Source organism: Raphanus sativus, chromosome 4 (genome assembly GCF_000801105.2).
Source record: "Raphanus sativus cultivar WK10039 chromosome 4, ASM80110v3, whole genome shotgun sequence".
Lineage (NCBI taxonomy): Eukaryota > Viridiplantae > Streptophyta > Magnoliopsida > Brassicales > Brassicaceae > Raphanus > Raphanus sativus.
In genome coordinates this window covers 37736723-37808811 of record NC_079514.1, presented here as the reverse complement: position 1 = coordinate 37808811, position 72089 = coordinate 37736723, and the positions used below count along the sequence as shown (strand labels likewise).

Sequence of the window (72089 nt, the reverse complement as noted above, 5' to 3'; positions counted from 1 at the left end):
ACTGGATATCACTACCAAATCTATGTAATACACTATCAAGCCTCACCAAAGGAAGGCAAGAAAAAGAACACAAATCAAAAATCAGGAAAAAAATAAAACAAAATAAGATGAAAAGAGCTGGTTCGTTCACTATAGACAGATATATATATGACTTCTTGACAGCACCTTAAAACTTCAATGAGATGCTTGTAGTTTTTCAATCTCCCTTTCTCCCAACATGAACATACTTATGAAAAAGGAAAAGTTAACTTCTCTTATTCTTTAGCTTCCTTTTGAACCTTAATAGTTGACTTCTCCTTTCTTAGTTTTTAGTTTTTGTTATCCCCTCTCCTTCCTCTCCTTTGCCTCTTTCAATCTTGCTAGCTCCTCCTCCAACTGGTGCTGCTCCTTCAACTTGCATAGTCCTTCATCACTCGGATGTAGGGATGGCAATTTGGACCGCGACCCGCGGGCAGGCTCGTAATAGATCCATGCGGGGCAGGTCTGGGCACATATTTCTGAGCCCGTTTATTTTGCAGGTCTTGCGGGCGTGACCGCGACGGTACTGGGCTTTAGCGGGGCGGGATTATGCGGGCTGCGGGTAAACAATAAAGCCCGCTACACTATACTTATACGAGAACTTGCCGTCTTGAACGAGATTTTTTTTATATATTGAACGAGAACTTGCTGTCTTGTGTTTAAGTGTTCCATGAAATTAAGTGTGGTTGTTTGAAATCATTATTTGTAATAAGATAAACATGGAGGGAGCTTGCAAAAAACATTAGTTTGAAAAGTCAGAAACTTCACACAATATTATTTGTATCTGTACACAAAAGTCCGAGCCCAGAAGTTAATAACAAACAAAATGATGTGACTGTGAGCTCGTACCCATAATGATATTGATACGCCCGTATGATGATGAATAAGGAGGAGGAGCATAGGACAAGCTTGAGGAGCTGCAAAATGTGGAGAAGAATGAAACTGTGGCTTTGAAACTGTGGATGGTACAGGATCAGCTCTCACTGCTTTGTACGATAGTCGGCAATATTGAAAATATGCAGTCAGCAATCTTGAAAATACAAACACGCATATAGACGACTGATACGTTACAAACAAAATCAAACTTTTAAACATTAAGACAAAGATGTACATGTTAAGTGGACCTAGAGAATTGAGAGGACGTTAATAGAAAACAAAATATACAGTTGTTTTAGTGAAAGTTCATACTTAACTATGTTGAACTAATCTTGATTTTCATTTACTATCAGCAGACCGCACTGCCGCAAAGAACCACCGGAGAGAGAGACTTGGACTACTGGTGGGGCGGGCCACGGAGGGACGGGTGGTACCAATTGCCAACCCTTTGACGACCCGCGGGCTGCCCGCAAAGGCCTGCAATATTCGCGGGGCGGGTTTGGGCTTAAGGATTGAGTACCGCGGGTACTGGTGGACCAAACCGCAAAGAACCGCCCGAGAGAAAGACCGCGGCGGGGCGGGCTGTACCAATTGCCATCCCTACTCGGATGAATCTGTGCGGCGGGGCGGGCTAAAGCGGGGCGGGCTGTACCAATTTATAGTTCCTTATATATAGTCTTTCTTGATGTGATCATGTTTCTGAATGTGTTTGGAATATATTGTATAGGCAAAGTTGAATGAGGTGACTTCATTGGAAGGACATGTTATGCTAAAGAAACTTAGGGATGCTTTAGAAGCCATGAGAGGTCGTATGGATGGGCGTAACAAAGACTCAGTAGAAAAAGCTATCTCTATGGTTACTAGCTTCTCTTACTATTATTTACTCAATAGTCTTTTTTGCCGAGTGTAAACAGTTTGTTTTTGTCAATATTCAAAAAATCGTGTACCGATTTTTTTTTAATTCTAGAAAAATTGGTTTTGTATGTCTGATATTTAGAACACTTGTTGTATTGTAGGTTGAGTCTCTAGCCGTTAAGTTAACTCAACATGAAGGTGGGCTAATTCAAGAAAGGTTTGAAGTGAAGAAACTAGCAAGCTTACTCAAGCAGGTACATAGAAAGTTTTGATTTAGACTCAGTTCTCTTCTATAGGTTGGTTATACTTCGTTCAACACTCAAACTAAGGCTGATTCATTGTGTTTCTCAGGCTTCAGAAGATGCTAAGAAGTTAGTAAGCAAGGAAAGGTCATTTGCTTGTGCTGAAATCGAGAGTGCAAGGGCTCTTGTGATGAGACTTGGTGGGGCATTTGAAGAACAGGAGCTTTGTTCTAAGGCTTCTCAAGACCAAGGACCGGTATGTATCAAGTTTAAGACTAATCTTCTTCTAGATATATGTTTTGTTCTAGACTATTAGCTCCAGAAAAAGAATCATGGATCTAATAACTCTTCTGCCTCTCACAGCAACGAAAGTATCACATTTTAAACTTCTCTGTTTTGGATTATCTTAAAGAGTTTATAACAAGAAGAATTTCTGCTTACAGAAGCTTCAAACTAAGACAATAGAAAAAAGAAAAAAGCAACAGACAAAACGAAAACTACACTTGCCTCTCTTAAAATGCTTAAAGAAACTTCACATTCTCAACATAGTTGAGAACGGTGTAAGATCTCTTACCCTGAAACGCTTCCATTCCTCGGACTCCAACTTTTCTGATTGTCTTTCTCTCCACGTTGAAGTAGATGAGATAGAAAGTCACTTGTTGGTAGATCGGGGACAAGACGATTTCATTTGTACCAATCATTCCAGCAATGCGCATTCTCTCCACAACTACATCCTTCCACAGAGGGGGTAATACATATACATGTTTGGACAACACATTTTTCCAGCATCTTGTAGAACCCACAGCTCAAGTCTTTTACTTGATCCATTTATAACATCATTAGAATCTCCCGACATAAGCAAACCTAGTTTCCCATTGTAGTTTATTAGAGTTGTTGAACCAGGCATGTTTCTACTGGTAGTTTCCATAAAATTCACAAAGCTTAACTTCTCAGAACTCAAATCAAAACAAGCTACCATGCAAGGCACAGAAGACCAGTTATCTGGAGCTTCGTAGTAAATAACACCATTGATGCATATCCACTTATGAGAACAATAATGTGGTATGCAACATTCGAGCATCCTCCATGACAATTTATTGGTTCCTAATGTCAGAACTTGGTGCTTCACAGAGATCCACTCACGGCTTTCACACGAGCGTTCCATTGACAATACCTTGAACTCTTTCGCAATGGGTTCATATCCAAGATAGCATGCTACGCTAAACTTATTCCTAGACTTCAATCTTGGTAAGATCAAGGACTGTCCCGTGCTGGGGTTACATATCACATTCTCAAAATCGCAATTCATGATCAGGTTAAATCCGTAACACGAGAAGCCACTGCTGGGAGCAGGGAATCTATATGAACTTGGGAAACGTTCAAGATGATTGGCGGCTACAACATACGAGTTCTCTTCTGGATTCTGAGGATGAGGTGACGAGAAGAAGATAAACTTATCGTCATCTTCGCATGCGAATAGAAGCTGAGGACGAGCAAAAGATCTGATCAAGAACGACTCTGTGAAATCTTGATTGCGAAGGATGGACGCCCAGAGCTTGGATATGCATCGAAATCTCATTATCGCCTTTGATGGCAACCTTGAGAATATCTCGAAAATGAGGTCATCAGGAATCGACAATGAGCTTCGAGTAACACGCGGAGAAATGGTTAGAACAGAGACGTTCATAGCGGAGACAGATTCCGAAGAGTTGGTGTTGTTTTTTCGTGAACCAAAGAGTTGTTTCGTTTTGGAATAAAATCTCTATATTTAAAGGAAAATCAAGAATTACACATTCTGCATGATACAAATGAGGCCATGACCCCTTTATAAATTTATATACATGACATCTTCTCAATAGACGGTGAAGATCGAATTGATCTAATGACTGAAAACTATTCCTTACTCCCAACACTTTTAAAGCTTATCTCTTATTTACTTCCTAAGGTATTATACATTTTTTCAAAACATTAGATTACTATAGATACTTTGCATAAGACTTAATATAAAAAAAATTGACTTCCATGAATAAAATTGGTCTGGAAATTGGCTGTGACAACATGCACCTAAAAACTTTGATATCTATAAAAGCATTTGCATTAGATAGTCTCTCACATAGCATCTTTCAATTAGTATATTAATATTATAATACAATTTTCATAAGTAATTAAATTTTAATTCGAGAAAAATATTAAACCAATTATGATGTGTCAAGTGGCAAATAAAGCTCTCTGATTTGTGCAAATGTTCCTCTCAGATTTGTGCAAATGTTCCCCCCCCACCCCAAATCATTTCTCTATGTTAAATATTATTTTTCTTCGGAGACTCTAATAATTTGGTATTAGTCTCTAATAATTAGTTATTGATGCGGATGCTCTAACAATTTAATGTGTTTAGCTAAAAATGTACTAAGAGTCATGTAGATGATAGATGATCAGAGTCATGTGTATTTACTGAAATTTGGCTTATGATAATGTAAACTCTTTTCCATCTCGTAAGTATGCAATAGAAATTATTAATTACTGAAATGTAGTGGTCTCGTCTATTCATCTTTTTTTTTTTTTTTGCTAAAATCGTCTATTCATCTTACTAAAAGAACATATTAACATAGAGAAATAACATTTAACCAAATATGTAATTGCTAGTGTTAGATTGTAGATATTAACTTATGTTATAATCATATAATCATATAACGCATTAGTTGAATTTTTTGTTAGTTGAAATGTTAGTCTGTATACATTATGCCAAGGTTTCTATATATAACGGTAAAAGAAAGAGAAAAATGTGGAATTGTGAAGTTTAGAATATATTGGTCTCATTTAGTCAAGTTAAGGTGCATGAGTTCGAGATATTGTCAACTTTTAGTTGAAATGTTAGCCTGTATACATTATGCCGAGGTTTCTATATATAACGGTAAAAGAAAGAGAAAAATGTGGAATTGTGAAGTTTAGTATATATTGGCCTCATTTAGTCAAGTTAAGGTGCATGAGTTCGAGATATTGTCAACTTTTAAGATGTGGTGTCTTTATGTTAGATGAACAACAATGATATATTCTTATTGTTTGTTAACTGATATGTTAGATTGTAATAATTATATTATAGTCTGAATTCCTAAAAACATATGTAAAACTTAGAACCTGAGAATGTAGTGGTCTCATCTAACCAACATATATTTTTAATGTTGGATTATAAGTAAAACTAGACATTATATATCGTTGATCCTTTGAAGTGAACAAACCATATTCAACTAACAAAATGCTTGATATAAATGAACATATGTTAACATATAGGAGTAACATCTAAACAACTTACTTTTATACCTTTCGCTATGATATCTTAGAAGTTTTTACTTATGATAAGACACTATGTAACTCAGATTCTACTGGATACAATCCAAAAATGGCACAAAACTAGATCTACAACTTGTGATTTATCAATCATCTACAAAGGGCTTGGACAAACATAATTTTTTGGTGAGGTTAAGTTGTCTTAAGCAATCCATGGATCTAAAATCTATCTTAAATAGTTTGTAACAAGAAGATGTAAAATGTATTCTCCCTCTCACAGCATTTAAAGACCACATTTAAACTCTCTGTTCGGGATTATCTTAATTAAAGAGTTTATAACAAGAAGATTTCTGCTTACAGAAGCTTCAAACTAAGACACTAGAAAGAAAGCAACACACAAAGCCGTCCCGACCATAAGACGGGTGAAGCGGTAGCTTTAGGCCACATTTAAATGTTTTATTTTTTAGGCCACACTATAGTTTTGATATTAGCGTAGCAAAATAATTCAATATAATTGGTAATAGATCAATTCGTATGAGACTTAAATAATTACATTTCTAGGATTTTTTTTGTTTTCCTTTTGGTATTGAATAAATCTGTTTTTATTTTTATTTAAATTTTTTTGGTACTGCTTTTGAGGAAGTTTATTTTTCTTTAAATCTTTTCATGTTTTTGTGTGTGTTAGAACTATATTTAAATATTTTGCTTTATATTAACTATGAAGCATTTTCATCTAACTCAATTGATTAAATATACTTATATTTATCTCATTTTGACACTATACTTTATTTATATGTTAAACATCTATCTAAACTATTAAAACTGAAGTACAAAAGTACTTAGCCCTTAGTTTTGCACAATAATTACAATAGAATGCCATTGGTATTAAACTCTGAGTTTTGATCATTATAACTAACCGAGATTTACGATTTTGTTTCTCTATCTTAACCGAAATTAGATCTATTAATAAGGAAAGATTTAATTAGTCCCTATATTATAGAACCTTCGACCAGTACATCAAAAGATTTTGGTCCCTATATATTGTGCATTTATTAGGATAATAAACTTAGTGATTATTAAAAAGATTTGATTACACCATGAATCTAGGAACTTCCAAAATTATGCAATTATATTGCTAAGGATATATATTTCGGTTACATATTTGATTGACTAAACCACTCCTATTAATATTCATACCTAACGTCTTCATCCATACTTCTACCCATTGGAGGATGAAAAAACATCAAGAATTAATAGTTTTACTCTCAGTCCTGCCAGAAGAATGTATAGATCAACCATCCATTCTTATTAAAATGGGTTTACTCTTATTTCAAATCAAAATAATAATTTAAATTTCACTTATATCAAAAATTGATTTAAAATATATATATATTCAAAAAATATTTTTACTAAAACATTTTTCAATGACCATTATTAAAAAATATGTTCAATATATGTGATTATTGAAAATATAATATATGTGATTATTTATATGATAGTACGTATAAATTACTATTAATCATATGTTTGATGTGTTTTTAAAGGAAAAAAAAATTGTGAATTAGGGGTGGGCGTTCGGATACCCATTCGGGTTCGGTTTAGGTCTGTTTGGGTTTCGGGTTTCCGGGGTCAAAGATTTCAATCATGTTCGGATATTTCTAAATTGTGGTTCGGATTCGATTCGGATCTTTGCGGGTTTGTTCATGTTCGGATAACCCATTTAAATTCATTATATACTTTAAATTTCTCAAAATATATAAACAAAATAATATATTACATATAAATTTGAATAACATATATCAGAATACTTAAACTTAACACTTAAATTGGTTTGATTTAAATATTTGGATAGAGAATCAATAATTATGTTAAATATTTTTGGTAATTTGAGTATACTTTAACTATTTTAGATATTTACATTTGACTATTTATACATATTTTCAATTATTTAAACCAACTTATAAATACCATATATATTCTGAATGTTTTATATACATTAAGTCTAAAAAATAATATATATAAATATATAAATCTATTCCGAATACATTCAGGTATCTGAAATACTTCGGTTCGGATCAGATTCAGTTTCAGTTCTCTAAATACCAAAATTTTGATATTTAATCAATTTTGGTTTGGGTGCTGTAATTTTTTTGGGTCAGGAACAGTTCAATTTTTTAGATTTGGATTTTTGCTCAATTCTAATATTGACATGAAAACACATATATTTTATAAAAATATATACCCGCACGGGCGTGCGGGTCAAAATCTAGTCTAATCTATTAAAAGTGAAGTACAAATAGTATTTAACCTTTAGTTTTTTTAATATTTACAAATGATTGCCACTAGAATAAAACACAATTGTTTTACCTCCTAACTAAACGTACGGTTTAAATTTGAACCGCCTAGCTTTTCTAAACTCGAGACAAAACCGGAGTGAACCTAATCTTATGTGTTTCCATACCAAAAAGATATACATTAACTAACGAAATCTGCATATTAATTTACCGAATTCAAATCTATTCAAAAAGGAATATTCTAATTTAAATGTTCTATAATCTCCTATAAATCTAGCATAATTAAGTAATATATTAAAAATGGAAACCTCTCCAAACGTTATTAATTTAAAAAGTTGTTAATTTTCTAATGGACCTTCGATTTGCTTATAATACATGTTAACCATTTTTCAATCAACACGTCAAGGACCATTTTGTTAATTAATATGTTTTTTATCTATACATAACCATTTTAATATATTCTTTAAATATGTTATATATATTTATATATATATTTATATATATATATATATATATATATATATATATATATATTGAACCACACTGATTTTTTATATTATAATGCTTCAACTATAAACTATTGAATAGTATAAATATATAACACTAGCTTAGTTTTTAAAAATATTAAGGTGAAGTTTTCTCATATACATATAATCTATCCAAGTATGTTTAAACTATAAAATTACGAAAAATTAAGGTTAGTAGCTTCATATTAAAATACTAAACTTATTTTTGGTCAAAAGTTATCAAAATTCAATATATTATTTTTGGTCAAAATAACTATTTATTTTCAAAAATGTAATAGTATCTTTTTCCAAACCAAATATATATATATATATTATTCATGCATACACGATATAGATCGAATAAAAAATAACTTATATAATATATCATCATTTAGATGAATTTATCAGAATGTAATACTTGAAATATAAGGTTATCAAAATTTATGTTTTAAGCGTTGTATGTTCCTCATTTATTTCCAGTATAAATTAAAACTAAGAGACATTTAAATTTGAAAAAGATAAGAAAATATTTGCTATATAAATATTTGTTTTAGAAAAATAAATGTATTAGTATACACAGGCTTATTAAACAGTTAAATTTTTAAACAAATATAATATAAAAATTGTCTATGTCACTAAAAATTATCAAATTTACTTAGATTTCATATTTGATTAGTTTAGCATCAAACCAAGATATAAACAACCAACAAATTTTAAAATATACTTTATCTATAAATCATAACTAAATCAAAATATTATCTATTACACAAAAACAAATCACCCGTGCGTAAATATTACATAGTTACACACACACATATAATTATTTAAGTTTCTTACGCATTGATCTATATTACCCAGTTCATCTTGTTAAGGTCAAGGAATGTCATCCCTTTCTAGGGTTACATATCACCGTTACATACACTGGGATTTTCGTCACCTTCAAGATTCGCTTAGCTCCATGACAGAAGAAGCCACTGGTATGACCAGAGAATCTATAGGAACTTGGGAGCACGCAAGATGATTGGCCGCTACAACATGTGAGTTTTCATCTAGATTTTAAGGCTGAGAAGAAAAGAAGAAGAGAAACTCGCTCTCGTTGTCATATTCGCATGCGAAAAGAAGTTGAGGACAAGCACAAGATTTCGTCAAGAACAACTCTGTGAAATCTTGACGACGAAGCATGGAGGACAGAGCTTGCATACTCAACGACATCTCGCTTATAGACTTCAACGGCATCTTCGAGAATATCTCGGTATAACAACCTCAACAGGAAGCGTTAATGAGTTTTGATGATGTGTGGTCGTCGATCGCATAATGCATCGAGTAATGTTAACACAATTCTCTGAAGCGTTCTGCCTCCGTGGTTTCATGGCGGAAACACTTGAGTAGATTCCTCTGAATTCGTATTGCTTTGGAAACATAGTAAAGTTTTTTAGCAAAAAAAAAAACATAGTAAAGGCGTTCGTTAATCTAAAGGAAAAAAATCAAGAAATACAAATTGCGCATGATATGGCCCATGTAAGCCCAACACTTGGCCAGTATTGGTTACATTATATATGTTGTTGGACTTATTAGTTTTATTACTTTTATATGATCAACGTGCACAAGTATGATGCCAACTTTCTTGTTTTTCTTCTTTTATACAGAGAGATCATACGAGGATTATTTGATAAAATCGAAAAGAAACAAAATAGCTCTATAATTAGAGAATAAAAGTCACCTACAAGGCTGATGCGAACTCCCTTGTAGAAGTTTGTTAAAGTTTTTAACAATATAAATTACAAAACCAACAATGTTGTCAAAAAGTTCAATAAGGTCGATCACTCGTTTATGCTAGTTAATTTTCTTAGCTTAAAACAACTATTGCTCTAGACTACATGAACTACTGAATAAGGGGATGCCTATAGTATCCATAGAAGATATTTCTCCAATAAGCCAAAAGGTGGCTGAATAAACCAGTGGAATACAATGGATCTATAAAACTCCCATTGATCTTTCATGATGTGAACCATGGATAGCTATGTTACAAACTCTCAACATATAATTAAAGTCAGCAAAACAGTTCAAAGCTTCATGTTCTCTACATGGTTAAGAACCATGTGAAATCTACTAGTACTAGACCTCAATTTTTTTATCCTTGGATTTCAACTAGGAGACGTTGAAAGGAAAGGATGTATTCAACAGCAACAGCACAATCTCATATGTAACAGTGACTCCAATAATATAAAACTTGTCCTCCCCAAACTACCTTCTCATCAGGATTCTAAGTAACACTGATTATTACTTGCTTGTATATTTTTGTTGTATCTTGTGTTTGTAATCTATGAATTTATGTTCCTCCTCTCTATGACTCTATGCAGTAGAGTGAACGAATTCTTTAATTTCATAGATAGAGAACATAAAATAATCTGGAAAATTGATTTTTTTTTTGTTATAAAGACGAAGAAATAAATGTGTTTGTGAGGCTGCTTTTGCTTCCCACTCACGAAAGCCTATTCCATCATGCCTCTGTTTTTCTTAATGCAGTCACTTTACTGTTCTAGAACTTGTTTTGACTTATTAAAAACGAAAACCTTAATACAGTACATGTAACCTTTGGTCAAAAAACATATACATGTATATGATTTCATAGTCATATTCATTTTTAGATTGCTTTAATATGGCTGACCCATTAGTTCATAGAAGTTATTGCTATACAATAAAAAAAAAAAAAAACAATTAAGATTAGTATGAAACCATTCTAAAAGATAATTCTATGCAGGGGCGGACCCACATGTAAGGTGGTGGTGTCACTTGACACCACAAAAAATAATATAATTCTGATTTTGTAAGCACTTTACATTAGTTTACTGTGTCAATTTGGTTGACATGTGCTTGCATGAACCCGGATTTGTGGGTTCGACCCACCTAAAACACAATTTATATATATTTTGACCCCACAGAAAATAATTTCTGGGATCGCCCCTGATTCTATGTGAACTTCATTTGTATGTTAAAATATTTTACAACTGTGAGATCTTTTCTATTGACAAAAGAAATGATTCCTAAGTGTCCACTCCTATAAGTCATATATGTATAAATTTTCATTTCTTATTAGGAGTAACTTTTATAGGTACACAAGTGAAATCATTTTGATATACACTTATGGACCGCACTTTCCATTCCTTCTTTATTTAATTGTTCATATTTCGTATAATGGAATTCCATGAAAAATATAGCACTGATCATTCTCTGACTTCACATTTTACCAGAATGTTTTTGATTTTGTGTTTTATATGTTCGTGTAAATGAAATAAAAAGAGAGAGGGTATTTACAGGTGTTGTTGTAATCACGAAAGCTGAAACAAGAGAAAGCATGAGTATATAGGAATAAGAGAAAGGCATGAGACTACTACACAACACAGTCTCTTCACTTTCATTTTCCTTTTCAATCATTTCCATTTAAATTTACCTCTTCTTACCATTCTTCCCATACACTTCACTTTTATATATCTAAAACATTAAATACGATAGTACAATTTAATCAAGTTACAGTAACTAATGATTGAAAATTATTGAACTTTTTGCACGCATAAATAATGCAAATATGTTTAGTCAAAAAAAAATAATGCAAATATGTTCACAGTAACAATTTTGCATTATGTATTTCATATTTAAGTGTTATATATGTTGATTAGACAGATTCTAGTGATCAAATAGTTGACTTCATTTCTCTCAAAACAAATTTTACAATTACGACATTCGAATTTACTATTAACTACAAAAGGTTCTATTTTCATTTGATTTCACGTCGTTTCCATTTTATATTTGACTTTACTGATCAAATGCTTTAATTACATTTTACATTTTTGTTGAAATTAGGATTTATCATTTTACGTACTACATGTACATGTACATGCATGTGTGGTTGTGGTGACTGTGCAACCCACTTTCAGTTCACGAACGTTAATCATGTATTAATTTATAATAAACTGTTTAAATCGATAAGTAATCATCACAAATCATAACTCTGAGTCTGTGATGATTGAGTTTGTGCGAGTACGCCATTCCATGGCTCATGTGTGCATGATAGTAGAAAATAATCATTGACTTTATAAAGTCCAATATCGAATCAGAGAATGAGTGAGCTTCGAGGTTATCAAGAAACAATACCTTTTTCAGTACGACGATCATTACAAGACGTTATCTTTAGATTCTTTTGCTTTTTCTTTGCAAGGAAACAGTGAGAATGAATAAAAAGAATAAAATACTGCTTTCTTTATGTTAGAAGGTTAAACTTATACAACAAGCATTACACCATCATTAAGGAGATGTGACCACCCCTTGACTCAAAAAAATTCACTAACCATTAAACTAAAAAATAATGATGGATTATAAAATACACTTCCATCTCTCAGTTTCATAATCCTTCACAAAACACATGTTCTTATAGATTTATCAAAATAAAATTACCTTGAGATTAATTAACTCTTCCAAAGTTAGAAGAAGATCCATGAAAAAAAATAGAACCGGTTTGATACGCCAAATACAGTTAACCAAGACAAAATTACAACCCTTTTCTACACCTGTAAACCGGAAATTTAACCCATTAAACACCTGTAAAAGAAAAACACCGAACCGGAAAGAGACAGAAGAGAAGTTGGACCAACCTGTTGCCCTGTTTCCTTTTGTGTTAAAAGAAGCAATGTAATGTCTCCATCACTCTTCAAAGCTTCAAACACCAACAATAAATAAAAAAAAACTTTAATACACCTGACAAAAGCGGAATAAAATCATATACCATAAGTGATCAAGATATGATGAAGATTCATATACACAATAATTAACTCTTACAAGATTTACAGAATCTTCCCTTTCTCAAGAATAATACAAACGAATCTTACAGTTTCCTAATCAGTTGTTTTCGCTGACGATGGAGAGATAATCATATCATATCATATCAAATCCAGTGCCTTAAATGACATAATAGGAGAAACGTGTGGGCTACTTTCTTGGCTGATGTATAATAAATGCGGACCAGTGTCTTAATAAACTTAAGTCTCTATTATGAGTTTCAGGACCACAAAAACTACTACTACTAGTTTACTACCAATAGACTATACTGGCCTTGATAGGTTCATGTCACTGACACTAACATTCTATCTGCTATCGCCTAATTTTCTGGTTAATTCTATGGATAGATATGGTCACACTGAACCTTTTGTTTTAGAAAAAAGTTAGCTCGGTGTATCCTCTTGGGTAAGGCAAGAGTTCTTCTGCTTGGACCCTTGAAGTAGAGTAACTCGTCGTTCGTTTTAGTCTCTTGTGATTTGACTCAACCTCTGCGCTGAATATGCCATAAACTGGTCTATGATCCGAGAATCTTGACTCCCCTCTTACATAACATAACTGATGCAGTCCTTCTCCATACCACAGTATTCTATCACACCTTTAGTAAATAAAAAAGAAAACAATTGTCAGATCAGGGGTTCTTGATTTTTTTTTTTTTTTTTGAGTTTTGAATTAAAGAAACACTAACCAAGCAGGAGTACGACGTTTCTCCTTGGGATGTAAATCATCTCCAGCATATCTATCTGAGTTAGTTGAATATTTATAAGTTGGTGGGAAGTAAATCTTCCCTTCGTCCCATCCTTTAAACACATGTCCTCGTTTCTGCTCTATCCTTAACTGCATCAAAAATGATTCTCTAAGTGTTTCGGAACAGAACAAGCAAAAACTATATATGCATCATCATAATGTACCTGGTCGTTCTCTAGTAACGCTCTCCAGTTTTTCATCTCCACAAGTGCTTTTGCAGATCGGTAAGAGAGTGCTATCCGGTAATTCAGATCCCCAAGCCATATTACTCGACTGAATCATAAAGAAAACCAATTGAGTGCAAAAGAGTGAATAATGTGAATGTATTGACTCTTGATTTCACTTACTCATGCTGAAGTATATTCTCTGGGGACTTCTCTCCTGCAGAGCTCAGGACACGAGGAAACCTCGTTTTCTTGAGTATCTCCATAACATCAGAGTTCCTCCTCAGCTCATCTCCTTCTTTTTGTCCTGAGGTCAAGTGAGTGCAGACAAAGCAAAAGCTTGTTTGGTGAAGCAACATGCTGATAGAGATTGATCCCTACAAAGAACCACATTTTAATATGATATCGAACTAACTCAAGTTGATAGTGAAGCACAAGATCTTTACCTTGTTCCCAAGATAACCCATTAATCCTCTGCCAACACAAGATACTTTCATGTTCTTGACGTGTTCTCTCAACTCACTTTTCACCCAAACTGTTAAAAAGATACCAACCATCTGTTTGCTAGCCACCAAACAATACTGTGAAGAGTTCCAAGAGATTCTAGACCCATTCTCGTTTGATGCAGGTGAGTACAAGCCTGTGCTTGGTGAATCCCCTGGACCGTTATCCTCATCTGAGTAACCACACCGAGAGACATCACTCTGCCTAGAGTAGTCACTTGCTCTAGAGTAATAATCACTCGGTCTAGAGTAATAGTCACTTGCTCTAGAGTAATCACTAGGCCTGTGATTGCACCTGAAGCTAGGATCAAAGTCACTCGGTCTATGAGTGAAGAACACACGATCGCAGACGCTTAGACGACGCTCAAGCGGTGGTTGTGAGACTGAAGAGTCGTTCTCATCCGCTCTCCATATGCTTGGGGTCTGGAAAGACCGTCTGTTGAAGAAGGTTGCGTTCTTCTGCCTCGAAGATCCAGAGAAATCAGCATCGATCTCTGCAATGGGGACAGGGATAGGCGATGGAGTGTGAGAGACGCCGCCGCTTGTTCCAGGGAGGTTGTTGAGCGTTTTCCTGATGAGGGAGTGCCATTTTTTGGCAGGACCGTTGTCTTCAGCTCCAAGAACGTTACCAGCATTAAGAGGAACAATCTCTTGGAATCTACAAAATCAAAACTATTTTAAAAACAGTTCTTGAGAATAAGAAGTTGGTAGTAGCTAAGTATACCCTAGTACGTATATATCTGCAGGAGCTGAGGAGTGAAGCCACTCGTCAAGGTTTAGATCTTCAGGAGGAGAACGTCCAGCAACGTTCCATGTAGCTACAAAGATGCTGTTTCTCACCAGTTTCATCAAACATTAGATTCAACTCAACTTCAATGGATCATAATATAACAACTATCTATGTTTTTTTTTACCTGTAGTTTTGGACATCAATGATTCTTGGATTCTCATAGTTCATTCTCCTTTGTCTAGCTTGCTGCTCCCAGTTTTTACTGAGTTTCTCTGTCAAAAAAAAATAATAAATTCAGGAGTCAAAACTTTTGCATATATGTGGAGTTTGATGAATGGTTTCTTACCAGTTTTGGTCTTCTTGATTGTGCAAGGCTCCTTCTCTGAGATGCTACTTCTATGCTCAACTACCAGCAAAAAATTGAAGTTTATTATCACAACTCACAACAATCCAAATGATAAATTCATTAATTTACATGGAGACTGGTGGTTAGAGTTAAAATAAAAAAAAAAAAACAGAAGAAACAGAAACTGTTTGTTTCTTTGCTAAGAAGAAGAAAAAAAAAGACAAAAGATTTGTACCTTGAGGAAGAGAAACATCAGCTTGAAACTCTTCTGTTTTGCTTTTGATGTTGAACCATTTCCTCACCATCTTCTTGGACCATGACAACTTCATTCAAAAATTCAATAAAAGGGGTTTTAGTTGAAAATTTGTTCATCTGAAAATTTAGAGAAAATGAAAAAAAAATAATAATAATAATATACCTTGCTTTTCTTGGATTTGTCGTCTCTCATTGCTTGCTAGTGTATCTGTTTGTTCTTGATCTGTTAGGGACTCACTCCATTGAAAAATGTAGAACAAGTTTGGGGCTTTTAGTTGAATCACACTGTTGACAAGATGAATTTGGCTTCTTCGTTCCTCTTCCTCCTTTGAATCAGACAGAAGCCAATGAGCAAAAGACAGAGTTGGATTTGGATTAATGGGTTTAATCTGAGAGACTGTCTTTCTCCCCAGAGAGAAAAAAAGAAAAAGACTTCTTTTTGTTGTTGTTGGTTTTGGAATAAGCAGAGGAAGAGAAAGTGTTGAAGAGACAACAGTTTCTTGAAGCAGGCAAAGACAATGAGGAAGATTTTGGAGAGAGAAAAACAAAAGTGATTTCAAGAGAGAGAGAGAGAGAGTGTGATTAAAAGCTTTCTACTTGGTCCTGCTTCTTCTTCTTCTTCTTCTAAGATTCAGAAAGAGGGGAGAGAGACAGAATGTGAGCCTCGTTCTCAGTGAAACGGCAAAGTAAAAAATAAGCGGACTTCAACAGAATAAAGCGCAGAGAGAGAGAGAGAGAGAGAGAGAGAGAGAGAGAGAGAGAGAGGAACCTTACCCTCGGACTAATCAGCCCTTGTGGTTTCTTTAGAAAAAAATAATTAATTACGATTATAATTAGCCTGATTCCAGCATGTGAGAATCAAATATATTAAACGGACACACATTCAAAAAAAAAAAGCTTTGATTTTTTTTTGAGTCTGTTGTATCTTAAAATAAACTTGAAAATATTCTTCTAAAACTTTTAGCATTTGAATATTTTATACTGTTGGTCCTGATATATATTTTTAAACTATATGTTAGTAAATAATATTTTAAATCACTTAAAATGGTATATCAATTATACATAGTTTAGATACTACTTTGAACTGAGTTTGAGAATAAGAACTTGCAAGTTTTGATGAGGACTGACAACATGTATTTCTTAGATTTAAAAATATTAGTCAAAATATACTAGTAAAATATATCATGACAGATGAATTTCAAGTAATTCATCTCTAAAATCACTTGTCAAGCTCATACTAGCTCGTGTTTCATATGCGGAATTATCTATTCAAAATATTTTGGAAAATTTTATAAAGCATTTGATAATTTTTAATATTTTGACTAAGTTTAATATTTTCAAACTTTCAAGTCAAATATCCTTCTTTTAATGCAATTTTACTATGTTTAATATTTTATCATATTTTGAAAATAAATATTAGAATCCGCCGATTTTGTCTAATATTTTATATAAGATAATTATATAGTTAAAATTATAAAATGTCACATAATAATGTTTATTATAAGTACCGCATATTAAGATAACATATCTGTCATATCTTCAACTGATACACTTTTAATTTGTATAAGCTTACATAATATGGATAAAAGTAAAAATATTGTTTAAATATGCATTCAAAAAAGAAATTCTTCCTTAAAGTTTTAGCTTTATATCTTTGAAATCTGCATTTTCCAGGTTTGGGTGGATCTAAAATCATCCCAAACCACATATATTTCGAGATCATGATTTAAGTACGTTAGCATTTGGATTAGGTAAACTTATGTTTACCCGTAAACCAAGGTTAAATCCAACTCTTATGGATGAAGATGAAATTGAATAAGACAAACCAACCATTGTCTGAAAGAACTAATATGAAAGACAAAACTATACCATAACCAGAGAACCGATTCTTCATCCGGTTACTGTTATGAAGAAAGCTATTAAAATCACTTGCTGTTTCTTTAGCTTTTGAAAGCTATTCTACTGAGTTAAGAGTGTGTTTAACCTTATTGCTTTCATCGTGTTCTCAGGGCATCTTTATCGGTGGAACTTGGAGAAGTCCCTAAATTAAAAGATTTACTTTGTTTTTTTTTCTTTTTTTTTGGTCGGGATACAGTAAGAGATATCCTTTAATTAAGGAATTTTTCCTTCTATTTTCTCCTCGGTCTATGTTTCGTGGTCCCTCTCCTCTTAAAGGACTCCTCTAATCCCACCAATACTTATGTTCTGAGGTCATAGCTTGTAAACTTTTGTATGCATTTCAAAAGGAAATTTTAATCATAAAAAGAGGGAAATTGATAATTTGTATTAAGAAAATCCTGCAACATTTGTTATGAAACGAAGGTACCAATAGTTAACGCAATCGTAATCTTTGATGTGATTCTCAACTAATAATGACCTATTATGAATACCAGAATTAAAAACCTACATAAATAAAATGGGTGATGTTGGGGAATCGAGAGGTCTATGTCTATGTCTTTGTATCATAAATAGGTCGAAGAAAACCTACAAGGTACCAAGATAAGGACACAATTTTTTTTAATCGCCAAAAATATATATAGTACGTAAGTTGACTGCCAAAAGTTTATTATTATTATTTGTCATCAATACGTTATTTTATAAAAAGAAAACACTAAAATTCGTATGCAATAATGGGGTGCTATTGTGTTCAATATGTGACAATAGTTATCCACACAAAAAAAAAAATTCGTCTGCGTTGCACCTCAGTAAATAATAAAATTGCATTCAAAATTCTATTTGTTTCTACAAAAGGAACTATTCACATACTAAAATGCAATATTGAGACAGCATAAATTTTTGAAAGTTTGAGTTTATAAGCAACGGCATTATTTTGTCTTTACAAGTTCAAACATTAAGCAAAATCGGAAAATTCTAATGTAACTTACAAAACTTTATATATGTTAACCACACTAGACCAATGACAGACAATCATTTTGAAAATCCTTAGATTCCTCTCTAGTACTTTTCAAAATCTGCATTTTATGGCCGGCCTTTGTCATAGTTATACTACTTGCATTTCAATGGAAAGCATTCTTACAAAAAAAAATCATAGATTCTCAAAATGCTAAGATCATTTCCAATCTAAACCTATTTTTCCTTTATATCTCAACAAAATAGAGTCACTCTATTATATAATAATTTTTATTCCATTAGTTTACTCTATAACAAAGTTACTATATTATAAAAAAGAAAATAGAAAAATTACACATTTTCACTTTATATTTGGAGTGAAAAGTAAAATTCTTCTATTTTTTTCTCTATAATAAAGTAATTTTATTATGGAGTAAACTATTAGAGTAAAGCTAACTATATAATAGAATTACTGTATTAGAGTAGAAATTACAAAGTACAATTGGAAAGGCCCTAAATAACATGATACATCGCGCACGTCCATAACCAAATGTGCATTACATATAAAAAGGGATTCTACTCAAGATTTCAAGGATGTAGCAAATAATTATAATATATAATATGCGCGAACTCTGAAGGATCTGTAAACTAAGATGACCTTGGTTGCTTTTGACTGCCTCGTAAATGTTGAGATTTTAAGGATGTTAAAGGCGGACAAGCTTGCACATAGAGTAAGGAGTTCACCTTTAGCTATGTTATATGTCGATTCGATATCTCCGGTTTGACTTTTTAAACCGGTAGAATCACATTAGAGTAGCATATTGTTGTCAGAAAAAAAGGAGTTTTTTCAAATCATTTTGGATTGAGGGCGTGATTGTTTTCTCTGATACCATCCACAAATGTAGTTTTTACGGGTAATAAATTGTTGGTGTTTTATAATAATCACCACAAAACATTATAAATCGTACAAAATGTTATAAATTATAAATCGTTTCAAATCATTTTAAACTTCTTAAACTAAAAATCTAGTTACAGTTAGCGTTTACAGTTGTAGAAGAATGATTTTTTAAAAAATAATACAAAGATAAAATTAAAAAATATTTAATAAAAATTTTAAATTGAAATAACAAAAATGCTAAAATGCATATATGATATATTAATTTATTTTATAATTTTATAAATATATAATTTTATATTTATTATAATATTATGATTTTAATATTTTATAATTATATAAAATATAAATATTGTTAATTTATTATTTAACAGCTGTTACATTTACTATTAACCAGTCATAAGTATTTCGTAAACAAATCAATTTTTAACCAATATACTAGTCATACAAATTTCTTACAAATACTTAAAATCGCAATCACTCGTATCTATAAACACGCGCAATCACATTCACAACCGATGCAGTTATACCACTCAGATCCTAAGGAAGGAACAAAAAGTTAATCACTATATATATATTTATAAACTATAATAATGGTATAGTCTTACCTTTTCTGCTACAAACATACTTAAAAGTTCTTGTAACTATGTGACATATATTTGTCATTCAATTGCTATACATCTATCACGTGTAATTTTAATTTTATCTGAAGAAGGCCCTCACGTTTAATCCCTCGCTGGATGACAATGACTATATACATACATAATGATTACACTAAACATGATTTCATTCATAAATATATGAATATATAGGTGTACAATGTATAATATATGCATGGGTAGTCATTGATGGTATAATATCGAAACGGATTCTTTTGCTTTTTAAAAAAGACAAAGTAATTAAATATTTGGATAGGATGGTTTTGGCCTCTAGATGGCCAGATGCCAAACATGCCTCCATCATTTCTTCTTTCCCATCCCAAGCCTCTGCCTCACAATGTTGTTTTCTTCTGCTTTTAATTTATTCCACCTTCAAATTATTTTTAGCTTTATAATACTAGTATATATGCAATCTATTGTCTAGACCCTAGGGTTCATTTTGATGCTAAACTTATAGAAATATAATCAGCAAGTAGTTCTCGATGGAGAATTTATGATTTTGCCAATTAGACTACAATAAAACAGAAGTTCGTATATATAAGGTACAACAAGCTAAAATGTAAGGAAATCTCCAATCCAATACTATTTTAGTGTCAAAATTACACCATTTTAGTATAGTTTTAGCACTAAAATGTTTTCATTCTCCAACCACAATACCAAATCTTACACAAGAAAATTATTCTTCATTATTAATTATTAAAAGGAGTCTTTGTTATTAATAATTTAGTAAATATTTATTATTTTATGACTAACAAATATTAATTAATATTAAATTTGTAATTAAAATAATATTTCTAAATCACTTTGTAAAACATATTTCTAATTCAAATATGAATATATTATATGACAAAATTATATTAAAATATTATTATGAAAACAAACTCTTACATTAAACAATTAAAAACACATAAGAAAAGTTAAATTACACTATACTAAATTTAAGAATTCGAATATTCAGATTTGTTAAAGATAAAAAGGAAATATGGTATATTTGTTTTAATGTAAAAATCAGATCTAATTATAAAATAATACTACAACAAAAATATAGTTAACTATAATTAAACAATTTTTTGGTCAAATACTATTGAAATAAACAGTTTTGCAAAAAAAAAAGTGTTAACCGTAGTTACATTGTTATACCAAATTTGGTGTAACACTATAGCAACGAAAGAAATCACACTAAAATGATGTTACTTTTACAGTGTGATTGGAAAGAGAAATCATCAAATATAGCACCATTTTGGTGTTATACAGTCTCACTGGACTTGGCCTAAAAACATCACTAGAGAAGAATAATTCTTGAAGAGTACCTTCCTATTATTATATTAATATTCCAAAATAGTTTTATTATGTAACTTAATTTTAATGTTGAAAACTAATGAAACAATGACAAATTTCATTGTAGTCCAGCGAGAAGTTTCTCTTTTTTTTTAAACACGAGAAGTTTCTCTTTGTTTCTATTCTCTCATATTTTTCTTTTTTCTAATATTATTTTTGTTCAGAAACTCTTTTGTTTTTAGAGCATGTGCATCAAAGATACAAGAGATGTTCATGGAGAAAGCTCTCACACATCCAAAAAAATATTATAATAATAGATTATGATGAATTCGTCTCTCAGGGATGCGTCCGGATGAACTCTTTTCATCATTGTTTCGCAGACCCCATACCATGTGACAGTTCAATATTAGTTCGCTTTTTTAATTTTAAAAAAAATCAAACGAAAAAAAAATAAAATAAAATAAAAACAATTAAAGTTGTGAACCCCCTTCCTTCCTAGTTCATTGATGTACATGTCCTTAGACCACTGCACATGTTTTAACATAATTAAAAAAAATTGACATGTATTCAGTATATTTAAACATGTTACTACTGATAAGAATTCCATAAAACTCTTTGAGTTGATATATTTGATTATTTAATTTTATGATTAACTAAAAATGTAGTTTTTTTAAAACATCAAAGTATCCTATTGATTCAATGCATATGCGAGTATGCTCCTATCTTGTACTCCCTCTGTTTCGTTTTATAAGTCGTTTAAGAACTATGCACATATATTAAGAAAATTATTAATTTTTTTATATTTTCTAAATAAAAACATCATTAAACATTTACCTAACCAAAAATTAACAAATGAAAAAAATAGAAAATATATTTTTATTGGTCACTTAGCATTAATTATTAATAAATTTTACATAGAAATTTGAAAACGATATATATTTTGAAACAAAAAATTTTCTCTAAAACGATTTATAAAACGATACGGGGGGAGTATGTTTTAAATAACCCTCACATATGGAGTATTGTTTCGCCATTATGCCACTATCACATGCACATAGTCATTTGGATCTACGTCATGTGCGCACACATGCATGCTCATATGTGGGCGAGCTTCGTAGACTGTTGACAGAAAGTGTGTTTGAAAGAAACCCTAATACTTAACTCCGATGTATTGTTTCTATTTATTACGTAAATCATAGAAAATACAATTTTTCGTTTATTTTGAGAAACAGTAATGACAATGTTTTGAATGGTTTCTTTTCCTTTTAGTAATAAAGTGTAGCCTTATTTATAACTTTATTACGAATGTGCAGCTCCAATATTGTATTAACTTAGTTTAAGTGATTTAACATTTTACCAAAAAAAAAAAAACTTAGTTGAAGTGCTAGGCTGCTAGCGCATGTATCATCTCACGTAATAATATTTTAGCTACGACTTATCATCATTCTTAACTCACCAGTTAAATTTGTTATTAATAAAAACTCTATATATTCTTCTAATCAAACATGCATTCATTACTTCAACTTAAAAGACAAAGTTACTCCAAACCGGGAGGAGAGCTTACAAGCAAACGAAGAGCTGTTTTGGCTAAGCCATCCGCACAAACATTTGCCAATGTAAACAAACGCTATATATAGGTTTTTCTGTGGAAAATTAATTAAGAGAAGTCTCCAAATAATTGTACGGCTTGGATGAGATTTAAGTATTCTTTAGTTGCAATTTTCATACTGAAACTTGAACAGCCAGGCAGCGTAGGTATCATTTCAATTATTTGATATCGATGGACTTTAGTAGAGGATATTCCGCCAAAATATTTTGCTTCAAGAAAAGAACAATATAGGTTAATTAATAAATAAAAAATCCAAAGGCTGTATATATATATAAAGAAATAAAAAGCCGGAAAAAGAAAACATATTGAAAGGGAAAGATGATATGTCACTACAACAAGACACATTGCCCTTTTATTGCTTGCTTTTACTTTGTCATGGTAGACCAAAATCTAGGAGGGATGGGAAATTAAAAATTTATAGGTTGTATTAAAATTTCGGATTGTTGTGTCGTCTTTTTACCCTTTTTATTATTGTTTTGGTCAATCTCGTTGTCAATCTCGTTTTACTCATTATACAACATGAGTTTTTCGCAAATAATTTACTAGAACTTTGGAGTCGAGTACCCGCATGTGTGTGATAATTAATTTTTTTGTTTTAAATGTTTGATAATTTAAGATTTTTTTACAATGTTTGATAATTGAAAGCTTAAGCAGATACAACTCCAATTTTTGAATCTGGAATTTTAGAAATTCACTTGCAAAAATCTTTGGATCTGAAAATTCATAGGAAACAATCACACTGAACTGGAAAGTTTGACTCAAATCTGTCCCTATAGCTACTATCTATTTCTCTTTGTAATTTTTATTCTCTTTAAATCCAATTTTTTTTTACTATTCTTCCACATCGAATTTATCAAATTCATGGGCTTTTATTTTAAAATTGTTAGAGATTCAGATTTTTGATATCTTGCATATATAGTTCGATTTCAAATTAAAACTTTTCATGAATTTAATTATTAATGTATTATCTAAATCTGAGTTTTGGTTAATAACATAAGAATTAAAATCTTCCTATCCTTTTTAGATTTTTTTCTAATTTAGTTTAATATTGGTCTGCTCTGTGGGCATCTTCAGTTACTTTAGTGTTTAATGCAACCGGGATAAAAAAAATCGAGTGTTGGCTTTTTCAATAAAATAGAAGAAAACAACTGAGGTAAACATTTTAAGAGTTCCTAAATATGGAATTTGGATGTTTTAGTAAAACAAAGATTCAATAAAATTTAAAATTATTTATAAAATTATATAAATATACACTTATACGAGTTTATAAATAATTTTTTGAAGAAAGAGTTTATAAATCATATAAAAATTTATCACACATAATTTAATAAATATATTTTAGGTGAATTTTTTAAGAATTTATAAAATCGTATTATGCATAGTTGATCTATGTTAAAATTTAAATAATTAAAATTATTAGTTTTGTGTGGAATTAATAAGAGTTATAAAAATTATAATTAAATATTTATGAGTTTAACTCAATTTATGTATTCTTAGACAAAATTTTACTTCGTGTATTTTTTTGTAAGTTGATATATTAAAAAAAGTAAGAAAAGTTCCCTTTAACCAATTTCAAACTACCAATCACTATTTGTATAAACGAGTAAACGGTTTAGATATCACCCAAGTTTTTTGTTTGCCTTTATGTAATTTTGCGTCTTCAGCTAAAAGCTCTTGAAACGCATGATCTTGAGTTTTGACCCGATTCAACATGGTCTATTCAGTGCCAGGACCCGAGGGGAAGTTCTTTCGGCTACTTTCATACTGCTATAGTTATCCTTTGCTAAAATTCTCCTTCATTCGAAAGAACATACACACTCGTTGGAGATATGTTAAGATATCTAATGCTTCTTCCTAAACCAAAATCGGTTAAAGGAGTTTGTATTCTCTCTATCCTCATCTTACATTTCACCCTTATGTGAAAAACTAAGGAGTCTGTGCTTGTTCAGAGTGTGAAGGCACACTCTTATTAGTCCCGGCAAGCTTCCCCAAGTGGAAACTGAACTGCAACTTTTGTAGCTGCATCATTAATAACCGCTGTACCAAGTATGATGTGATTGAATCTAACACGAAACTGCTCCTCCTGACCGTAGGGCTGACCTTGGAAATTTAGGGCCTGAAACAAAACCGAAAATGAGAATCTATGTATATATTACAACAAAAATAAAATAAAATAGTGAAATTTTGTTTATAATATGCAGGTGGAAGTTCGATGGAGAAAAAAATATTTTTTTTATTTTTATTCAAAAAAAAAGAAAATAAAAAGTGTATGTGTCTAGAGAAAAACAAGGAAAAGCTAAGCAAGAGAATTTTGAAATCGTAAGGTTTTGGTTTATCTGGTGTCATCATTTGGCAGACGTAAGCAGCAGCGGTAAACAGTGGGGTTGGTAAAACAAGTAGAATATCTCGTATGGCGGGCTATGGGCAGCAACAACAGATCTCATCCACAGACTGTGTCTAAGTTCTAAATTCTGTTATCTAGTTTTAGTTCTAGTTTTAATCTATTATAGTCTCAGTGTGGGTTTTAGTTGCTGTCTTCATGTAGATTCTAGTGGTTAGGAATTGTTCATCGTTCGCCGGTTATTGTATTAAAGTGTTCTTTTTTTAGAATGAATCACATCAGGGAAAAACAAAAAAAAAATAGTTTTATGGGTTTTATTACTTGGTCCGGTCAATTGTTTTGTAATTATTAAACCTAAAATGTTAATTTATAATTTTATATTATATATGTATTTTGAATTTTTTTCTATGTGAGACCTACAAAAATGGAAGTCTGAAACAAATATTTTAATGGACTTTGATTTTGCTTTAGGGACCGGTTCTACTCCTGAGAAGGGAATCACTCTCCATCAAGGATGCGAGAAAATTTTATATAAGGTCCTAAGCTAATGCAAAAAAATACAAACAACAAAAATTTATAATGTAAAATTTTGAAACATGGCCCATAAGTCCTAAGAAACTATTTATGTTCTCTATCCTCTAGGTTAAATCTGGTTTTCTGAGATAAATTTTGGTTTTTGCTGGTTATAGTTAAAAATATGCAGTGTTGGATTTGACCCAAAACCCATGAAATATTGGGATAGGACCTATTTTATAGTTTTTCTTTTCTTTTTAAAAAAGTTGCAAAACTTTTTATAAAAAATGATATTTTGTACGTTTAATTAGAATAAATATTTAATTAGAATAAATATCAAAACATATCAACCTAATAAATTTTCTATTAATAAACAAATTAAGTTAATCTAAAATATGCATATTAAAACAAATAAAAGTCTTATTAATCATTATTAACTTTTAAAAATATATAATTATTACAATAAATTAAATTGTGTATTAAAAAAGATATATATGTTATTTTTGATTGGGTCCGGTAAAACTCAGGACCAGTACTGAACATATGGGAGGTCCTTTGCGAAACGTGGTGGAAGGTGAAGAGAACAAGGGAGAGTCAGTGATAGAGGGAGAAGAGGCTCAAAATTTGTCGGTCCAAAAATGAGTTTCAGAGGCTTCTGAAACCGTTCAGAATCCTAATTTTTTTACATATTTTGTCTTTTTTACTAACTAGAATTGAGTGCGAGTGTTTGATTTAACTTGTATTCAACATAAATTTATAAACTGTTAGTTTTATAAAAAATCTATTTATAATTTTATATTTTGTATCTTGCATATAAAATCAAATATATTATTTCATAATATTTAGATATATGTTAATGATCTTTTATTTGTACATAATATTATATTGTTTTTTATAAATTGATGTAATTTTATGTAATTGTATTACTCTTATATTAATCTATTATTTTTTGTTAATTTATTTTAAAATGAACCAACGTAATAAAAAATTGAATTTTTTATATTTGACTAAGTTAAATAAAGTAATATGATATTTTAATTTTTTTTATATAACATATACTAAAATATATATTTTAGTTTGTGTTTTATTTTCACCACTAAAAACAACAATTATTGTAATTAATTAATTTAAATTGATTTTAATATCTGTAAGTAAAAGAAAAATACAAAATAAAATACTTAATTTATTATAAACATACTAAATGTGTAATTAAAAATATTTAATCTGTTTTTATATTTTCAAACAATTATATTTATCTTATTATCTATGTTCTAAAGAGTACCAAAAGATATTACAATTTTGATAATATAGATTGCTACCGCCGTTTTCAAAGAAAAAAGACTGCTACCGCCTACCGATGAATCGATCATTCATATTACACTATCCTAATCAAAAGCTGGAGGTACACACAAAATTTGTGTCACACACTTATATAATTAGCCTTTAAAATATCTTAAAACATTTATTTTTGTCAAAGAAATCCAACCATTTGACTAATTCCTATTACACTATCCTAATCAAAAGCTGGAGGTACACAAGTGTAACCTTGTTGGCTTGCCACATGTTGAACCTCATGCATACAATAACACCCACACGTATGAAAGCATGATCTATTTCTCTTTGCAATAACTCTGTTTGTTTGATTGCTTAGGAAAATTTGGAGAGGGAGATTAAATAACTGTATTAAAATGGAGAAGGCAGTTCACTCATCTACTACTCCTGGACCGAAGGTTCCAGGGGAGGCAACGAAAACAGGCACCTCCATAGTTGACACCGCCACCTCCGCCGTGCAAAGTTTTGCTCCGGTTAACCAAATCCACCAACATCTCTGCGCGTACGTAAACCATGTCAATCTCTATCAGTTATACTTTGTTTACTCTTTATTTGACTGTATTTCTCAATTTGAAAGCAAAACAACGTGTGATTGCATGTTATTTTATCATATGTTTTTTTTTTCAAAAAAGAAACATATGATTGCATATGCTGTTTCTAAGTTGTCTCTATATTGTGTTACCATGGATCTTTTTTATTTTGAGAAAGACCATGAATCTAATTAGTAATTTGTTTGATCTCAACAACAAAATTGTCCGACCTTTTCTTCTTCTTTGAAACAAGTTGGGGAAACAAATGTATGTAAATAAGCATCAATCTTAACTAATACTAAAATTGGCAAAAAGAAATAATATCATAACAAACTTATTAAAAATGATATCTATTTGTCAAATATTTATTTAATAAAACAGATGAGTATGTGGATGTCCTGAGTATGTTGTGAATTCTGGTTTTGGAATTGGTTCGGTCGAGTTCTTGAGTTTCGATGGCACAAATCTCTCACTGTAAAAGGTTTGATTCGTTTTCCGTTTGAAAATACTATTTTAGCTAGTTGTTATACATACTAGGCCGTGTTGGCAGGTTCCATTTCTATGCTTACGACATGACACGACAAGTGGAGGCTCACCATTTCTGCAGTCACGTGAACGAAGAGATGCGTCAATGTCTGATCTACGACGGTCCGGATGCAAACGCTCGTCTGATCGGATTGGAGTACATCGTAACAGAGAAATTGTTCATGACTTTGCCTGACGAAGAGAAGAAACTTTGGCACACGCACGAGTGGGAAGTGAAAGGAGGGTTCTTGTTCATGCCTGGTGTTCCTGGTCCCATTCAGCGTCAAGATCTTGACAAAGTCGCCAAGACTTATGGAAAAGTTTTCCATTTTTGGCAAGTTGATTTGGGCCATGATCTTCCCATTGGCTTACCTAATGTCATGATGGCCGTTACCCGCGATGGCCAACTTTTCCACGAGATGATTCAGGGTAAGAAGTCCTTAGATGAATTGAACTTATATCATTTCATATTTTCCAATTTGAGAATCATAAAAGTTTACGGTTTACTATGTTATTGTACATCTAAATTTATAGGCGTCTATACCTGTTAGTAAAAATGGCATTGATATAGATATTAGGCTGAATGTTGTATAGGTCATTAGAAGCCTATGACGATAAAGTGGTTGAGACCTTGAGGGTATTGATAAAGAAACGATGTAGACCGGTTTATGGCTATTAGGGGCATTGATATGGCAAAATATAGTTAGGGCGGTTGGTAGCTTATGATTTGGATTTGGAATATTTAATTATGGATGCAGAGACAGAAAAGCGGTTTGGGGTATCGATCGAGGGAGAGAGGGAGGCCAGGGCGTACATGTCAGGGCCAGAGCTCGGGATCCATCCATTGGCGAATGGAGGAGGTAAAGGGCTAAAACTAGAGTTGCGAGAGGTCGATATCAAGTCGGTTGAGTCTGTCGCAGAAGCCGTTGTCTGAGTTTAGTTAGACCTTTAATGTCAAATAATGCCATAAATCAAGCAACTTATGTTTTGGATAACAGTCATAAGACTTATAGTTTGTCTTTTTTAATATACTAGGTGATTTTCCCGTGCTCATGCACGGATACAAATATTTATAAATTAAATATGTTACAATAGTTGATTATTATTTAATTTTAATTTTGAATTAATTTATAATTTGTATGCATAATTTATACTAATAATATTATATTATTTTAATCAGACATATGATTTTAAATAAGTTATCATTTGTGTATATTGGATTGCATCAATCAATTTCTCTAAATTCAACTAATATTTTTATTTTAAATATATGAAAATTATGATTATTTGCTTTTACTTTGGTTGTTATCTTAGATATGTAAATATATTTGAGGAAAATTATGTATAACTTAAGATATATTGTGCTTAGAATGAAGTAAAAATAAACTAAATATTTGATTCTAAATTACAAAAATTAAACTATATGTTGATTTTTAAAATAAAATATTAGAAAGTAAAACGATAATCAATTGGAAGTTACTTACATAAGTAATTAATACTTTTTGGAAGCTCATGAACACATATCAATATTTACAATAACTAAAATATTTGAATAATTTTATGTCTTATATATATATTAAATGGTAAACTGATATTTATGCAAATAATCCTAAAAATGAGAATTCAGATTTGCGTTGGTATTTTGATTATGGTTATATTAACTGTGACAAACATAAAACATAAAATTTAATATTAAAAACATTTTTAATAATGATAATATATAATATATCTACCTTGTTAAATTATATAGTGTTATGTTAATTTAAAATATTTTAATTATTTGATCAAAAGTTAATTTTACTTTATTTTTAATATCTCTTTAAAATAAAAAGTTTAATTTTTTGTGATTGTATTTTAGAAATCATATTATATAAGTAAAATATAATTTATAGATTACGAAATCACATTATATACAAATATATATTTTCATCTAAGAAAATATAGATATAAATAAATATTTTATTACTTCAAAAGTATATTTTATATTATTTAAAATAGTCTTAAATGGAATATTTCTATTTTGTGAAATTTCCTTTTTTTAATGAAATCATATTATATAAATATATATTTTCGTTTTTTAAATTTTTTAAAAAAACTTTATAAATGTTTCCTTTTTATTATATATGTTATTTGGAAAAATTTAAAAGGAAACTAAATAAAAATTTCAATAATAGTATCTAAATGTAATTTTTTTTAATTTATTAAGGGTATCAGCGTAATCAACCATAGTGAGAGTTAACGTGAGCGCGACACATAGGAAACTGACTTCTCAAATAATATTATAGAGATTTTGGATCTTAAATATTTATAAGTAGTAACAAAATAAGAAATAACATCTTGTTAGTAATTGTGATTTGGTGGCAAACATTTAATAGAAAATTGATATACTATATATAAGTTATATTAATATGATTTTGTGGATCTTGATTATTTATATATTAGTAACAAAATAAGAAATGGTATCTTAGTAGTCACATTATTTGGTGACAAACAGTTAATAGGAAAGTATAGTATTGTCTAATAATAAAAGGGCAAATCTCTAAAATAGCATTTTTTAAGTTTTTATCACAAAAATAAAATAAGTAAAATAGCACATTTTTGTTTTGAAAATTTTTATTTTTACAAATTGAATAAATTTCTAAAATTTCATCCCTTAACTCTAAATCCTAAGTCTTAGATTAATTAATTCAATGGTTATAAATGCATATTTATCCTTTAATAAAAAAAAATTTGGTCATTTTCTTCTTTGTGACAAAAATTTAGTTTTGTGCTATTTTTGTCTTTTTCTCAATAATAAACCATACACCATTTGATCACATACTAAATTTTGGAAAAAAACAAATATAAGCACCTTACGAATGCATTCTTGATTTTTTAAAAAAAATCAACTATATGAAACAAAATGAGAAAAAGATAAAAACAGCACCAAACCAATTTTTTGTTACAAAAATAGTATCACAAGGAAGAAAATGACCAAAAGAAATTTTATTAGAGGGTAAATATGCATTTATAACCTTTGGATTAATTAATCTAAGAACTACGGTTTAGAGTTAAGAGGTGGAGTTCTATGAATATGTTCAAATTTTTAAAAATAAAAAATAAATATTAAAATTTTCAAAACAAAAATATGATATTTTTATCATTTTATTTTTTAAATGCTATTTTGTGATAAAAAATTAAAAGTGATATTTTAGAGATTTGCCTAAACAAAATAGTATATTTGATATACGAAATAAGACTTTTGTCACGCAATCAAAATTTATTTAATAATATATCATTTGCGTGTACTCTCACTTTTTTTCTTCTCACTTTTTTTCTTCTCTTAATTCGACATGGATCGTAAAACCAAGAAGAACACAAACATTCACAACAAAGATGATGAATAACCAGCACTACCTCTGAATCAGATCAAAATAATCTCATCCTCATCACCACCACCACTACCTCTGAATCAGATCAACTCCACCGTCAAAAACACTCCAGAGAAGATTCTTGTCTTGGCCAGTACGTATATATCCACAACTTTACCTTCTCGATTCAACATCGACATACTCCAAGATTGCGAGGGGTTTTCAAGACCAACCGACAAGATCAGTATGTGTAAGTACGCGTCGTGGACTTGGGATTCGGACCTCAGATCAGTGAGCTTAACGGTGACGGAGTTTACTCTACGAGCTGGTAAGCGACTAACCAGTTCATGCTTGAAGTGATTTTTCACGAAAAGATGAAGAGGTACGAGTGCTTGACGAAAAACTCGTTGCTGGCTTCGGCTATTTACGTACCTTATTAAGCGGGTCTCGACGTCCGGAGAAATCTACGGCGGAAGGAACTGTTTAAATGGCTCAAAAAGCAACCCCATTGGAAAGGTACGCACAAATAAAAATAAGTTAATTGCAAGTATTGCTATGTTACTTTGATTTAATCAATGAGTTTTTGTTATTTTCAGGTTGATTTGTAGGTCCAGAAAACAATAAAATTTTGTTATTTCATATTTAATATATTAAAGAAAAAATATCTGTCAAAAAGAAAGTTTTTTAATATTTTTAACCCATCACTAGAATATTAAATTCTAAGAGCATCTTCAAATACACTATATAATTTCAAATATAGATTTTTTTTGTTTTCCAAAGAAAAACTTCAAATTAAAAGTTTTAAAACTTAAAACTTCAAATTTGAAATTTCATCTTTTTATTTGCATTTTGGTCCTACAATTACACATTCTATTTATTGATTCTTAAATATTTTCTCATTTTTCATTTTAATCTTTAAAAAATTTTATATCTCATAAATCTCAGACTAATTTTTATAAATTTAAGCTTTACACATAAAATTAAATAAAATATTTTAAAACAAGCTTTATATTATTTTAAAAGTAAAATCAAACAATAAGAATATTACAAAACAAACTTAATATAAAACTCTTTTAAAAGATACATAAAGACATAATTATTATAAAAAAATTAAATATAACAACAACACTAATAATCAACAATTTTTACTTCGTAATCTACAAATTAAAAATAAAAAAGTCATTTTTTACTTCAAAATGTACTAGTTTATCACATATGAGAGTGTTACATAAATAATTTTGTGGAATAATGTAGTTTTTGCTTGTAGTCTAACATTTAATTATGTATTTTATTTCTAGTTTTATATTTTAATATAAATTTTTATTAATTAATATTTCTGTAATATTTTTATATATGTGTTAGTTATTTATAAAAAAAAATTATGGATTTATATTAGTTGTGACAAATATAAGGACCATATTTTAAAATACAAATAATTTTGAAATTAGTTTTGAAGTTTTATTTTTGGAGAAAAACAATTTAAAACTTCAAATGTAGAGTTTGAAAAACTTCAAAATAGAAAATGTTTTTAGAGATGCTCTAAATCCAAAACATTAAACCTTAAATCCTAAACACTAAACCATAAATATTTGGTTAAACTGTAAATTCTTTGAAAAACCTAAACCTTTGAATAATTGTAAACCCTTAATCATAAATACTAAAACTTAATCGATTGTTATATTGAAAATCCAGGAGTGTGAGTTCAAGACCATTTCCTCATCACAGGTTAGATTTCAAGAGATTTCCGTCGTTTCCGGATGGAAAACCAACTTAATACTTTTACCAGTCAAATAACCTCTATTTCCTCACCATCGAATGATCTCTAACAAGCTATAATGAATTCGCTATTCCTTATCCAACCTACTTTTACCCAAATTCAGCCATTGAGATCTTCACATGGCAAGATAGGACCAAACTTGCAAACCGACCGATACTATTCTCATTCGCTAGAGCTCAAAGACCAAGCAGAAGCCAGAATGGTTTGGTTCACACTCAAGTTATCCAACAATGCAAGAGTTCTTTCAAGACTTGTAGGTTTTTTGAATGCGATGTTAAAGCTAACAAATGTGATGATCCGATCAGTTTGATGAAGCTTTTCGAGAGCTCTGTTTTTGTTTACAACCACCGGATAATTCATTAACCAGAAGATTGGTATATGATTCATTCTTGGCTGGTTGTATTCCGGTTTTCTTCAACCGAGGAAGCGCATACAAGCAATATGTATAGCACATACCAAACAATTCTAGGAAATACTCGTACATACCGGTTAAAAAGATAAAAATCGGGAGAAAGAATAAGATCGAAGATATATTACGTGAAATACCAAATGAAAAAATGGTGGGTATGAGAGAACATAATCAAATTGGTTCCAAAGATTGTGTACACTAAACCACATTGTCATATACCAAATGGAGAAACTCTTGAAGCTTTTGATGTTGCTGTGAAGGGAGTGATAAAGAAAACAAAAGGAACACGGAGAAAAATTTAAAGAAGAACATATATAATGTCATTAGACTCAAATTTCACTAAGAAATGGTAATACTAAATGTAATACATTTGTAAGAAATGCATTCTTCTTCTTGATAATTAGTTCATTAATGTGAAGAAGTTATATACTAATCAAATCTAAATTGAGATAGATAGATCTTTATAGTGGTCTTTCTCAAGATTCTACGGCCCGTTCCTGGAGATGTTGGTAAAAAACTTCAAGACTAGCATCTTCAAAACTGAGTTTCTTTTACAGAACATTCTGATATAACTGTAAAAGAAACTCAGTGTTATGACACTATGTTCGGCTTCATTAACATGTTTTTGTTGGGTTCGTGGAAACTAGAGTAACCAATAATTATTGACCCAATAGTTGACAAAAAAACTATTGACCCAATAAAACGTAAAAGCCCACCTTAAGAATTTTTTTTTTTGAGCAACTTTTGAAAAAAAAAAAAGAAAAAAAAATTATCTACTAGCGTGGCCAATATGCGCCAAAAATATATTTTGTTATTTTTTTTTTTTTTGATCAGAGGCTTTGTTCTTTCTTTCGTATAGCAGTTCCATAGTAACAAATTGAAATTATGCACCAATCTGTAGCTTATCATCAAGGTGGACAATGCGATATTCTGGTTGGTTTTTGGAAGTATTTGTGTTTTGATCTTTTTTGTCTTAATAATTAAGTTTTTCTGTTTAATTCTGATCGGATATTCAATTCAATTCGTACAAAAAAAATCAAAATAATATAAAACAATAATAACAGATCAAAACTTTATACAGTCTATTTTTATTTTTGTAACAAAGATAAAAATTTAATTAACTTTTTAAATTCTAATAAATAATATAAAATTTATACAACTTATATATAATTCTTTAGATATATGAATATAGTAAAACACATTGAATATATGTTTTTAAAAATATTCAATATGTTTTTAAAAATATTAGCATCTACGATTTACTTTTTTTTTTTACAAATATTACATATTAATATTTGTTATAATAATAAATTATAACAAAATCTATAAATATTTTATCCGATTCTAGTTTAGCATACGTAAGAAGAGGTGCTACGTGAGCAGCATGCAAAGAGAAGAGATGACAGATGTCAAACTCAGTTAATACGTGTTGTTCTCCCAAACATCATTGCGTGATCAAAACAAAATAAACAAAAAGACAAATTACAATCAAAATCAAATCGAGGCGATAAGGAAAAGCTGGAAACCCATCCATGATGATGATTCCGGGCGGTCTTTCATTGGTGAGATTGTAAACAACGAATCACATATTCACATAACCAAATAGATAATATAAAATTCAATTTAACGTCAAATGGTAAAACAGTATTTTTTTTACAATGTAGCACATCCATAATATCCTAGGATCATACAGTATCATATAACCAGACAATCAATTCATGATCTAATGGCTTAAGTATTCGTTCTGAAGTTTTAACATCATATAACCATTATGTAAAAAAGTTTATGAACATCTTTAATGTGCTAACATATCCTTTCAAAATTTAGGAAATTGCTTTTATTGTAGAATTGTCATAAAATTTATAGTTTATAAGAGTATCTTCGACCCATAACACTATTTTAGTGTCAAAAATTACACTATTTTGATATAATTTCAACACTAAAAAAGTTTAATTCCAACTACAACACCAAATTTAACACTAAAAGAAAATTTATAACATTATATGTATTTATATTTGTTATTTATTTATCTATGTATTCTATTAATAAAATAAATGAATATTATTTTAGTTGAATTAATAGTATTTTCGTGTGGTGAATAGCATCACATTAAATTTGGTGTAAAATTATAATATTGCACTAAAATGATATAGTTTTTAGTGTTAGGTTAGAAAATATTTTTATGTAAAAACCAGTATTTTGGAATTGGTTTGGATATAACCTAAAAAAACAGCTCGATCAGAATCAGCAGTGGAATCGGGATCAAATTCCTAATCTCTGAAAATGTCACATACTGTTGCGGAATTCGTGGTTCTTCTGATACCACTTGTAGAGTCAATCGTAACTCTAACAAGACTTCTTTGGGGATTCGTAACATCTCCTGGTCCCTTTGATCTTTCCCATTGATTCAATCCTTGTTCATGACACAAGAGTTTTTAACCCAGTTCGCGGCCGCAGCACACTACATCTGGGGTGGATCCAGGATCCACAACATCCACTATGAAGTATCGGAAAACACCTTCGATGTGGTTTACAAGATCATTACTCTCTCTGTTCCTGGGTATGCAAACCCTAGAAGAGTATAAAGAGATGATACAAGAGTACATGGCTAAGAGCTAAGACTAGAACAACATATCATCTCTAGCTTACTCTATCTCTCTAAGAGACGCCATGGAAGCTCCCTCTGGATGCTTGAGGCTGCTGCCTCCCAGAAGCTTGGCTTAGAGATCCCTGTCGTGATCTCTCCTTCATTGTATTGTCAGCACTTAACCTAATGGGCTTTATCGATTAGGCCCATAGGTTGTCCACGCGTAACTTGTGCAACTCGGCCCAGCCAATGAACAAGTTTGATGGGCTTGACCAAACCTCACAATCTCCACCTGTTTGGTCCAAGTCCATAACCCTTCCTTTGTGCTCGATACCTCTTGAAACTTGAGCAAATCTGCTCATCCTCTGCATCTCCATGTCTTCTCTTATCTCTTCTCACTTCTCTTAGCTCCATCTTGAGCTTAGCTTGAAGTCCTCTCATGATCTTCTTGAAACCTGCATAAGCTTACACTTATACACCACAACTGCTTAAGTAGATTAAACACGTAAATCCACTTAGCCCCATCAATGAAAATAGACATCATGCTTGATGAAGGGTATGTGACAATCCCATTGCCATTCTGAATTTCTATCACCTTCATCCATTGTCTTGAGTTGCTAACCCAGCTGCTACACTCCAAGTGTCAAGCTCAACTCCTCACTGACGTTGTGCTACTTCATATCTTGTTTCCCTCGTGAACTTATCAACAACACAACCTTGTTGTCAAAATCACGAACCTGTTCAAGTCTTGAACAGAAACCTGAACATCTTTCTGCAAGTTGATTTCCTCCTTAAACTTCCGATTCCACTCATGTGCACTGAGCCTTGAACCAGATATCATGAATTCTGTGCAGCTACCTTCGAACCATATATGCTTCAAATATAAAACAACATCTGATTCTCTACTTGTTTAAACACTCCAGCCTTGAACACGTTTTGTACCGCTGTTACTCTGAACAGGACCCGCCATCCAACCATCACTGCTGGACAGACCTTCGACACAACCTTGGTTCACCCTTTATGTTGTTAACAAATATTGCTACCACATAATCCTCCTTGAATCAACCGCAAACCCTTGAAGTCACTCATGCTCCATATCTCTGAAACAGTCTTTGACTTACCCTTGATGTTCTTGAACAGACTGCACTTGAGCATCACTTTGTACCGCTGCACAAGCAGGACACGCCGCCTAACACCACCTGATTAGGAAGACTTTCGACACAAATATCTTTGCTCCACCATCTGATCAACCTGTTCTGCAACTACAGAACCCCACTAACAGATTTAGACCCCACTGTTAGTTAAATGAACTGAGCTTCATACCATCTTCACCATGATACGCCTTGGCTCTCCTCACTAGCTGCCTGTGATATCTTATCTAGAATGCCTGATATCCCTCCTTTACTCAGCTGTGAATTAATTTCCTCAATATCCTTCTTGTACTGAGATGTCTCCAATGCCGAAACTTGTGCATCACCATCAACGACTTGAACACGCCTGCTAGTCATTGAACCTGCCATTAGCCAATGGACTTCCTTGAGGAAACTTCCTCTCTTCTATGATGCAACCATATATCCAGAACTACACTTGTTCTGTTCCCTTAAATGCAATCGGCTTTTCCTTGCATTTAGACTTTCATGAAGTTTCTTTCAGTTCCATGACTTGAGCTTAAGATGAACCTACTTGTGGAGAACAAGTCTTTCTCTTCCTGAGATGGACAAATTGTAAGACACTTCTCTGCAATCCCTGCAAATTGTAAGACACTTCCCTGCAATCCCTGCAATGTCTTCTAACAGTTTCTTACTTTGCTTCATCTCACCATTCTTCATCTTCACTGCTCAATATTTCAGTATCTCTTGATACTTACTTCCCTTCAGTTTAACCAAGCACTTCACCACGTTTCCTCTTGCATCATACTCGGCTCAGATTTCGTGGTCCTCTGTATCAACCTCACTGCAGTGTATTACTGATACATATGCCGATTTACTTGTCTCGCCTACAAGTTCCCTTATGTAAGACTCCTCTTACAAATCTTCTGATGATGCGCCTTGTACTTGTTAACTGATCCTGACACTCCTGGCCTTGACATTCTGAACATATCCACAAGCCCCTTATCATGGATATAACCTTTCCCCTTCAGCTCTTACTCCCTTGAGCTGACAAAGTTGCAAACCCAAAACTTCTACCTTTCAGCTGAACCAATCAAGACATCTTCTAAACCAGTGACTCACTCCACCTGGAATCAGATTATATATACCCCTGATGCATCAATCCTTATATAATCTCAGTGGCTCCACCTGAATCAAATAACCCTTTAGAAGTACCATGTCTCTGTAACTAAGTTTCTGCAACTGTTCAATGTTTCTGTCGGCCTTTGAACATATCTATCATCATCCATGCCTGTGATGCTCCTGAGATACTCCCTTTACAGCTTCTGTCGTGTCAAACTCGAACCCATGACGAGTTTCTCAAGCTGTAACTATACTCGAACCCTGACTTGTTCAAGCACAAAGTTCCGACCTGGTCAAATCTGCAAATTTCTCCTTTTGCCTTTGAGCTTCAATTCTTATCCGAGAGCTCCACCTTGACCACTGTGGTCGTGATTCCAAAACCGGCGTCCTTTACTTCTCCTCTGAGTTTATTCATCTGGAATTGCCGACTCAGACATCCATGACGATTCCTCTAAGGTATAACTCACACACGCTTCTCCTAGCTGTGGTAGCGACTTTCTACTTCTTGAACAAGTGTTGATGACTGTTGTCTTATACCCTTTATCCTCAGGATTACAACCTGTCGTAACAACCTGTTCAACCCGATTCCGCCTGCGCATTTTCCTCTGCCTTTGACCAGAATCTTCAAGCTAAGTCTAACCTTGAATCACCTTTTTATCTTTAGGTTTTCCCCGTCACTCACACGACTTCACTAAAGCTTCTGCATGTTGTTACCACAAATAGCCATTTGCTCCAACATACCCTTGTGTATGCTTTTACACACTTATCCCATACTCTAGTTTCTTCTTCGTGGAGGTACAACCTATTCCTGTCACACTGACTTGGTGACTTCTCTGGCTTTCTTTTACCAGCCAGAAAACCTTTCCTCTCATGCACCCACGAGCCTGACTTGTACTGACCCAAAACAGAATCACCTCTGTTTCGTCACATTGTTGTCACACGACAACCAACCTGTGCAGCTGCAAAATCCGTTGATCATCTTTCGCAAAGACATCCTGCATTCCTTGTGATCTCTGAAAACCTTCAGTCCCTGTGAGATTGATGACCTTTGATTCGTTCTCCTTTAAGCCTAGCTTTGACTGTGAGTTTGTATTCCCTTGAGATATCCTCCATCCCAGATGACTCAAATCAATCTCCAACACTCTGATCACGAACACGCCAACCTGTGCAGCTGTTATGCTGCAGCTTGCGCGAGTCTTCCCTTTCTTGCAAACAACCGCTGCATCCCTTGCAAGTCTCTCATCATGATTTCATAGACCTGAAACCATCACGTGCATTAGGATCTTCCACTGTGAACGTTTCTTCCTCTGTCTCTGACGTTGTCTTTGTCTACCACATACAAACGTCATATGCTTCTTCTCTGATGCTCAATATCCTTTAGCATCATCATTGGTTCGTTACTCCTGAAATAATCATGTGATTGTGACTACAAATCTACTGATTCTTCTTCTCTAGAATTTCCAGCTGATGTCGATGCTAATTTGAAGCTCTTGCAGAATCTGAATCACCATTGCCTCAAACCAGAAGCTTTTTGACTCAATCCTAACAAACCTCAATAGCCTGTAGACACCTAACTCCCCATCCTGAGAGTTTCCTTTGTAACAACCTGAATGAACATCTTTCCTTGAACATCTCTCTGAACCGCTGCTGTTGCCAAAAGAACCCGCCGTTTAGCTCAACCTGCTAAGAAGACTTTCGAAGCAAAGAATCTCTGCTCAACCTCTGCTCAAACAAATCATTACCTCTGCAACCGTGAAACCTTGTAGACCCATTTGTTTCCCCTCATATGCCTGAGAAGCCAAAACAAACTACTACTGAATCCCATGCAGAAAACCCGAAACACACTTGTTTCCATCCTAAATCAATCTCGATTTGACACCACCACCTGTTCAGCCGAACTCTGCCTTGAACAATTAATTCCTCGTTCTCGCAGATCCATCCCAGCAGAAAACTATGTGTTATGCCAAACACATATCTGCTTAGAAAACCACACTGCATTCCTTCTGAAATAGCAGCCTTGTAGTATCTTGTTCTCTGAACCTTTACCCAACTGTAGACTCTCATGATCACACATAGACGAACCCTGCATGAGTCGATCTCTTTCAAACCCTTCTGCAATGACTAAAGAATATCATCTGAACAGCCATGAAACACTCATATAATTCAAGGTTCTAAGGCGTCCCCTAGTTCCAAGAATTCCATGAGATACCGAGCTGAAATAACCCCATAGATTAGCACACTACCTGCGACTGATATACTATGTAGATATAACCCAAGAATACCGTGAAATCCCTCACTAAATCTTCAGACAATCCCATACTAAACCAGTGCGAAAACCCCTTGTGCTCCACTATGCTTTCAACTCCAATAACTTGCAGAATATGAAGAAATCTGAAACTCCAATGCATATAGTCACACACGCCTTGTGACTGTCACACACTCCTTGTGACTGTCACACACTCTTTGTGACTGCAGATCGAAGACAGCTCTGAAACCTCTGTTTCTTATGCTAACAGCCTGCCACCATCTCGACTTGTGAGTAACCTGAAACCCTTCTCACATAGTAGCAGATTCTTGCACCCCTGGAGAAATGTAGAGAACTCCTGATTTCATAAACTCGAAATCATCTCAACCGATTCAACTGACTTGTGAATTCTTCCTCCGTCAACTTGTGCAACTGCAGCGAAGAACGTCGAACAGTTTTCCTTCTTCTCTTGTAAACTGAAAAATCTCTTTCACATGATCTGATCTCGGTGTATTACTCTGATTAAGGTAAAACCACGTGACCACCAGCTTCATATGTCTCTCCTCCTAGAGACGTGGACTCCATGAATCAATGAGACTATGCTCTGATACCACTTGTTGCGGAATTCGTGGTTCTTCTGATACCACTTGTAGAGTCAATCGTAACTCTAACAAGACTTCCTTGGGGATTCGTAACATCCCCTGGTCCCTTTGATCTTTCCCATTGATTCAATCCTTGTTCATGACACAAGAGTTTTTAACCCAGTTTGCGGCCGCAACACACTACATCTGGGGTGGATCCAGGATCCACAACATCCACTATGAAGTATCGGAAAACACCTCCGATGTGGTTTACAAGATCATTACTCTCTCTGTTCCTGGGTATGCAAACCCTAGAGAGTATAAAGAGATAATACAAGAGTACATGGCTAAGAGCTAAGACTAGAACAACATATCATCTCTAGTTTACTCTATCTCTCTAAGAGACGCCATGGAAGCTCCCTCTGGATGCTTGAGGCTGCTGTCTCCCAGAAACTTGGCTTAGAGATCCCTGTCGTGATCTCTCCTTCATTGTATTGTCAGCACTTAACCTAATGGGCTTTATCGATTAGACCCATAGGTTGTCCACGCGTAACTTGTGCAACTCGGCCCAGCCAATGAACAAGTTTGATGGGTTTGACCAAACCTCACACATACGTTAAAATGGTGGGGCTCACTTCACGTGTGATGTGAAAGTAACTTAAAAGATGCGGAACCTCGAAGGTGCCTATGGCATGGGAAGCATTCACGTACACGGTACAGCCAAACACAACATCAAATTACTCCACACCAAAACATTATATAAACACACTTCCATCTCATTCTTTTTCATCTCACAAACAAAAACACAACACACACAAACAAAGCTGTGAAGATATATCAATAGACAAAACAAATCACATCAACTATCAACCTGAAGCCAAAGGAAAAGGAAAAGATAACAAAAGTGAGAAGCAATGTCAAAAGTTTCCCTTATTAGATTGTCATTGTTTGGGTTCCTGGTGATCGCTGTCGTCACTCCATTGGCGGAAGCTACAAGAAAGTCTGTCGTTCTGGGAGGGAAGTCAGATGTTCCGAATGTTCAGACCAACATGGAAATTCAAGAACTTGGAAGGTATGCTCTATATATTAATATAGGTCCGCAAAAGTTCTAGTTAAAAATCATGAAAAAAACAATTGGAATTTGGAAACAATAATATAGAGTAGAAAACGTTTAGAAAACCAGTAAGAAAATAGACGAATCAATTATCCAAACTTTTACTGAATCCGTTTGATTATTAATAATTGGTTTCAACGAACGAAGAGTAGAATTTCTATAAATTAATAATAGACTTTGAAATTTTATTAATTTAAAGAATTATTATTCTAATTTCTTAAAATCTTATTTAGATTTTTAGTTTAAGATATATTTATTGTAAGATAAAAAAAGTTTACTATATTGACATTAATTGTTTTATCGATTAAGATTCTTATTTAGATTTTGTTATTTTATCGATTTTATCTCAAATCTTAGACTGATTTTAACTAGGCGAAATTTATTAATACAGATTATTATTTATTGAGTAATAATTGAGGTTCTATTCTATATTACACACATGAATTGAATGATATCCACACATGGTTATATTGTATTAGAAATGTGATGCGATTTTGTTATCAATCACAGGTACTGCGTGGAGCAATTCAACCTAATGGAAGAGAGTGAGCAAGGAAACGCAGCATCCATTGCGGACACCGCCGTGTTGAATCCGTTGAATTTTAGCAGAGTTTTGTCGGCTCAGAAACAGGTCGTGGCTGGTCTAAAATACAATCTAAGGATTGAAGTGACTCAACCCGATGGCACGAGCAGGATGTTTGACTCAGTTGTGGTTATTCAACCATGGCTCCATTCGAAGAAGTTACTCGGTTTCACTCCCGTTGCTACTCCTGTCTACTAACTTTATTTCTTTATTGGCCAAACAAGTTTCTATAATATAATCCAAAAAGATCAAAAGTGTTCAATGATATGAAGCTATTAACAATGGTTTAATAGTTGGTTTTGTAATGTTTCACGTTGTTCATAATGAAGACAAAAGATGTTATGAAGATGTGATGAGAGACTTGTTAGAATATATAATGCTAAATTTGTTCAATCCAAAAAACTATTTTTACATCATATAAGAGTAAAAAATCAATGAAATATATGACTCTATTCCTATCAAACTCGTGTGCTAAGCCAGAAGCGTAGTCCTTCCTCGTACCGATAGTCACCCATTAGCTTGATTGAATTTAGCCTATTGCGGACTGTTTTTCCATGATGCTGATTAGTTTGATCCCTGTGTGGCGTGCGGCTCACCATGTCTCCTGCAATTTCGTTCCCTCCATAAACTATGGGCAGCGAGTTGAAACAGGTACCTGATGATGAACAATGTTATCTTGTCAAAATCAGAGTCACAGATCAGCAAGATAAGAATGTCCCAGTTGAAAGTGAACTTGTCTTTTACTTTTAGCACTTCTTTTGCCAAGTTTGTCCAGATTTTTGCTGCAAAAAGACAGGTAAAAAAATATGATTTCTGGTTTATGTTTGGTGCTGACAGAAACAGCAAGCTGTGTTGATGTCTACATTCCATTTCGCCATTTTTTCTCCAGTAGCCAATCGACTTGTTAGAATATCAAAACCAACAATAAACTTATGTACCACTTAATCAAGTGGTGGTAGTCTAATTGCAATTTTTGGGGGTTTAGTGTATACCCATATCAGTTATGTGTACAAATTTTTTTGGAACTAAATTATCATTATTTGGCTAGTCTGGTTTTGGTATTTGACCCAAATGATTTACATGGTAGAGATCGTAACAGGTGAACTATTTATCCCTTGACATTAGTTGGAAGACTCAAACTCGGATCAGACAATGTGCTAACTAGTCAATTCGGTAGCATTAAGTGCATTAAGTGCATTTCTTCCGAAACTCATCGGATCAGTCGATAGAATTCAAAAAAACACTCATGTACCATTTGGAATGTTGTATTTGGCTTTAGAATAACTTAACTTGCATACATGACACATCTAACCAAAATCATAGGTAACAGACCCAAGAAAACTACCTATAACTTCAAAAAGGTGGGTGGCTAATGCTGTCATAATGCTATTATGACAGGTGTCACGCTCATAGTGATCAACTTAGTGACGTGTCCAAGTAAAGAGTGAGAGATAACTCTTTTATAATATAAGATTGTTTCCATATTTTGTAATTGATTTCTTGAAAAATCATGTATTTTAATCTAAAAATTACCTTACCATAAAGCTACTAAGGAGATTACGTTTTATAGTTATCTATATACGAAATGATTTTAACTACTTTTTGCCAAAAATGCTGCCCGAAGCGAGTGTTTGTTTTTTCCTCAAGTGAGCACGGCTCTGCCAGGAAACACCTGTGGGCTGAAAAAATATCATCAAACTTTTTTTTTTTTTTTTTAAATATCATCAAACTTCCTTTTCAAAGTAGAAGGATCTTGCAGTGGCCAGTTAGACTCATTCCTGCTAAGGTAAACTTTTCAAACAACAATATATCAAATTTGGCGTGAACGCGACAGTCTAAGACATGGGGAATCACCATCTTCGTAGCAGTGCAATCAATGACAATATATAATGGTCAGCAATTGGTTCTCCTTTTTTTTCTGAATTATATAGAGGTATCCTATGAATCTATATAAATGGTTCGTACTAGTTACGTGTCGCCACCACGTGTCAGTCCTCTTTCCCTAACGGTACCAAAATATTAATTTTTCAGTGGTCGGGACTATGGCTCTCATTACTTTGCGAAAGAAGAAGTATGAAAAAGGGGCTATAGATGTGGTTCTCAACTCGGAGATGAAGAAGGATAAGTTTCAGGGCATATAACAGAGCATGCTCTGTTTTTTGGTTTTGTTTAGAATCTGTAAATCAAAACTCAAAACTCAAAGTAATTTTTGTTTTTGTTTTTGTATAAACTTTACATTTACATTCAGTTTGTTTTTAGAAACAAAATGACGATAAAGATTTGTATAGAGTATGGAATAAATGAAAAGAAACTTTTGTTATTTGCGCATTCCCATTTGATATTGTTCATTTTCATCATCCTCTTCCTCCGCATCAGAATTCACAAAAGGCTTCGCTTCATTAGAAACCTTGGCTCCACCGCAAACATGTTCTTGATTGTTTCCTTCGGTTTGTCTATTTGCGGCTGAGTATTGTTGAATCACAAGAACCGAACCTTGCATTGTGAAGTCTGATGAAGCTAATGTGTCGCCTATAATCCCTAAATCCGGACTAGTATTCCAATCTGCCAAACCCAAGGTCACAGGTGTTTCTACTGTGTACCCTCTTCCCACAATGTAAAGATCGAAAGAATGGTTATCTTCCATTTCTCTAATCGCTGTGATCGTTTCTGGACCATCGTTAACCACTTTCTCTGTATAAGTCACAGAAGATTCATTCATAGTCTTGAAGTTAAACTCGTAGATGAACTCTTCGTCCACTTGTGCTTCCTTCGCGTACTCAACGGCTAGTAGTTCCCCGGCCGAAACTAAAGCTTCCCGGCTCGGGACAAATCTCACAACCGTTAGTTCGATCTTTTCCTGTCCCACCATCCTCCAAGCATAAGCCAAAGCCTCTCTATCGTCCTTACCTCCAACGAATAACATCGCGATTTCTTTCTTTGTGGTCTCGGCATGGAACGAGGAAGATTCAGACCGAACAATCGTCATGCCACGGTCGACCAATATCCCGACCGAACAACGTGCGTGGCTCAAAACCTTGTGGTTTATATCCTCATACGCATCGTTTCCTTCACCTAACCGACCATCAGGCGTCAAACTCTTATGGTAAGGCAATAAGATGAGGCTGACTCGTTTATCATCCGCCAACGTACAAATATCCTCATGCATCGTCGCGTAAGGTGAAACCGCGGTGAGTGTCTGAACCAACATGGCGTCGTTGTTCACTTCCATGACTTCGAACATCTCAGAGATCTGTTCGGATTCCGCTCTGACTCTGTCCGAAAAGTCAGCTTTAGGTTTGTTCTCGTCGTTCATTATGAGCATCGAAGCTGTAGTGCGACCGGTTAGCTCGACTAGGTGAATTGCATAGACGTTGAGAGGAGATTTCTTGGTCGGGTTAGAAACCTGTAGTAGACTGGTTATGCCGGAGACGCTAACGAGGACATGGACACAGGTTAAGACACGAAACTCTACTTCGCCTTTGAGTTGTTGAACGGTTCGGTATTTATAGAAAGTCGATTTCTTCTTTGGTGTGTAAGTAAATGTTAAAAGTGGCTGCACCAATATTGACATCACCAAGAACACAATCGTCATATGAGTGTACATTATTGCGTCCAACGACTGTCGAAAGATAAAAGAAAAATTAAAAAATGCATATCTGACAAAAGATTAATTTTAATAAATGTTGAGAAAAAATACTAATTAATGAATAACTTCTCATGTATACCTTCCTGTCACGTCCTGCAATGAGTATGACTAAAGCCAAAGTTCCTTTGGTATTCATTAGGGCACCAACAGCAAAACCATCACGTAAAGGCATACGCAAGAAGATGGAGCAAACAACAGTCGACAAAATCTTCACCATAAAAGACAAAAAAATCACAGCCACCATCGTTTTAATGCCCGTGTCGTGAAACAAGGAACCAAGATCGAGTCTTAAACCACAAATGATGTAGAAAAGAGGCATCAAAATTCCCGAGAGGTAATCATGGAGCTTCTTTTCGATCATGTCTCGAATTTTGTGGTCATGAGGGACCGAGAGACCGAAGAAGAAAGCTCCAGTGATTGAGGTAGCCCCAAATGCCTCGGTGATTAAGCTACAGACAACGACTCCTACGAGAGTGTACCAAACGTGAGTGTCTCCAACGTGGCCTCCTTTTACCGTGTTGGCGAAGGCCCAAGCGACTCCAGGACGGATAACGTAGATGCAGAAAAAGACAAAAGCGATGCTTGATAAAAACCCGAAAACCATCAAACTGTTTGGTACGCCTGCAATTTTTCATGTTTAATATTTTTGGTTAGTACTGAAAGGTGTAGAGTCGGGCCTTAAATAATGGGAACTATAACTAGAGACAAAATAAAATTTGGAAGTCTATTTTTAGTGAGAATTTTTAGTGTAGATAAAAAATTAAAATGATGTAGTTGACAAAAAAATGAGGTATAGTAAATTTGTTAGTTTATATTATAAATATTTCCTTAATTATACGCATGAAATTGGGTATGTTAAATATATATATATATATATATATAACTATATTAAAAAAATTCTTTTAAACAAATTTATATAATTTTGAAGTCAAGACTTAAGTTTCAATATTGGACTGTGCCGAGGATGTTGTACGTGTGTGAGTTATAAAATAATAAAACATAATTGGTCTTAGAGGAATTTAGATTTTATTAATTTGGATTCTTCTCTTCAGTTATGTTAAGCTACAAATTATAAACTACAAGAAAAAGAAATCATAATACCTTGTTTATTAAACATTACGAGTCCAAGAAAGAGGAGAACCCAAGTGCACAAATCCGTAATAATGGATGCACTCATGGCCGTGCGTCCCATATCAGTACGCAAGAGCTTGAGATCCGCAAGAATCCTCGCAAGGTCAGGGAAATTCGTACAACTAAACGCAACCGACCAGTAGAGACAACCTGCGATGATCTTGTCGGGGTCTCCATTACCGGGATAGTAATACAAGCCAGAACCGGCCAATAAAGCCACAACAAAGCCAACGATAGCTATGACCATTGGCTTGAATTGCTTGATTTTAATCATCCTCAAGTCCATACCAAGACCGAGAAGGAAAATGTTGTAGACGAGAGCTAAGTTTGCGAATGTCTCCAGAACCATTCTGTATTTATAAGGAAAGAAATTATTGAGGACAAATTCTTTGCCACCGAGCACAGTCGGGCTGAAAACTAATCCACACTGCATATCAATAACAATGTAATCATTACAAAATTATAGGAAATTATATACTGTAATGTGAGAATTTAAATTGAATTAGAAAAAAAAGATATCGTATATATAATGTGCATAATATTGCATTAACAAATCTTAGATTTTTCTCATTTTTTGCTCCAAAGGAAATGCAAAAATAAAGAACATAGTGTTGGTTGAGACTATTTTTCCCACAATAATATGTTTTGTTGGCTTAAGAAATTGACTTTGAAGATGAACATGCTCAGGAGTAAGGACATATCTAGCTAAAATGAAAAATAAAACATTTTCGCAATATTCATTATACACACGTTTAAAAGGAAAAAAAAAAACGCAAGATCAATACAAATGTTTAGTTAAATATACTAGTTATCAACATTTGATTACTCACAAGGATTTGGGCAACGAAAGGAGGAAGATGTAGCGGCCGAGTCATATAGTAGATTACGCGGTAGACAAAGTTAGCGATAAACAGTTGATAAATAAAGAAAGGAAGTGCGACCTTCAGCGGGCTTGCACTCTCCCATCCATTATCGGCTGCTATCAAATCCGTTTGGTTATAACATAGTACACTACCGTACCGGGATGTAGAGAGAGTATAATAATCTTTTTTGGGCGGGGGCGGGGGCGGCGCGGCCATCTTCTGGAATAGAGAGGTAAACGTGATCCTCTAAGACACCAAAAGTTGTGGTCGGCCTTTCCCTTAACAAAATGTTCTGTGTTCGGGATGTGTTTGATTTTATTGCACTAATATAGGTGAGAGCTACAACCTGTTTTTCTCTTTCTTTTCCTGTAACGACTAATTATAGATTTTTTGTGTTTTGATGTCAAAGAGGTGACTACTACTCATGTTAGCTGTTTTTCTTTTCTCTTTGAGACTGAAATTAATCAAATTCTGTTACTTTTCTAGTTTGTTTTTTTAAAAAGCAACTAGATTATGATCTGTACTTTAAAAGCGCGGAATTTGTCTTTATAAAAAATCTAAAGGTTATAAACATTTTTTGTTACTACCAAATAAATTTGTAACCTAACTAAATGAATAATTGTGATAACTATAATGTTTACAATATAGAGATGTTTTATTAATTATGTTCTAAAACAAACAAATAATAGTTTGTTAAAATAATAGAAATGAACTAATTATATGAGTTGTGGATTTTATAATAATAGCAATATGTGTTATTAATTATAAAGTAGTATCCCTAAATACCTATATTGAACATAAAAAGCATTAATATTCCATGCATGTTAGTTATTATTTTTTATCAAAAAGTAATTGTGATCTATATTGTACTTCTAATAATATTTCATTTGATAGTAATGAATTTAAAATTGTAGTAATCTTTGGAACATATTAAATTTTAAAATGCACAACAATATAAGTTTAGGTTGATTTGTTGAGATGATGATGTTCATTTGATAGTACTGAATTTAAAATTGTAGTAATCTTTGTAACATATCAAATTTTAAAATGCACAACAATAAAAGTTTAGGTTGATTTGTTGAGATGATGACGTTCACTTGATAGTACTGAATTTAAAATTGTTGTAACATATCAAATTTTAAAATCACAACAATATAAGTTAAGGACTTTAGGTTGATTTGTTGAGATGATGATGATGTGTACATCTTTCCGTAGGTTTAAGGGTTGTAGGTGATGAGGATCATAAATTCAATATATTGAGAATTTTCGAGAGCACAAAATATGGAATAAAAAATGGAATAAATATTTCTTGTTACATAAATTTAAGTCTTTCTAAGAAAATGGTATAGAAAATATATTTTCGGATTATTTTCCAACTAAAAAAAAAGTTCCCCATTTTTCTTGTTTGAGAATTTTGAAGTTTTGCTATATGTTAAGATTTTCTAAAAAGTTATATCTTATGGAATCATTAGAAAACGTTTATATTTATATATTATAGGGCCTATTCCATACAAAATAGTTCAGATATTTTCTTAAAATTATCAAATATATATATACACGTACCGGGTTATTATTTGGAAAACCAAAAAGATAACATAGTGATGATGATATATAGTATTACGGTGGGTTAAACTATTTAAGTTGTCTCGTAACTTTTTTTGTCAACATAAAGTCATCACGTATCGATTCATTAATTTGCGGCACTAATATATATTTACTAGATGTTGTATTGAAATATTACAATTAGAATGCATCTTGTTATCAAGATTTTTTTTACATTTGATTTGGGGTAGACATTCGGATACCATTTGGTTCAGTTTAGTTTGGTTCGGTTCAGTTATATTTCGATTTTTTGTGAGTTCGATCCGGTTTGGATCTGCGGGTTCGGTTTGGATTTGGACTCAGATAACTCATTTTATTTTTTTAAAAAAAAAATTCGTATATACTTTAAATTTCTCAAAATATAAAAATAAAAAAAATTATTTATAACATATAAATGTGTATAATGCAAGTTAAAATACTTAAACTTAACATAAATTTGGTTAGCTTCAATATTCGGATAAGAAATCAATAGATATTTGAAGTATTAGTATTTTGAATATCATTTAACTATTTTAATCATGTATTTTTAACTATTTGTAAATATTTTCAAGTATTTTGGACAACTTAATAACATTTTATATATTTTTAATATTCTTTTAGATATTAAATTCTAAAAAAAATTAATATATTTAAGTATATAAATCTGGTTTTGATATATTCGATATCCGAAATATTTCGTTTCGGATCATGTTCTGTTCTAAGAAATATCATCTTAATAACATCTTACAATTTTTGGTAATTTATAGACGTTTTAAAAAATTCAAAATATAACATATATGAAAAATCTATTTTTTTAAAATATGTTTAAGTGATTTTTTTTTTATAATATTAATTAAAATAAAATGTAGAGGATACAAATTTTTTTATCAAATATTTTTGATTTGTAATTATTAATTATCATATATACGTTAATCATATTAGGTAATTTCGTAGTTTTTTTTAAGGAAATAAACTTACGTAGATTCTATTTAAGGAAAGAATTTAAGACTATTAATTAGTATGATAATTAGTTTAATAAAAAGTATAATATATATTTATATGGACCAACATATTTTTCTAAGGATTTCTGAGAATCATCCTAGTGATGACACGTGGCTACAAAACATGTTGTAATGTTCCAGGATTAATATATAGGAGATTAGTAAATAATAATGGAATACTTCTAATATCTTAAGTAAATTGTTATAAAAACAAAAAAAAATATCTAAAGCAATTACGGGAATATCAAAAATGGTATCGAGAAGTTAGTGTCATTAAAGATTGCTTAAATGTTATTGGCTACATGATTTTTTGATTGGATGAAAATATGGCCGGTGAATTAATTTTTTAAAATCTAATAAAAACAATGGCATGTCAATGTAAATCTTTCTATATATTAAATGAGAAATCACTTTATTAACTTATAAGAAAAATTCCAATAATTTTATTAGTTCATGATTTTTAATTTTTATTTATTTTAATCAAATCTAAAAAGAAAAAATTATAGAATCAATTAATGTTAATTACCAAACTATTTACATAGTTTATACATAATCATTTATAGTATCAAATAGTATCAAATATAAAAATTCTATATAATACTTCATCTTTCTATTTTTCATTAATAGTCTATTTATAAATTATATGAAGTATGTTGTTAAGAAGTTGTTAGTAAAACTAATATACTAGCTTTATTTTTCTGTTATAAACAATCGTAAAAACTTTATTTTTCTATATAAGTAATAATATACATATATAAAACATATAATTTTAATTAAAATATTATAATAACTATTGATGCATCATAACGAGTTTATTAATTATTCAAAATAGTTTAACTATATATATTTTTTTAAACTTAAAGTCATTTATATTGATTCATTAGTAATGATTTATACCAGATATATAATAATATATAATTATATAAATATTTGGTAATCATAAAGGTTTTAAATCATTAATAATGATTATTATTTCTCTAATAAGAGCTTATAAATCAATATATAAAGATCTAACAAAATGTTATAAATATTTATAAAACCAATTATAAAGAAGAATTTCTCGTTATTTATAGGAGTTTACAAAAAAAATTACGATGGTTAATAGGTTTTAAATCATCACAGAAGTTTTAAAAATCTTTATAAAATTATTATAAGAGTTTACAAATATTTATATAATTATGAAACAGTTTAATGAAATATTGATTTGTAAAAGATGTAAATGTTTTTAACTAAATACTACATAAATCCTATTTAAAGTTTTAAAAATTAATAATAAATAAATTATGTTTAAAATCAGTTACCAAAATTCACTTTCGGTTTTAAAATATTAAAATATATTATCGCATATCGAAAACACAAAATATTATATTATATCAAAATTTGTACTCGTAAATTTGCGGGCAACCAACTAATAACTTTTAAAATAAGAATAGAATCTTATGAAAGATCTATTATATTAAAAGAGAAGTCATAACATCACTTGATGTGTGATTTTTTAACTTGGTCCTATTCTAGAAGTCATATCTCATTTTATTTCTAATAATATTTTCTAACTTACTATATCTTTTTATGTAATCGTTGATCTACCAACAACTAAGCCTAAAAATACGAACTATTAATTTGCAATATTCTAATGAATTGATTATCATATCTAAGGGAATCTATCAAAGATATTAGTTAAAGATCATATATTTGTGGTTGTCGTAAATTCCTAATATGGCTTTCTCATTTTTGGTTTAAAATCACCAAATATATTGTGGCTCGCAAAAAAATCCAGATGAGAAGTATCAAACTGAATCCGATTCGAAAAATAGTATTCAACCTGAATTAAAATTGATTAAATATTCAAACGGATTTAAAATTTTGGTATCTAGATAACCAAAACAAAATCCAACCTGAATCAAAGTGATTTGGATATCCAAATATATCCGAAATAGCTATAAATATATTAATTAATTTTTAATTTTGATATATAAAAAATCTAAAAGAGAAAATTGGTCTCTATACACTTAAATGATCCCTTAATTTGAGTTTTACACTTGAAATGACACTATTAATTTCATTCCGAAATTAGCCCTATTTCCTCATTGACAACTGATATTCGTGTTCACGCACACCAATTAACCTAATGTGCACACTACCACAATCGAATGGTATGTCGATGTAGCACTTTAGGATCGAATCCACAGAGACCAACTATTACACTTTATTTCTATGGGATCAATATCTAGCTAAAACAATAATGGGGTTTTGATTTGATGGTAACGTGCAAAGCAAGTAAATGATATAAATGAGAATTCAATTTAAAGAGAAGCCAGCCTAGGGTTACTTCATCGGGTGTCAATACTTGTGAGCTAAACAATTATTCAAGTGCTAATAAGAACAGTCTAGAACTCGGATCACTCAAGTAGAACAGTCCACTGTCGTGGTACTGCTCCCTATGCTGATCGATCTCACCGTCTAACTGTCGTTGAGGTGAGACGCGACAACAAGCAATAGAGATCAAGTCCGATAGGTTCACAGAACACCCTAATATCTACTTTCGCTGATTAGGGATGCAATGCTCATTCAAAACAGATCTAGCAACCTAAGCACTTTGGATGATCAGATTAAACCTATGATCTAACATTAAGCGGCCAGTTTAATGCAAGCAGTAAGAATGGTTATGAATGAAGACAATCGAGTGATTCACTTATCTATGTTCAGCTCACGAAATCAACACCCTAGAACCCTAGACAAGCTAGCCGACTACTCAGCCATGAACAGAGAAAACACAGAGTTCATAGATGAATAATACTGCATAAATATAACAGAAACAAAGAGAGGGTTCAGGATAATCTTCTCTATGGAGAGAGAGATGGAGCCTTCTCCCTTTACAATAAGCAAATCCAATAATCTAAAAGTCTCCAATGGTTTCTTGTGTCTAGAATAGCGTAGAATGATGTAGAAAAATAGAAAAAGAAGTTATATCAAAAGCCACAGGCGGCCAGAGAGAAAAAGAGGATAATTAGGGCAAATCCCGAGATGTTGTATTTTCTTTATTCGTCGGGAACAACCGCGGGATCACTCCGTCTGCTTGTTCCGCTTGATCGGGAACAGTCATCAGACTGTTCTGCGTGAAAATCACCAAACTGCACTGTTTTCTGCTTCTTTTGTTCCAGCAGGTCCATCTCCCATCCAGTGCAACTCCAGACCTGTAATGACTCGAAAAGGACTAGAAAGACTCGATAAAGACTTGAAAACCAATTAGAAAACATATATATAATGATGTATAAAACACCATATATCAACAACCCTCTGTGGAGTTGTGTCAGTAAGCTCTGTGCATGTCGGCAATATGTGTGAGACGAAAAATTCTTTTCTATTTCTCTTTCCTTTTGTAATCTCTTTCTTCTCCAAATACTCTTTTTTCTTCTTCTTTTCATTTCTCTGTATTTTACAATTAAATATGTGTGTGTTGCAAAGTCTTTCTCCTCTCTACTTCTCTATTTTCTTTCTAGTTTTTTATTTTCGTTTCATTCTCAAATCTACAGATTTTTATAATCGAAAAATAAATTCATCTCAGGTTTGTTTTAATTTTTTTTTGCACTACTTTTCATACTATGCTCTTCAGTTAGATTTTCTTTTGTTTCTTTTAATAGTTCTATGTTTGACTCTTCTTGTTAATATATTTTATCTCTGATGATTATCTTCTTTGGTTGATGGTCATTTAATTATATGGTTGTATATATCAAAATCATATGGAATTTGAGTTATCTTTGATGGTGTAGATGAAAGTTGTGTCGAATTTGAGAAGGATCAGCTGATGAATTCTCTTCCCATGATTGGGAAGTTGCTGAAGATCGAAGATGAATCCAGAGTGATGGATAGCAATTTTGTGATGTTTGTTTATATAGATAACATCTATGTTAGCAATCATTTTACTTGTTAACCAATATTATTTATGTTTATTGGTGTATCTTTTGTTTTCTATCGCCATTTGAGATAAATAGTTTGTTAGCTGTTATTATTTAGTTTTCGCTAATTGATAATATGTGGTAAAGTGTTATAAGTTATGTCTTGTTAGTATATATATAGTTGGTTAGATGATACATGACTTGTTAAGTGTTACATTTTGCTTGGTACTTGATTTATTAGTGAATACATTATTTGTTAGTTGATACATGTTTTCTTAATAAACACATTATAACTTTATTATGTATGTTATTGATTTTTTTTAACACGCTACACATAATCATTATTAGCTACCAAAGCATGTTGTTTGGTTTGTTAACTGATATATGATTTACTGGACAAGCAACTTTTTTTTTTAGTTTTGTAGATGATAAACGGATTAATACATGTTTTGTGAGTTAAGATATTTTCTGATAAATGGCTCGTTATCTGATAAATGAATTGTTATCTGGTACATGTTTTCTTAACAACCATTGTTAACAGGTAATAAAATATAGTATATGCTAACTAAACAAATATCAGGTAACACATATGTTATCAAGAACGGGTTTTTCTTGAACTTCTGATACACCGCCGCATGAATTATGGTAGAAGAGAAATGCCACAACACAAAATCACTATTAATATGATTGGAAATTGAAATAAATTAAGAAATGAAACATAAAAGGATAAGAACAATGTTCACCGGATAGAATTTTACGAAAGGAAATGACACTATTAATTTGTTGTATGGTTTGTTAACTGATATATGATTTGTTAAATAGGCAGCTTCATTTTTGATTTGGTTGATGATAAATGGATTGATACATGTTTTGTGAGTTAATACATTTTCTGATAAATAGTTCATTATCTGATAAATAAATTGTTATCTGATACATGTTTTCTTAGCAACTAATTGTTAACATGTAATAAAATATAGTATCTGCTAACTAAAAAAATACCAGCTAACACATATGTTATCAAGAAAAGGTTATTCTTGAACTTCTGATACACCACCACATAAATATGCTTGAAGAGAAATGCCACAACCCAGAATCGCTATTAATATGATTGAAAATCGAAAGAAAATTATGATTTGAAACATAAAAGGATAAGAACAATGTTCAACGGAGGGGATACAACCTGTCATATCAAAGTGTTTGATGTTGAATCTTTCGGTGAATTTAACGTGGCTCATCATAAATAAATAAAAGTATTTACCATATTTTCTTTCTTCACATAATCACTACCATGGATCTTCGATCTCTGCTTTATATTTGGTGGATCTTCACCAATTTTTTGAATTTTTGTAAGAATCTTAGTAAAAAAACATTTTTTAAAAAATTTTAGTAGAAGACAATGAAAGCTAAAGTTTTGAATTTGAAGTTTTTTCTAAAAGCTTGATTGATAAACGAAAGAGATGAGAATGGAAAAGGAAAATCATAAAGTTGATTTAAAAAATAAAGAAAACATGTGGAGGAGAAAGCTTTAGCAACAAACCTACAACCTCGATTTTGCTTCTACGATGTCAGCGGTGTCAGTGGTGTCAGCCTACTAAGACTAAAGCTTTTGGCACAAAGCAAGGACTTTTTCGTCTTCTTGCATACTAAAGTGTATAAGATGGACCATTAACGTCCATTCATAGATAAGTCACTAATTAAGGCTTCACTTAGGTATATTTAGCTAATTGTCCCAATCTAAAATATATAAATATTTTTAAGTTTTCCAAAATACTTGAAATATTATTCAAAAAGTAAATATTTAAAATATCTAAAACATATACTCCAAACACCTAAAAAAATATTTGATATATCTATTCGTTATCTATTCAAGTATTCAAGTCAAACTAATTTATGTGGTAAGTTTAGATATTTTGACATATGTAATTCAAATTTATATGTAATATATTATTTTTATATATATTTTGAGAAATTTTAATTATATATTGAATTTTAAATTTCTGAAAATAATTTACACGGGTTATACCAAACCTACAAAGATCCGAACCGAACCTGAACAAAATTTTATAATATCTAAGTGGGCTAAAATTTCTAACCCTGAAAAACCGAATAGATCCAAACTGAATCCGAATAAGCATCTGAACACCCCTTCCCCCTCCCCCCCCCCCCCCCCCCCAAAATGCAGTGTACATTTGCAATAACAATTGATTCATAATATGCTCTATTTCATATATTTGATATTTGATATCCGTTTTAAATGAATATATCAAAGAGTAGCTACAAAAATATGTAGAAGAAAATACATTACGTATTACATTTTAAAATAATTAATTTGACGAAAAACAAGTAAATTATAATATTCTTATTTTTGAAAAATTCATATGCACATTTGAGTATATGTGATTATAATATATATCATTCTTGAAGTAAAATAAAAAAAAATATAAATAAAAATGAAAATTAACATCCGCGCGGTTCCGTGGATCAAAATCTAGTTTTGTTTTAATAGTATAGATTTCATGATTAATATCCCCAGTAAATAAGAATCACAAGTTGGCTAAGGCTCTCTTTCTTGATCTTTATCTTTTTGGACTAAGTTTCTCTTCTTTTTTTTGATATTTGCCTATTAGACCACTTTCAATAAGACCGTTGGAAAAAAGTCAACAATTAAATGTGATGCAGAGAATATTTGGATATATTCCAAATATTATTATTAATTAATAGAATAATTATGTTAGGGTTTTAATGGTTTTCCTATTTTAAATTATACTAGGGTTTTCTAATTTTAGTGATTTATTATAAATAGGCATCCAAGCCTAAAGTTGTATTCAGTTTATGATGATTTAATAAAAGAGTTTTCCAGAAGAGGTTTTGATAAACCACTGAGAAGAGTATTCTCAAACCCTAAAGAGGTTTTTATAAACCACTGTGAAGAGTATTCACAACCCCTAAGAGCTTTTAATTAAGCACTGTGAAGAGTATTCACAAACCCTAGATTCGTGTATTTTGGAATAAACGGATCTAGTTCTATCCCTAGAAGCTTCCGCTACATCAGTTGGTATCAGAGCCTGGTTCTTTTGATTTCTCAATCAAAGACGATTCTGGATGTCATGGTGAGTATGAGCATCTATCCTATCAAGGCTGCGTTCGTTAACTTCGTTTGATCAAGATTCGAGGACGAATCTTCTCCAACCCGGAGAGAATGATGCAGAGAATATTTGGATATATTCCAAATATTATTATTAATTAATAGAATAATTATGTTAGGGTTTTAATGGTTTTCCTATTTTAAATTATACTAGGGTTTTCTAATTTTAGTGATTTATTATAAATAGGCATCCAAGCCTAAAGTTGTATTCAGTTTATGATGATTTAATAAAAGAGTTTTCCAGAAGAGGTTTTGATAAACCACTGAGAAGAGTATTCTCAAACCCTAAAGAGGTTTTTATAAACCACTGTGAAGAGTATTCACAACCCCTAAGAGCTTTTAATTAAGCACTGTGAAGAGTATTCACAAACCCTAGATTCGTGTATTTGGAATAAACGGATCTAGTTCTATCCCTAGAAGCTTCCGCTACATCAAAATGGAAATGAAAGTGTTGAATATTTGCTGACATGCACGTAGTTTAATTTGTGTAGAAAATATTCACCATTTTGAATCAAAAAACAAAAGAAAGAGAAAATGACAAGTGGCAAGTTATCTTTCGCATAATAATGATATAATTTTAAACCATAGTTATGTGTGATAAATTTATATAGTAAATAAATTTATTTTTATTTGATTCTATATAAAAATTCATCATTTTGTACATTTTATAAACATATAGTTTTTATTAAATTTAATATAAAATATATTGTTTAGCAATAAACTTTAGTTTGTCTTAATAACATTTTTAGTTAAATATTTTTTATATTTTAAAATGTAATAAGAAATTTAAGGAAAATAAATATTAAAATTATATTAAATATCAATAAGTAAATTATAATATAAAATAAAATTATCATACAAATTGTTGAATTTTATTAAACAAAACTGTTTTAAATATAAAAGTAAAATGAGCTTTGAATTATTATGTTGTTGTAAACTATTGTCGGAATTTATGTTATTTCTTGTAGTGCTTTAATATGTGTTTTTGTTTTTGTTTTCAGTGTGTGAGTAGATCTATAGTTAAGTTAGGATTGTAAGAAAATTTGATAGTAATATGTTAGAATATAAAATAATAAGAAAATTTTTGATTCTAAGAAAATTTGAAAGCTTGATTGTAAGAAAATTGGATAGTAATATGTTTGAATATAAAATAATAAAATGTCGGTTTCTTCGTCAGAAAAAGAATTTTGATAAACAAATTAAGCATTTTACTAGCGAGTGTTGATGTTAAAAGAGTTTTGTAAACCTCTATCAAGCTAACTTTTAAATGCATGTTTACTTTGTCAAATTCAAATGGACCTAGTCTTCGTATTGAAAATATCAATTAGCACTTTGGTAAAATGATAACCTAGGGGATGTATTCAATTTAACATTTGATGTGATTTGATTTTTAATGGAGTTTTAGATGATTTAATAAGTTGCAGAGATTTATGTGATTTTTGTTAAACTACTCTAGAATATCACCTAAAACAATGGGATTTGAGTTTTAATTTTTTTAACTAAGAAATTCCACCCAAACACCCTAAAATCACCTCAAAACTTTAAAATCTCATAACTTAAAATATTTTCACTAACACTGGATTTCAGATTACTTTACGAAATGTCAAGTTCAATAACAGTGGATTTTAAATGAATTTTTAAAATTCATGTTTGAATAACAGTGGATTTGTCATTTTAATACAAATCACCTCAAACTCTCGGTTGAATACACCCCTCCTAGTTAACAAATTTGAGTTCGATAACGATGTTTATTGGTATTCTTTGTCTAGCAATTATTTTTGTTATTTCTGTTCTCTAAGAATCGCCCAGACCTAAAAAGAGTAGTTCATAAGTTTACATCACATTTACATTCTGTCATTTGCTTTCTTACTTTCAAAACAACAAAAAGCCACATTCATCTTACTTTAACTATACTTTCGAAGAATTATAGTGTGACACTGGTCTATGAGTATTCAATCGATAAAATACTACTTCGTACGCTTACAACAGTTTTATTGGCTTAAAACCTGATAGTATCATGTGAAATAAATGAAAGAAAAAAACTCTCGTCATTTGCGCATTCCCATTTGAAACTGTTCATCTTCATCATCCTCTTCCTCATGAGAATTCATTTTCGCTTCATTAGCGGTTTTGACTCCACCTTTAACGTGTTCTTGATGGTTTTCTGAGGTTTTTCTATTGGCCGCTGAGTATTGTTGAATCACAAGAACCGAAGCATGCATTGTGAAGTTTAATGAAGCTAATGTATCGCCTATTGTACCCAAGTCCCGACTACTACTCCAATCTGTCGTCAAACCCGCAGTTACAGGTGTTTCTACTTTGTACCCTCTTCCCACAATGTAAAGATCGTAAGAATGGTTATTTTCCATTTCTCTAATCGCTTCAATCACTTCTTTACCATCGTTAACCACTTTCTCTATACAAGTGACCGAAGAATCATTCATAGTCTTGAAGTTAAACTCGTAGATACACTCTTCGTCGACTTGTGCCTCCTTTGCATACTCAACAGTTAGTTTTCCGGCCGATACTAAAGCGTCTCGGCCTGGGACAAATCTCACAACCGTCAGTTTAACCATTTCTTGTCCCACCATCGTCCAAGCATAAGCTAAAGCCTCTCTATCGTCCCGGCCTCCAATGAATAACATTGCAATTTCTTTCTTTGTGGTCTCGGCATGGAACGAGGAAGATTTAGACCGAACAGTCGTCATGCCACGGTCGACCAATATCCCGACCGAACAAGGCGCCTTACTCAAAACGTTTTGGTTGACTCCCGCGTGGCCATGGTTTCCTTCGCCTAACCGACCGTCCGGCGTCAAATTCTTATGGTAAGGCAATAAGATGAGGCTGACTCGTTTATCCTCGGCCAAAGTACAAATATCCTCATGCATCGTCGCGTAAGCTGAAACCGCCGTGAGTGTTTGAACCGACACTAAGTCGTTGTTCACTTCCATGCCTCCGAACAACTCAGCGATCTGTTCGGATTCCGCTCTGACTCGTTCCGAAAAGTTAACTTTAGGTTTGGACTCGTCATGCATTATGAGCAACGCAGCCGTGGTGCGACCAGTTAGCTCAACTAAGTGTATTGCACAGATGTTGAGAGGAGATTGCTTGGTCGGGTTAGAAACATGTAATAGATTGGTTATGCCGGGAACGTTACTGAGGACATGGACACAGGTTAACACACGAAACTCCACTTCTCCTTTGAGTTGTTGAACGGTTCGGTATTTGTACAAAGTCGATATCTTCTTTGGTGTGTAAGTAAATGTTAAAAGTGGCTGCACCACTATTGACATCACCAGGAACGCAAACGTCATATGAGTGTATAATATTACGTCCAACGCCTTGCTGTCACGTCCAGCATTGAGTACGACTAAAGCCATAGTTCCTTTGGTGTTCATAAGGGCACCAACGGCAAAACCATCGCGCAAGGGCATGCGCAAAAACAGGGAGCAAATAACGGTAGACAAAATCTTCACCATAAAGCACGAAGAAATCACAAACACCAACACTAGAACACTCGTGTTGTCTAGCAAGTAGCCAAGATCGAGTCTAAACCCGCAAATGATGTAGAAAAGAGGCATCAAAAAGCTCGAGAGGAAATCGTGGAGCTTCTCTTCGATCATGTTTCGAATGATGTGGTCGTGAGGGATCGAGAGACCGAACAGGAAAGCTCCGGTTATCGAGTTGACCCCAAGCGCGTCGGTGATTAAGGCGCAGAAAACGACACCTATGAGAGTGAACCAAACGTGAGTCTCTCCAGCGTTGCCTCCTTCGACCGTGTTGGCGAAGGCCCAGGAGACTCCAGGTTTGATCACGTAGATGCAGAAAAAGACAAAAGCGATGGTTGATATTAAAGCGCATGGCATCAGAACGTTCCACCCACCTGCATTTTTCATTTGTGAAATTACATGAAGTTTTGGTTAGTACTAATGTCATGTGGGTTGAGGATCCAAGGTGTAGGACCGGTCGTGAAAAAGGAGACAAAATAAAATATGGGGGTCTTAGTGGGGATAAAAAAGTTAAAATGATTTGTTAAAAATGAAGAAAAAGGTAAAATTGTGGAGAGAAATAGTAAAGCTTTTGGTTTATTTTACAAATATAATTTTATTAATTATGTAAATATAAAATTTCCATGTTGAACTTCTTTTTAGTAAAGATTTATTTCGAAACAATTTTTTAAATTTTTTAGCAAAAAAAAAAACAATTTTTAAAAATTTAGGGATCAATATTTAAGTGTCAAAAGTGGGTTTGTGCCCAGGACAGGCCCTTAAAAAGTGGTGTGAACCAAATGATAGTGTACGTATATGAGTTCTAAATCAACACAAATGTTTTGGCTTTAGAGGTTTACTAGATTTTGACCCGCACTTTGGAAGTGCAGAATATTTTACGATGAAAAATTTCACTATTAACTTAACAAATATTTTGGTAATTTTTAAAGAGTGTATATTTAAAATATTTTTGCATTTAAATCAGTGTTTTTAAATTCAACCCGATTGTGATTATACCGGTTAATCCGGAGATCTGACAATTCAATTTAGGTTTTTAAAATATTCATATTAAAAAAATCACTAAAACCCGAGACTAACCGATTGAACTGATGGATGACCGATATGTAATCTAATTGGATTTAAATTGTAATAGTTTCATATTTTGTAGTCTTATAATCCAAATTTTAAAGTTCATTATTTTGCAATTTATGAAATTATAACGTTTCTACAAAATTTTAAAGAGAAAATGATAGATATAAAATAACTAAGATTAATTATTGTATTGTTTGGAAACATTGATAGTAGTATAAAAATATATTGTTTGGAAACATTGATAGTAGTATAAAGAAATAAGTATATTGTTTGGAAACATGGATAGTAGTATAAAGAAAAGAATATTAGTGATTTAATGTAGGTTTAACTATAAAGTATAAATGTGTATTTAATTTAAAAACTTACAAAATAAATGTTAGGTCCAACACAATGTTTCTGTTTTAATAAGATAGATTAATTTGGATTCTTCTCTTCAATTGTTACTAACAAACATTTAGTATTTGATATTTAGTCATTTTCAATCATATTACCTTGTTTGTTAAACGATGCGTTTCCGAGAACGAGGAGAACCCAAGTACACAAATCCGTAATAATGGATGCACTCATGGCCGTGCGTCCCATATCAGTACGCAAGAGCTTGAGATCCGCTAGAATTCCCGCAAGGTCAGGGAAATTCGTACAACTCAGCGCAACCGACCAGTAGAGACAACCTGCGAGGATCGTGTCGGGGTCTCCATTACCGGGAAGATAATACAAGCGAGCACCGACCAATAAAGCCACAACGACGCCAACAATGGCTATGACCATTGGCTTGACTTCCTTGACTCTTATCATCCTCAAGTCTATACCGAGACCGAGGAGGAACATGTTGTAGACGAGAGCTAAGTTTGCGAATGTCTCCACAACCATTATGTATCTATAAGGAAAGAATTTTTGTCGGACCATACTGTTTCTACCAAGCACGGTCGGGCTGAACAATAATCCGCACTGCAAATTATGAACGATACAATAATTACAAATGATATAAGAGTAATTTGAATTAGCAAAAAGATATCACATATATAATGTACATAGTACTGCAAATGAACATATCTTATTTTTCTCATTTCTTGTTCTAAAGAAAATGTTTTATGGAAAAAAAATCCCAAACACAAAGCAACAAACTGATTCTATTTTTGTTAAAACAATGAAGTTAAAGGAATGTAAACCAAACTCTAAATCTCTAATGTCATCGTTTTCCAAACAAAACATTTTATCATTTTTTCCCACAATTAATAAAATGTTTTGTTGGCTTAAATTTTTTACCAGGACTTTGAAGATGAACATGCTTAGGATAGCTAGCTAATTAAGAAGAAAAACAATTTTGCAATAGTCAATGATACCACACGTTTTAATAGGAAAAAAGAAAACTATGCAGGATCAAAACACTAATCTTTAGTTAAATTAGTTTGCAACATTTGATTACTCACAAGGATTTGAGCGACGAAAGGAGGAAGATGTAGCGGCCGAGTCAGAGAATACATTAAGCCGTAGCTCAAATTAGAGACGAGTAGTTGCATTATAAAGGAAGGAAGTGTCTTTTCAATCAAGTTTGCGCTCTCCCATCCATTTCCGACTGGGGCCGTTTGGTTATAACATACTGTATTACCGTATCGGGACGGACTGACAGAATAGACTATATATGGTTCACTCCCAGGAATCGGCTCGGCCATCTTCCTGGAATAGAGAGGAAAACGTGATCCTCTGAGATCCCTAGGGTTTTGGCCGGCCTTTCCCTTAACAAAATGTTTTGTGTTCAACGTGTTCTCAATTTCATTGCATTAATAGCTCAACGCTACAACCTGTTTTCTTCTTATTCTTCTTCTTCTTTTCTTGTTATCGCTAATTATAGTATTATATTTTGATGTCAAAGAGGTAAGCTACTAGTCATTTTGGCTGTTTTTATTTTCTCTTTTGAAACTGAAATTAGTCCCAAATTCTGTTTCTTATCTTTTTCTATTTTGTTTTATTTTTTTTTTTAAGAGTAATTCTTGGGTTCACTCCCCACCAATAAGAGTTCACCATTTTGTATTCAATATCTTTTAAAAAAGGAAACAAAATATTGTCATATTTTTAAAATTAAAAGATAAGAAAAAATAAAAAAATAATATTAGTTGAAAACAAAAAAAACTTAAAAAAAAATAATTTTAGTGCAATCGACAAAACACTAAACCCTAAATACTAAACCCTAAACCCTAAATGCTATATCCTAAACCCTTGGGTAAATCTTAAACCCTTGGATAAATCTTAAATTCTAGGGTTTATAATTTATCCAAGGGTTTAAGATTTACCCAGGGGTTTAGGGTATAGTATTTAGGATTTAGGATTTAGGGTTTAGTATTTTGTTGACGGTACTAAAATTAGTTTAAAAAATCAAGAATTTAGAATTTGTCCACGGGTTTAGAGTTTATCCAATGGTTTAGGGTTTATGATTTAGGGTTTAGGGTTTAGCATTTTGCTGATAGTGTTTAAAGTTTTTTTAAAAATATTTTTTTCGACTACTATTATTTTTTGTTTTAATGATTGAGCTTTTATTTTTTTAATTTAAAAAAACAACATAATATAATTTAAAAATATTTTATTTCCTTTTTTAAAAAAATATTAAATATAAAATGGTGAACTCCTATTGGTGGGTGAACCTAGAGGTTCACCCTAGGGAGTGAACCCAAGAATTACTCTTTTTTTAAAGGAGTGATTATAGAATAACTGTTGTGTTTTCCTTGCTTTCAAGTAAAAGAGCTACATGAATATCAGTATTATGATAGATGAGTAATATGATATTACAGTTAATATCATCAAGGCTCAAATTCCCGGCCACAGAAAAATTAACATTTTGATATCGTCAGAGACATGAAATCTATACGTGATAATATGTGATTAATCTAGACTACTTACCCTTGTATAATTAAAAAAAAAAGATATTACAGTTTATATAATAGCCCTATTCTTTTGCTGACAGCGTTAGCAACGTATTTAAAACTATGTGTTTTTAGAACTTTTCTAATGTTTTTTTTTCTCATTGTTCTCTTATTTTCTTTATTTTTTTATTTTTCTTTAATTGCTAAGATATTATAAGAGTATTTCTATTGGAGTTGCTCTCACTACTTTTGCTGTGGCAAAGAAAAATTTAGTTGACATTGTTTGTTCATCTCACTAGAATATGTGAGGGAGATTCGTAACGGCTGCTTATAGAGAGGACAGAAACGTTCCTTCATCCATATAGAAGCTTATTGTATCAGATTTGTGCTTAGAGCAATAAAACATGATTAAAATCCATTTTAATTATACATCTTCATCACAAAGCTTCTGCCAAGTGAACACTATAGCGTTCACGTGTAATTATTCCATAAAACAGGGAATGTAAACATACACAAACAATATATCATAGCGAGGCACTAGCTAGTGCTTGATCTGGGACAGCATAGTCTTGACATCTCTGCTGTTTGGTCTCTGTTTAGGATCATCCAAAGTACAATAACAAGCAATCTTCAGAACAAGAAGCATCTGTTCATCGAATCCTTGTTCCATCAACTTCGGATCAATCGCAAGGCTTGGATTCTCCGATGTTAGTACCTTCCTCATCCACTTTATAAGACTTATCTCATCAGTATGCTGGAAAAACTCATCAGAAGGAAGCTTCCCAATCACCAGCACCCCAAGAATCACCCCAAAGCTATAGATGTCACATTTATCTGTGAACTTGAGAGTTTGGTGATACTCTGGTGCTATGTATCCCACAGTGCCTGAAAGTTTAGAGGTTGTAATGTGCGTGACTGCGTCAGGCATCGCTTTGGCCAGCCCGAAATCCGCGATTCTAGCCTCCATATCGTCGTCAAGAAGAACATTAGCCGGCTTCAAGTCCCTGTGGATGATTCTAGGGTTACTTTCAATGTGAAGGTACTCAAGCCCTGCGGCTATACCTAAAGCAATCTTGTGCCGTGCTGGCCACGTTAGCTCTTTGTTTCCAGCTGAAACCTCGGTTAGTATATCTTGCAAACTCCCGTTCTTCATGTACTCGTAGACGAGGAAGTGACACTCGGGTCTCGGCACGTGAGCTAACAGCTGGAGAAGATTCCGGTGCCGGATGTGACCTACCGTGTTGATCTCCGACCTGATTTGCCTCATGAACTTGTTCAGAGACTTGGAGTCTTCGTCCACGAGTTCGGCCGCGTCTTTAGAGGGCTGCGTCACTCTCTTCACGGCTATGATCTTCCCGTTGCTTCCCGGTAGTTCCACTTTGAAAACTTCTCCGCAGCCTCCTTTGCCAATGAGCTCAAGAGAGGCTAAAGACTCTTCGTTCTCCAAGAAAGCTAAATCTTCGGCTCTTTTGATCAGTGGACTGTATATGGAAGGACCTGGTGGTTTCTCTGCTCCTCTTATTGCTTTGAGAATCAATCTGAAGAGAACCGAGAAGACTACTCCGGAGATGATTCCTCCTATGCCTCCAACTACAAACCCTAAGATCCATGCAGCTACTTTCTTCCTTTTGTTCTTCTTCTTCTTCTCACCATGTTTTGGAGGTGTCTCTTTTGAAGTGGAGTTTGTAGATGGAGTTTCAGCAAGGAAGCGTCGTGCTTGGTGTAGAGATGTCTGAAGCTTCTTGATTTTGCTCATAACCGGAACCGGATTTTCCAATAACCGGTTTCCGGAGAAATCAAAGAACCGGAGACTATTAAACGACACAGCTGGCTCCACGATCTTGCTGGAGAAGAGATTGTTTGCCACGGAGAGACTCTCGAGACTGCGTAGATACTTCAAGAAGTTCAAGTTCCCGGAGAATTTGTTCGAAGAAAGATCAAGGATTCGAAGAATGATCAAACGAGAGAAGTTTCCGGGAATCTGACCGGAAAATCTGTTGTTTCGGACATCAAGAACTTCGAGTTTCTTGCAGCTTAAGACATCCTGTGGAAGTCCACCGACCAGCTTGTTATTAGACAAAGTGAGTTCTTTGAGCTCCGATAACGTTCCGATAAGATAACCGGTGAGATGGTCCCCGTCAAGCTCCGGGAACGGTAAACAAGCCTCGTGATACGGAGAATATATTTTCCCGTGGAGTTAGAGTGCTGTCTCTCGCATGAAACTCCTCCGCGACCGCACGGGTTAACATCACTGGATGAAGAAGAGCGTTGACTGTTGACTCCTAGCTCTGTTTCGATGATTTGAAGAGCTTTGAGATCTGATGAATCTATCTCGACGGAGGAGACGAAAGGAGAGGCAAGAAGAAGAAGAAGGGAGAGAACGGCGAGGATGAGAGGCCGGAGAAAAAGATGGGCGTTTCCGGTGGGAACAGCCATTTTAATCATTTCTGTTTTAAGACAAAGTTTCCTCTTGTGGGTGTTGTCGGAATCTCTGTTATTTATGGTCAGCAACTACCACTAATCTATAGAAAAGTCTTTACGTGTTTTACGGTTTTCTTTTTTCCTAAAATAATTTATTTACTTTGAAAATTGGTCCAAAGATATTTTATCATCTTATAAATAAAATTGATAAATTTAATTTAAAATCGTCAATATATACAAAATATAAGGGAAAATGGGTATTTAAAAAAAAAATTAAAAGAGTCAGTTATAAATACTCAAATTAAAAAATGTATGATTGAGTGTTTCTTTCTGGAAATAGAGAAATACTATGGGCAAATAACTGTTTAGGAAATGTGAACATAGCGAGTCTGTTATTGACTTGAGAGCTGATAAGTCAAAGTCTACTCTGCGGGTTCCACGGGCGGCCACCCTTTTAGAACTATTTGTTGTTATGTTCCACACATTTTCTTGTTTTTTAGTCACCCTCTTTAGCGTTTAACGTCGATAAGTTCGTTGTCTTACATAAGATTCTGCAAGTCGCGAAAGAGACATCAGAATGATAAAACGACGTGAAAGATATGTAAAGCAAGCAAGGAGTCAACGAAACAATCTATATGGTACTCCAGTTACAAAAAAAAACAATCTACAATGGTACTCTGTCTCTGAAGGTGGATTTAGTCCTGTTCCATACCCAGTCCAAGAATTAGGTCCAACCCCTTTTGGGTCCATAAAAAGATAATGGGTCTTACGAAATCCAGTGTATATATCGAGTTCAAGAAATGGTCTACACCGATGTAACACGTTTAAAATATAAATGTAAAGAAGTTCAAAGCGTTTAGAAAGATCATAAAAGTGTATGATCTTCGTTGAAGATCATGTGGTCGTTACATCCACTCTTGAAGATCAATGAAAGAATAAGGACAAAAGAGGGTATCCGAAATGATTCTAAGCAATTCAATACGTACAAACATTCTTTTTTTTTTTTTGGCAAATAAGACTTACATACATTCTTTTTTTTTTTTTTTTTTGCTAAGAATGTAAATGTCATTGCAATGAACGAAGGTTTGGTTACAACTGTGGTTGAATCAGAATCTGCTTGTAAAGCCATTCTGTTCTTAGAGATCGCAAAAAAATAAAAAACCCCTAAGAAATAAAGATTAAGACCAGAGCAACCCGAAGAAGGTGAGCCATGAGCTTAATAATTACTAGGACAATAGACAACAAATAAAATCCCAAACATACACCGTCTCGATCATCCGAAGGGACCAAGAGAATAGCTAAAGGCCGTTCAGACGAGCACTCACCGAAAGGTGGCTCCAAATGGCTTCAACAGAAACGGTTGGCAACGCTCCGGGGCACCACAGGAGGAGGACGTCGATCAAACTAGCCCTCAGCTAACACGGCAGAGCTAACACTACATACATTCTTTTCTAAAAACAAATCTCCATATTTGCAAATATGAATTCTACTTGTACTATTGATCGGATAATTTTTTAAAAAAGATATCATTAAAACATCTACTAATAATAGGAATCCCAAACAATGTTGAAAAGTTATGAATTTTTATAGAATTTTTTTTTTTTGTTAAAAATTGTGTCTTTTTTATTATTTGTTTAAATATTTGTGTATTAGTTAGTATTTAAATTGAAAACATGTAATTATTTAAATGAAAAGTTGTGACTATTCATATATGTATCATTTCAAAATAACTATTTTTAAATTGAAAATATATGACTATTTAAATTGAAAAATTGCAACTATTCATATAATTATCATTTTAAAACAACTACATTTAAATTAAAAATTTGTGACTATTCATATATATAGAAAGTTGCATCTCTTAATTTTTTGTACAAATATTTATGTATTTTTGTTTTTATTATGCTTTTATCTATTTATTAATATTTCATAAATATTTGTAACTTTTATATCTAAAAATCAGTGTATTAAAATGAAAAATTAAATCTCTTAGAGTTTTATACATGAAAGTTTCATCTCCTATATGGTTTACATGAAAAAACCCTAACATTGTTGAAAAGTTGTGTATTTTTGAATAAATTTTATTTCTTGTTAAAATTTATATATTTTAATTATATATTAAGGTGTGTCTTTTTATTGTTTGTTACAAGAGTTGTGTATAAGTTAGTATTTAAATTTTATACAAATATGTTTGTTTTCAAATTTGCATATTACACATATCTAATGATTTTGTATATTACACATATCTAATGATTTCAAATTTGCATATTACACATATCTAATGATTTTGTAATACTAACTAAATCAAATTAGTTTAAGAGGCGTTCGTACTTCTTCGTTGACGACATAATAAAAGATATATTTTTATTTAAAAAGATTTTAATCTTTCAAAAGATATTTTTTATTTATTATAAAGTTATATAATTTAAATTTTAGAGTAACTTACTTAAATTAATAAAAGATGTATAAATGTTTTGGTATGAAAACATATAGTTATTTATACAGTATTTTCACTCTATATCCAAACTTTTTTGTGGAATGTCATAAGACTTTCTTGGAGTGTTCTAAGAAGTTCTTAAACTGTATTTGAACGTCACTACCGTCTGTATCCATTGGTTTGTTTCGAAGCAATTTTGAGAGATTTTGGAGTTATTTAAATGCATAAATGCACATAATTTTCAGAATTTCCAGAGTTTTTATGAACTTGATGTGATCGTCATTACCCTGCCCACATGTGCATTTTAAGCAACTTTGGGAGATTTTGAATTTTTTGAAATGTAAAATTGCACAGAATCTTCAGAATTTTATCTATTGATTGAGAACTAGCTATTGTGATATTGAGCTCATTTTTTCAGAAACAGTACACATTTTGATTAACTTTCTAGTGCCACCAGTTTTAAGACAATCGGATCCTTAGTCAAAAGTTTTGATAATTTTACTGAAGAGTGGTCGTTTGACGAAAAGGAAACTTAATATCCTAAGCCATCTATCATAAGACTTCTTTGGAAAGTCATAAGACTTCTTTGGAATGTCATAAGACTTCTTTGGAATATCCTGAAACGTTCCTAAAATGTATTTAAACGTCATTACCCTATCCACTGGTTTGGTTCGAGCAATTTTGGGAGATTATGGAGTTATTTAAATACATAACAATACAAAATTTTCAGAAAGTTCAAAAATTTCAGAGTTTTATGAACTTAACAAGTTATGATAGTTTTACTGAAGAGTGGTCGTTTAACCCACGAAGAAAAAACTTAATATCGTAAGACATCTGTGGACATTGCACATAAGGTTGTGGAATATCACACATCCTTAGAATGTCATAAGACTTCTTTGGAATATCATAAGACTTCCTTGGAATGTCCTGAGACGTTACGTTCCTAAACTGTATTTGAACGTCATTACTGTATCTACTGGTTTATTTCGAATAATTTAGGGAGATTTTAGAGTTATTAAAATACATAACTGCACAAAGTTTTCAGAATTTTCAGAAATTTCAGGGTTTTATGAACTTTATGTGATTGTCATTACCCTGCCCACTGATATGTTTTAAGCAACTTTGGAAGATTTTGAGTTTTTTTTTGTAATGTATAATTGCACATAATCTTCAAAATTTTATCTATTGATAGAGAACTAGATATGGTGAAATTGAGCTCATCTTTTTAGAAACGGTAGAGATTTTGATTAGCTTTCCAATGCCACCAGTTTGAGGTCAATCGGGATTCTTAGTCAAAAGTTTTGATAATTTTACTGAAGAGTGGTCGTTTGACGCACGAAGAGGAAACTTAAGATCGTAAGCCATCTGTGGACATTGCACATATGGTTGTGGAATGTAAGCAGACATCTTTGGAATATCATAAGACATCCTTGGAATGTCATAAGACTTCCTTTGAATGTCATAAGACTT

The 72089-nt window shown here is 32.4% G+C and overlaps 5 protein-coding genes, 1 long non-coding RNA gene and 3 pseudogenes across 8 annotated transcripts; 4 read left to right on the top strand and 5 right to left on the bottom strand.

Annotated features, from left to right (window-relative positions):
• Positions 1-2504: 2504 nt before the first annotated feature.
• LOC108848405 (F-box protein At5g65850-like) lies at positions 2505-3678 on the bottom strand (annotated as a pseudogene).
• Positions 3679-12305: 8627 nt separating this feature from the next.
• Positions 12306-16395, bottom strand: LOC108848404 (type IV inositol polyphosphate 5-phosphatase 7). 2 transcript variants are annotated; one of them, XR_001949051.2, is made up of 12 exons: positions 15815-16395; positions 15632-15719; positions 15397-15456; positions 15235-15322; positions 15045-15149; positions 14264-14978; positions 14001-14194; positions 13818-13926; positions 13595-13743; positions 13274-13504; positions 12726-12787; positions 12306-12641 (listed from the first exon to the last, which is right to left on the bottom strand). XR_001949051.2 is itself a non-coding variant. In XM_018621762.2 (10 exons), exons 1-10 carry the CDS (start codon positions 15842-15844, stop codon positions 13282-13284), a joined length of 1761 nt encoding a protein of 586 aa, XP_018477264.1. In that variant the 5' UTR covers positions 15845-16394; the 3' UTR covers positions 12837-13281. The 2 variants fall into 2 exon arrangements, 1 of the variants encoding a protein (XP_018477264.1); XM_018621762.2 differs by lacking the exons at positions 12306-12641; positions 12726-12787 and having other exon boundaries at positions 12837-13504; positions 15815-16394.
• An 11035-nt stretch (positions 16396-27430) lies between these two features.
• Positions 27431-29214, top strand: LOC108852507 (oil body-associated protein 1B). 2 transcript variants are annotated; one of them, XM_057008739.1, is made up of 4 exons: positions 27492-27630; positions 28040-28139; positions 28209-28612; positions 28942-29214. In XM_057008739.1, exons 2-4 carry the CDS (start codon positions 28114-28116, stop codon positions 29115-29117), a joined length of 606 nt encoding a protein of 201 aa, XP_056864719.1. In that variant the 5' UTR covers positions 27492-27630; positions 28040-28113; the 3' UTR covers positions 29118-29214. The 2 variants fall into 2 exon arrangements, with proteins under 2 accessions (XP_018481515.1, XP_056864719.1); XM_018626013.2 differs by lacking the exon at positions 28040-28139 and having other exon boundaries at positions 27431-27630.
• A 1425-nt stretch (positions 29215-30639) lies between these two features.
• Positions 30640-34206, top strand: LOC108850903 (probable xyloglucan galactosyltransferase GT15; annotated as a pseudogene).
• Positions 34207-42140: 7934 nt separating this feature from the next.
• Positions 42141-43476, top strand: LOC108852396 (cysteine proteinase inhibitor 2-like). Its single transcript, XM_018625892.2, has 2 exons — positions 42141-42435; positions 42988-43476. Exons 1-2 carry the CDS (start codon positions 42278-42280, stop codon positions 43256-43258), a joined length of 429 nt encoding a protein of 142 aa, XP_018481394.1. The 5' UTR covers positions 42141-42277; the 3' UTR covers positions 43259-43476.
• A 1901-nt stretch (positions 43477-45377) lies between these two features.
• LOC108853375 (cation/H(+) antiporter 21-like) lies at positions 45378-48727 on the bottom strand. Its single transcript, XM_018626790.2, has 4 exons — positions 48668-48727; positions 47808-48264; positions 46786-47327; positions 45378-46679 (listed from the first exon to the last, which is right to left on the bottom strand). The coding sequence occupies exons 1-4, from the start codon at positions 48710-48712 to the stop codon at positions 45378-45380; spliced, it is 2346 nt and encodes a 781-aa protein (XP_018482292.1). The 5' UTR covers positions 48713-48727.
• Positions 48728-54577: 5850 nt separating this feature from the next.
• On the top strand, positions 54578-55333 carry LOC108853131 (uncharacterized). The gene is made up of 2 exons (XR_001949683.2): positions 54578-54847; positions 55053-55333. It is a non-coding gene; the product is annotated as an uncharacterized LOC108853131 (long non-coding RNA).
• Positions 55334-60371: 5038 nt separating this feature from the next.
• Positions 60372-64576, bottom strand: LOC108853428 (cation/H(+) antiporter 21-like). Its single transcript, XM_018626838.1, has 3 exons — positions 64334-64576; positions 63395-63851; positions 60372-62206 (listed from the first exon to the last, which is right to left on the bottom strand). Exons 1-3 carry the CDS (start codon positions 64574-64576, stop codon positions 60372-60374), a joined length of 2535 nt encoding a protein of 844 aa, XP_018482340.1.
• Positions 64577-66150: 1574 nt separating this feature from the next.
• LOC108853346 (leucine-rich repeat receptor-like serine/threonine/tyrosine-protein kinase SOBIR1) lies at positions 66151-68240 on the bottom strand (annotated as a pseudogene).
• Between the last annotated feature and the right edge of the window lie 3849 nt (positions 68241-72089).

Coding starts and splice junctions, on each gene's coding strand:
- LOC108848404 (XM_018621762.2), bottom strand. CDS start 15,844: ATGAGAGACGACAAATCCAAGAAAAGCAAG. Junction 15,323..15,396: donor AATCAAGAAGACCAAAACTG/GTAAGAAACCAT, acceptor TTTTTTTGACAG/AGAAACTCAGTAAAAACTGG. Junction 13,744..13,817: donor CGTTACTAGAGAACGACCAG/GTACATTATGAT, acceptor TTTTTGATGCAG/TTAAGGATAGAGCAGAAACG.
- LOC108852507 (XM_018626013.2), top strand. CDS start 27,485: ATGGAGAAGGCAGTTCACTCATCTACTACTCCTGGACCGAAGGTTCCA. Junction 27,631..28,208: donor ATCCACCAACATCTCTGCGC/GTACGTAAACCA, acceptor CCGTGTTGGCAG/GTTCCATTTCTATGCTTACG. Junction 28,613..28,941: donor TTTCCACGAGATGATTCAGG/GTAAGAAGTCCT, acceptor TTATGGATGCAG/AGACAGAAAAGCGGTTTGGG.
- LOC108852396 (XM_018625892.2), top strand. CDS start 42,278: ATGTCAAAAGTTTCCCTTATTAGATTGTCATTGTTTGGGTTCCTGGTG. Junction 42,436..42,987: donor GAAATTCAAGAACTTGGAAG/GTATGCTCTATA, acceptor TATCAATCACAG/GTACTGCGTGGAGCAATTCA.
- LOC108853375 (XM_018626790.2), bottom strand. CDS start 48,712: ATGACTCGGCCGCTACATCTTCCTCCTTTCGTTGCCCAAATCCTT. Junction 47,328..47,807: donor CGTAATGTTTAATAAACAAG/GTATTATGATTT, acceptor GAAAAATTGCAG/GCGTACCAAACAGTTTGATG. Junction 46,680..46,785: donor TTGCAGGACGTGACAGGAAG/GTATACATGAGA, acceptor ATCTTTCGACAG/TCGTTGGACGCAATAATGTA.
- LOC108853428 (XM_018626838.1), bottom strand. CDS start 64,576: ATGGCCGAGCCGATTCCTGGGAGTGAACCATATATAGTCTATTCTGTC. Junction 63,852..64,333: donor CTTTCGTCGCTCAAATCCTT/GTGAGTAATCAA, acceptor CATAATTTGCAG/TGCGGATTATTGTTCAGCCC. Junction 62,207..63,394: donor CGCATCGTTTAACAAACAAG/GTAATATGATTG, acceptor TGAAAAATGCAG/GTGGGTGGAACGTTCTGATG.